General features: G+C 53.4%; 4 protein-coding genes across 5 annotated transcripts in view; 3 read left to right on the top strand and 1 right to left on the bottom strand.

The window, feature by feature from the left end:
* DCTN5 (dynactin subunit 5) overlaps positions 1-6,303 on the top strand; it is a 17,342-nt gene extending 11,039 nt beyond the window's left edge. The window contains exon 7 of the mRNA XM_034783664.1: positions 5,871-6,303. Within this exon, the coding sequence (XP_034639555.1) occupies positions 5,871-5,891 (21 nt within the window). The 3' untranslated portion in view covers positions 5,892-6,303. The remainder of the gene's footprint in view (positions 1-5,870) is intronic.
* A 25,311-nt stretch (positions 6,304-31,614) lies between these two features.
* Positions 31,615-33,406, top strand: LOC117884497 (ras-related protein Rap-2c-like). The gene has a single exon (XM_034784927.1). It carries the CDS (start codon positions 31,680-31,682, stop codon positions 32,292-32,294), a length of 615 nt encoding a protein of 204 aa, XP_034640818.1. The 5' UTR covers positions 31,615-31,679; the 3' UTR covers positions 32,295-33,406.
* A 2,694-nt stretch (positions 33,407-36,100) lies between these two features.
* Positions 36,101-44,276, top strand: PLK1 (polo like kinase 1). Its single transcript, XM_034784791.1, has 10 exons — positions 36,101-36,576; positions 37,167-37,335; positions 37,758-37,902; positions 38,991-39,084; positions 39,766-39,985; positions 40,602-40,760; positions 41,009-41,086; positions 42,069-42,223; positions 42,943-43,125; positions 43,633-44,276. The coding sequence occupies exons 1-10, from the start codon at positions 36,178-36,180 to the stop codon at positions 43,837-43,839; spliced, it is 1,809 nt and encodes a 602-aa protein (XP_034640682.1). The 5' UTR covers positions 36,101-36,177; the 3' UTR covers positions 43,840-44,276.
* A 2,510-nt stretch (positions 44,277-46,786) lies between these two features.
* Positions 46,787-66,094, bottom strand: ERN2 (endoplasmic reticulum to nucleus signaling 2; the record flags this gene model as incomplete). 2 transcript variants are annotated; one of them, XM_034784040.1, is given in 21 exon segments in its annotated part: positions 46,787-50,278; positions 50,368-50,435; positions 50,826-50,949; positions 52,556-52,683; positions 53,487-53,634; positions 55,487-55,686; positions 55,985-56,084; positions 57,009-57,198; positions 57,963-58,053; positions 58,458-58,677; positions 59,269-59,445; positions 59,707-59,828; positions 60,651-60,801; positions 60,916-60,994; positions 61,367-61,628; positions 62,362-62,463; positions 62,917-63,039; positions 63,484-63,556; positions 63,908-63,980; positions 65,545-65,578; positions 65,977-66,094. In XM_034784040.1, coding segments are annotated over 21 exon segments (2,805 nt in total), but the record flags the coding sequence as incomplete, so codon positions are not given.
* Positions 66,095-69,590: the final 3,496 nt, after the last annotated feature.

The raw sequence follows: 69,590 nt of genomic DNA, 5'->3' as shown, positions 1-69,590 counted from the left end.
TTTCTCTGTCCTGTCTGAAGGGAAACGTGTCACCATCTGGTTACTTCTAGCAGTAGAGACATTTACCTCCACTAATCCCAAATGCCTTGCAGGGTTAGTTTTCATGGCTGATGCCCGTTTTTCTTCAGAGCATCATGCAGCTCAGAGTTAGCTGGGATTTTGGAAAGAGGATGCCCTCTGCGGCACTGAATTATCTGGAACCAAAAGTGGGGGAGTGTGGCATTTGTCCAGGGCTGCAGTGCTGCATGGGGCACAGCCTGTTGGCAGCTCATACTTGCGGTGTAAAACTGTAACATGAAAAAATCAAAAATCCCTAGAAAAAGTAGGGAGTGGCATTTTGGGCACTGTTCAGACGCTGGGCATAATTCTTATGGAGGTAGCCTGTGTGCCTAACTCACATGAGGCTACAAACTCCACACACCTGACTCCTGTAGGGTGGGCCCTGCCAAGGATGAACAGAGTCTCCTTTTGTTAGATTGTATTCAAACTTAACATTACCCCTTCCCTGCTGACCGTGGGGGCCTCTGTGCGGTCTCCTGCACTGACTGGGAAGCCAGGATGCATGGCAATAGTGTTGTAGGCATGTGGTGGTGAGAATAGCAGCCAAGGGCCTTTAGCTGTTTTGTATCACGTAGGGCTCTGATACACATTAACTAACTAGCAGCTATATAAATACTGCCTGTGTTGTAACTACGGTTAATCAAATGTAACACCACTGTCTGGGTTGTTTGTTTTTTACTGTACATAAATTAAAAGCCTCTTATATGGGTCAAGTGACTTGAAAGTTGTAACTTTCCAAATCAAATTGCTCTGTAAAGCAGAGTAAGCGTTCTGCCAAGGGCACCGAGTTCCTGCGGTGTTGATGGACTCATGCCACATTCTATTGTTCAGAGAGAGGCACTGGAGCTATTACCAGGCATTAAAGAGCCTCTTGCATCACCAGAAACAGAGTAACTTGTGCTGTTGCTGTCTGTTTCACCTGTTTACCTAGAAACAGAAAAATAAAATTCTAGGGCCATTGACAGGGAAACTGTCCTGAAAAACTCTAATAAACACTTACCGACCTTGTACAAAACTGTCCGCTCAGCTTTAATGTTATAACAGGCCCCAGCCAAAAAATACTATTAGCTCCAGCCAGGTAGAGAACGGAAGGTGGGTATAAACGATTGCATGAAGGTAAGAACTCTCCAATTTTGCCAAGTACAATTAAGAGGCAGATAGAGGCAATGGCATCCTCTAAAAACTGGAATTCCAGCCCTAGTGAGGAAAATAGAAAGGAACATAAACTCTGGCAAATCAAGTATAATTAAGCAGGTCAAAAAAGAATTTGAAAAGCAACTAGCAAAAGACTAACAGCAAATTTTTTTAACTATATCAGAAGCAGGAGGCCTGTCAAACAATCAGTGGGGCCACTGGAAGCTTGAAGTGCTAAAGGAGCACTCAGGGAAGACAAGGCCAGTGCGGAGAAGCTAAATGAATTCTTTGAATCGGTCTTCACTGCAGAGGATGTGAGGGAGATTCCCACACTTGAGCCATTCCTTTTTAGATGACAAATCTGAGAAATTTTCCCTGATTGAGGTGTCAGTAGCTGGGTTTTTGGAACAAATTGATTAATTAAACAGTAATAGGTCTGAAGGAACTCGTATGTGAAATTGCAAAACTACTAACTGTGGCATGTAACCTATTGCTTCAATCAGCCTCTGTACCAGGTAACTAGAGGAGAACTAATGTGACTCTGATTTTTAAAAAAGGCTTCCGAGATAATCCTGGCAATTGCAGGCTGACTTCAGTACCAGGCAAATTGGTTGAAACTCTGGTAAAGAACAGAATTATCAAACACAGGGATGGACATGATGTGTTGAGGGGAAAGTCAACACAGCTTTTGTAAAGGGAAATCACGCCTCACCAATCTACTAGAATTCTTTGAGGTTGTCAACATGCATGTGAATAAGAGTGATACAGTGTACATGGATTGTCAGAAAGTCTTTGACAAGGTCCCTTACCAAAAGCTCTTAAGCAAAATGAGCAGTCGTGGGATAAGAGGGGAAAGTGGCCTCATGGATCAGTAACTGGTTACAAAATAGGAAACAAAGGGTAGAATAAATGGAGTTTTCAGAATGGAGAGAGGTAAATAGCAGGGTCCCTCAAGGATCTGTGCTGGGACCTGTGCTGTTCAACATATTCATAAATAATCTGGCAGAAGGGTTTCAGAGTGGTAGTTGTGTTAGTCTGTATCAGCAGAAGGGGTACACAGCGAGGTGGCAAAGTTTGCAGATGATACAAAATTACTCAAGATAATTAAATCCAAAGCTGTGAAGAGTTACAAAGGGATCTCTGAAAATTGGGTTATTGGGCAACAAAATGGCAGGTGAAATTCAGTTTTCAGTGCAAAGTAATGCCCATTGGAAAAAAATAATCCCAGCTAGACATTCAAAATGATGGGGACTAAATTATCTGTTACCACTCAAGAAAAATTTTGGAGTCCTCAGGGTTAGTTCTCTGTAAACATTTGCAGCAGCGGTCAAAAAAACTAACAGAATGCTAGGAACCATTAGGAAAGAGATAAAACAGAAATTATATAATCCCACTACATAAATCCATAGTATGTCCACACCTTGAGTACTGTATGCAGTTCTAGTCAACCCATTTCAAAAATGATGTATTAAAATTAGAAAAATGTACAGAAAAGGTCAACAAAAATGATTAGGGGTATGGACCAACTTCCATTGGCGGAGAGATTAAAGACGACAAGACTTCATCTTAAAGAAAATAAGATGACTGAGGGAGGGATATCATAGAGGTCTATAAATCCTAAATGGTGTGGAGAAAGTGAATAGGGAAGTGTTATTTACCCCTTCACACAACACAAGAACAAGGGGTCACCCACTAAAATTAATAGCAGCAGGTTTAAAACAAACATAAGGAAGTACTACTTCACAGAACACACAGTCAACCTGTGGAACTCATTGCCAGGGGATGTTGTGAAGGCCAAAAGTATAACTGGGTTCAAAAAAGAATTAAAGAAGTCCATGGAGGTTAGGTCCATCAACGGCTATAGCCAAGATGGTCAGGGATGCAACCCTGTGCTCTAGGTGTCCGTAAACCTCCAAACTGGGACTGGACAACAGGGTATGGATCAATTGATAAATTGCCCTGTTCTGTTCATGCCCTCTAAAGCCCCTGGCACTGGCCACTGTCAGCAGACAGGATACTGGGCTAGATGGACCCATTGGTCTGATGCAATATGGCTGTTTTTATATTCTTAATCCCTTGGAGTTAATTGAAAAGTCACACTCTTAAGAAAACCAAGTGCAGTGGGAAGCCTTGCCGCAAAATGAGCCCCACTGACATGCAGTGAGTTTCAGGTTTGAAGAGGTGATGCAAATTGCCCACTTTAAGGGTGGGAGGAATTAAAGCTAAAGAGTAGGGAAATAAAGAAGAGCCCTGCTAATAGAAGGGGAGGGGAGAGATTGTTTCTGAAACAGGCAGCCAGCCACAACTGTAGCCCACAGTTATCCTTAATAGGAAAGGAATGTGTAGGCTATGGCCATCTCCCAGCTTGCCGTATTCCAGCTGGAACTGTGGTAGTCCCGTCTCTTAAGAGCTGGGGTGTCTATCCTCATGTGTTATCCTAATTCCAATTTGGTAAGTGCATTCTGCCTACATCAATTATCCCTGTAATGTTAGTTGGATACAGCATCCTTTGGTTCCTGTCATACTGAGGTGCACTGGTAAACGGCCATGTTCCACCTGCCCCCACCCTGAGCTGATGGTATTCAGCGACAGGTGAAACGATATCTACAGCTATCTGCAATAGCCCTGCAGCACGAGACTTTCTTACCCTGATTATCATTACTAGAAATGAGAGTCCTGAGGGTCCCCAGCCCATTTTAAAATCCAGCCAGTTCCTCTCTCCAGCCCTGAAGTGTAGGCATCCCCAACCCTCTGCAATAGTTCTATTCTTGCTGCCTCAAGCACTTGGAAATGCCCCTGTTTTCTTCTGACACTATAATTTTCTAGGAGGGTGGGATTCCTTTTCCACCTGCTCCTCAGCCCAACCAACGCTGGCAGGCCCCCTGAGATCTGATTTTACATGAGAGCTAAAATGACACAGGGTTGGTGTAGTGGCTGTTGGGTCAAAGAATCCTAGAATATCAGGGTTGGAAGGGACCTCAGGAGGTCATCTAGTCCAACCCCCTGCTCAAAGCAGGACCTAATCCCAACTAAATCATCCCAGCCAGGGCTTTGTCAAGCCTGACTTTAAAAACCTCTAAGGAAGGAGATTCCACCACCTCCCTAGGTAACCCATTCCAGTGCTTCACCACCTTCCTAGTGAAAAAGTTTTTCCTAATATCCAACCTAAACCTCCCCCACTGCAACTTGAGACCATTACTCCTTGTTCTGTCATCTGGTACCACTGAGAACAGTCTAGACCCATCCTCTTTGGAACCCCCCTTTAGGTAGTTGAAAGCAGCTATCAAATCCCACCTCATTCTTCTCTTCTGCAGACTAAACAATCCCAGTTCCCTCAGCCTCTCCTCATAAGTCATGTGCCCCAGCCCCCTAATCATTTTTGTTGCCCTCCGCTGATCCTCCAGTGCTGTGGTCCTATTAAGCCCTGTCTACACTGGGCTTCAAAAAGAGAATGCTTTTGGTTTAAAAAGATACATTCCAGGGGTATCTTAATACTTGGTTCTGTATTGGCGAACCAGATCCATTCAGTGGGTGCAACTATATTTAAGTAGAGTTTAAGACAGGGATTCTCAAACTGGGGGCCAGAACCCATCAGGGGGGGTCGCAAGGTTATTACATGGGGGGGTCGTGAGCTGTCGACCTCCACTTCAAACCCTGCTTGCCTCCAGAATTTATAATGGTGTTAAATCTATTTAAAAGGGTGTTTAATGTATTGGGGGGGTCGCACTCAGAGGCTTGCAATGTGAAAGGGGTCACCAGTAAAAAAGTGTGAGACCCACTGGTTTAAGAAACCCTGTGAAACTGGGCCTGGAGCCAGATGTCGCTGGAGGCTTAAAGAGCTTTACTGTACATTTCTCCTTTGAGTCACCTTGCCTGGGTTTAGTGTGATGAAAAGGTGACAATGGGCCAGGGCCTGCTGCCTTTTCACCTGAGCAGAGCAAGTATTAAGTCAGATGTTCTTTGCATGGGAGGACATTGTGTCCTGTTGCTAAGTGAGCTTAACCGCTGAAAGGATTTGCTCCTCCAGTCTCTTCCCCTCATGGCCTCTCCATCGAGAAGCAAGAGCTATGTACTCTGCAGATGCCATGGTACAGGCACATAGATTGACGCCTGGAAGATCACATGCCCAGACACACTTAAACTACTGAGCTTCTTGCATGATCACCTGGAGGTTAGACACTGAGTAGTTGCAGTAACATGTTAAGTCACATTGCAGAGTGGCACCCAGGCTACCAACCATCGCTTTGCGGACTGACCAAGGCAGCTCCGTGCTTGGCAAGAAGGGTCCAGCTCTATGCGTGTTACCATGATGTCCATTTCAGAGTTTCAACACCACACAGGGCATTTCACAAGGATTTCTTGATTGGTGACCACCCCTGGGCATCGTGAAGTTAGGGAAGGAAGACTAAATAAAGGGGAAAGCCCCTTTGGAAGATGGGAGCTACTTTTGGGGGGTGGAATTAAGGGGGTGTTGTCAAAAGCCATTTGGATGAGCTATGGATCTGCCATGCTTCCCCACACCCCTGGATGGAGCTGCCTGGTGCTGTGGTGTGTGAGCACAGCTGTCCAGCTTGGGGCCTGCAGTTCCAGGCACGTGTCCGCGTAGAATCGCTGTTACCATACTGAGCTGCCACACTGCTGCCGCAATGACCATCTGTTTTGTTGTCTTTGTTAAGGTGGCCTCTGTCAGGGCCTAAAGACCAAGTCACCAGCGAAGACCTCACAAACGCAGCCCTGTTAAAATCCCCTAGATCTGGCCCTTTTAACCTCCGTCCTCCGGAGCATCGCTCTGTCCGGGCTCGTCTCTGAACCTCTGCCTGCTGGCTAGCTGCACTGGCTGGAATGATGAAGTGTCCCTAGGTTGGTGCCTGCCACCACTGCCTCCTGGGAGTTGTCGTTTCCTGATGTCTACCATTAGCCTGATACAGGAGAATGAACCACAACTTCCAAGAGGAGGCTTTGCTGCACAGATCTGGAGCAAACGGCCGCAGTGGAGCTAGTTGGCTTTGGGGGCAATGGAGACTCTGCTACTGGATTCCTCTGATCAGGAACCTTTTAAAAACATTCTCGCTTGCTGAAACAATAAACCGACCCTGCATTCTGCCACCATCCTGCTTTGTGAGCCATGAATGCCCTGCCCTTGACGGGACCGGGCTGCTGGCAGCATTACACCATGCTCGCCTGCTTTGTTTGAAATATAAACAGTGCTCAGAAATGTAACAAAATCAGAGCTCTAGGAAGCTGCCTTCTCCCAGCCTGTGCTTCCAGGATAGCTGGGGTCAGCCACAAAAGAGATTTCACTATCACGCCAAGCCTCACGATCACCGTGTAACTGCTGGTTATCATGGGGCCCTGCCACGAGACGGAATGGGCCCCAGGAGCATTGCTGGAGGTCAGACCAGCTCTACAAAGACAGGAGCCCAGCCCAGGCTGGGGATTTCTTGGAACTAGGTGAGCCATTGGCTGCAATATTAGTGACCTGCAGGGCTTAGTGTTGGCTCCTAACATGTGTCCAGCTCTCCAGTTTTGGATGAGCCATGAACTCTCAAGTCCCTTCTAGAAAAGATCTTAATGCCTCTAGCTTGAGGTACCAGTTAGCCAGTATTTATTTAAACTTGGCAGCAGCGTCTCCTGGGAGGGGCTGGCTAACTGCTTACAAAGGTGCCTTGTACCAGCTGGGGCTGTATTTTGAGTCATCCTCACACTCCTGGGGTTAAATGAAGCTGGTTCGGTTAATGGGGAGGGGAAGCCAGGGCAGGGATATTGGTAAATTAACATATAAAACCCTGTTTACAGTTCATGCGAGCTGTTAGCAGTGAGCGGAGCCAAAGGACAGAGTGCCATCCGGCTCCCTCACTAATTCAAATGCAAAGGAAGGTTGGTTTGTTTGCACATGTTGTTTTTAAAAAAGCTCCGCGGCACGCCTGTTCGGGCCTGGCAGCACCCGGCTGGGAAACACTGCCCTGTGAAACACAAACCCTTCAAACTAGAACTCTTCTGAAGGGCTGGCTGGGGTGCCAGATCAGAAACGCACCCAGTGCCCTTGTTACTAACGATATCCGTGTAAATCTGCTACGCTCAGGCCGATAAGAGCCATTATCAAACAGGGCAAAATAAACTATTGCAAAACCCCCAAAAACCAAATGGAAGTTATACTGCGTTGTGTACGTCACTTAGGCAAAGGAAAGCCTCCAACTCCCACCCGATAGCAGGTGCCCTGAGCCTTTCTGACTCAGCAGAAGTGGGTCCTTCATAGTCTGCGGGAGGGGAAAATAGCAGCATCTCCCTGGGAGGGAAATTGAGAGCGTGTTATTTCTCTAGAACCCCTTTTAATGTCACTGGCTTCTGGACCTGAGCTGCCCTCCCCAAATCGGGCCCAACGCCACTAGTCTGTTCCTGAGGCCAGCGAGCACGTTTCGATGGGTTGCTGCCCTGTATGCCAACTGAGCAGGAGCACCAGATGTTCCCCAGCTGCACTGCACACACAAAGCAGGAATCAGGCAGAGGCAGAACAATCCGCATGTGAGAGAACACCGCAATGGCCTTATAATGATAGTTCTACCCAACATCAGGTGGCTTCCAGGGCTGGCTGCGAGCTGGCAAACCGAGCAATTCTGGTCTCGTCTGAAGGTTTCTGCATGCAGAGAACTGGGTTCTCCACCTGAAAACAGGAGCATTTTGAGTCCTGGGGAGAGGGGCGAGAGCAGAAAGAATCACTTGCCTGTCCCAACAAGTGACCCCTTCAGAACACTGTTCTCTGTGGAAATGCCACAGGGCTCCACCCCAAGCTTAGTCCTGGATCTGCACCCCCCACCACTGCAGGGAGAGCGATTGGACATCCAGGGCACTGTCTGTGGGCAGGACTGCTGGCCCAGATGAATCAGCAGGGATCCGATAATAATGCCTTTGACCCTGTACTGGGATCCTTCTTTCCTTTGGTTTTATGCAACCTTCCCTTTGTTTTTTGTTCTGCAGCAGCCAGTCAGTGCCCAACCGCTGCCGCTGCACCTGGTGCAGGTTATGTATTAATATTGGTATCGCTTTAATCTAGAACACAGATACGGTGGCGCAAAGACTATAGTGCTGTGCACCCAGATAACACACCCTTCCGCCCTGAGTAGCCCGGCAGCTAAATGAGACCAGACCAGCTGGCAGGCAGACAGGAATTCCAGCCAGTGGTTATCTCCAGGCCCAGGGTGAGCCAAGGTCTCCTTCGCCCATCTTCTTAGCTACAAGTGCGCCGCAGCTTTCTGTCTGAGCCTCTGTCCATCATATCGCACCGGTCCGAGCTGAACTGTTAGCCCTTCAGTGCAGGGATCTGTCTCTATCCCACACGAACATCTTGGTTAACTTGCATGCAAGGCTCCTCACATGCATTTCCTACCAGTGCAGTCATTGAAAGCCCAGGAAATTGACAGCTAAGCCACAATTCCCTTGCCTTGGCTCCTATCCACCCTAATACCCAGCCACTTCTCCAGCTCCTGACCAACCAACAGAGGGATCCCAGTGCGAATCTCTGCAGCCTGAGCTCTGGGGTCATAGCTGACGTTTCCGTGATACTGGGGAGGGAGGGAGCACAATGCGGGCATAAGGGGAAGGAGAAGCAATAGGATCAAAGCTCAGAGCAGTGGAAGCTGCATGTTTCTATTGGATTAAAATTCAAGGAGGAAGAGAGCTACTAAGAGACATCCCCCAAGGCCCCAACTCCATTGCTGTGTCCTGAGAAGGGCTGGGAGCTCCACACTAGGCCAGAGTCGTTTTGTTCTTTGCCAGTAGCAACGGCGGAATTCAACTATCCCCATACTGACTGGGACATGTCACCTCAGGCCGGGATTCTAGACACCATTAATGGCTGCTTCTTGGAGCAGCCAGTCCTGGAACCCACAAGGGAAGAAGCAATTCTTGATTTAGTCCTAAGTGGTGCACAGGATCTGGTCCAAGAGGTGAATATAGCTCAACTGCTTGGTAATAGTGACCGTAATGTAATTAAACTTAACAGCCGGGGGGGGGAGGGGGAGGAATATCAAAGAAACCCACTGCAGTAGCATTTAACTTCAAAAAAGGGAACAACACAAAAATTAGGTGTCTAGTTTCAATGGAAATTAGAAGGAACAGTCATGAGTGAAAAGCCTGCAGGCTGCTTGGAAACTATTTAAAAACACCATAATAGAGGCGCAAACTAAATGTGTACCACAAATTAAAGAAAACAGCAAGAGGACCAATAAAATGCCACCACGGCTAAAGAGCAAAGTGACAGAGGTGACAAGTTTTAGGTAAGTTCACGGAGAAAACGTCTATCAATGGCTATTAGGCAGGATGGTCAGGGATGCAACCCTACACTTCGGGCGACGGGATGGATCACTGGATGATTACCTGTTCTGTTCATTCCCTGTGAGGCATTGGCCACGGTGAGAAGACAGGACACTGGGCTAGATGGACCATCGGTCTGACCCCTCCTTAGGAGGTGGAATCTCCCCCCCGCCGGCTTTTTCTCTTCTGTTTCTCCTATGTCTGCCGTGGGGATGGCAGGGATTTCAAACTAGACCGTGCCAGGTTGGACACATTGCTCTGATGCAGCCCAAGGCAAAGGCTCCCCTAACCCCTGACTAGGAATTACTGTGGCAGAAGCTTTCTCTGTCCGCTCCTCAGGCCCTGCTCCTGGACTCCCAAACCCCTCTGCTTCTTGCCAGGGGAGCCCCGACTCAGTACAGATCAAAGCAAACAATGGCTACCCAACCTGAGCAGCCCTCTGTGCTTCACACAGAGAGAAATTGGTTTGAATTGTAAGGGCTCCATCTGCCCAGCTGAACTGTCCCCTGCCTCCCGGTCAGCTCTGGCAGTGGGGAGGGTCAGCGTCCCCAGGGCCTGGGCTCAAAAATGCTGCACAGGGCACAGGGCCCTGGCTGAAACAAAGGCAGGGATCAGTGTTAGTATCAGGAACCTGGGTCCAGGGCCCTTTGCCTCCAGCCCCCTGGCTGCTTTGGGAGCCACCACCCTTGCATCATAATCACCCCCTTCACAGGGGCCTGATCCTGGGGTCACTCTGGCAGTGCAAAGGCTGTAACTTGCTAGCATAAAGCCAGCTGATCTCGCACCTGCACCAGCAGCCTCCCGGTGAGCAGGCCTGCCTGGGAAGGGGGCTCCCTTAGGGACCATGCACTAGTGCAGTAAGTTAGAGCACCCCCATAGCTGCTGTGACTCACCCCAGAACTGGGCTAGTCCAGAATCAGGGAGCTGTAAGTGCCCCCCCCACCCCCAAGTGGAGCGCAGCAGCAGGCGGAACGAGCTCTCAGCCTGAGAGCGAATGCTGCCGAGAGCCTTGCAGTTAAATGTAACAACCCCGCCAGTATTCGGGTCCACGGCAATCTCTAGCCTAGCGCCCCCCACCTCGCCCCGGGTGAGCACCAGGAAACAGCTTGCCAAGAAAATAACTGCAGAGACCAAGCAACAGGCTCATGTGGCCTGGGGCATTTGGCTTTTTTGCAAGACATCCCGGGAGGATGTTGTCCTTGTCAAGTTGCCTCCACAGAGCTTCTCCCCGGCCCCTGCAATATTATTCTGGGCAGAAAACAGGTCTGTTCTTCCTTCCCCAAGCACACAGTGTCCTGTAATCTGAGCCCAGGCAGCTGTGCAGTAAAAGCCTCACAGCCCTTCACAGGGAGGTGTGAGCCCAGCTCCCCAGGGCGCACGCCCCGATGGGAGCAGCACCAGATGGGCACAGCACAGCTGCCCAGGGGCCAAGACCTGCCGTCCTCACGGGCACAGCCCCAGTGAAGTCAGGGAAATCTGCCTGAGTCCAGACCACAGGACTTGGCCTTTGGTCAAGTATCTTCCCTTTGGTGCTGCCACGCTCTGTATTTCAGGTGACAGGGCTCGGCTTTATACCTTCGTTTCACTATCCCTGATATGAGCAGAGTGTCTGATTTACATTTGAGCGAGAGGAGGCTGGGGCTGGTTTTCCCTGTCGGGGTTAATGCGCTCTGCAGCCCTGGGAACCCTCTGCTAAAGCACAACCCCTCGAGGGGGAAAGGGGTGAGAACCAGCGTGGGCCAAGCTGGGGGAAACGCGGAGAGTAAAACAGAGTAAACGGCAAAACCCAAATCAGAACTTTCCCATTCTCAGGGGGTCTCAGCAACAAAGGGAGGGAGGTAGAAACCAAAGCGCCTGGTTTTAACCTGCCTGTGCCCTTTGGGAGGACGCCTGCCCCTGCCACTCGCACAGGGCCCTTTGGGGGTGAGAATGTACCGGGTTACGTTTGCCTGGGACAGACCTTGGCTTGCACTGCCCCGCCCCTCCACCATGCCCGCCGTGGCATTGGCTACGTCCCCTGTGCTTGGCTCCTGGCTGATGCCCTTTGTTCTTTGTAAAGGAATTAGAGTCACTTTCCACCTCTTCCCGTGAGCTATTAAATCAGCACCTCGGCTTGCACTACGAGCTGCGGGTTTGAATCCCTGTCCTACTCAAACCTAGCTCAGGGCGACCCATGTGCCTCACGGCTAGCCCGAGAGCTGGCAGGCCCTAGGCACCAGGAGGAGAGAAGCTCTGAGGTTGTTGTGAGTCCCTCATTGACCCATCCCAGCCCGCTGCCATCTCCCCCAAAGTGCAGCGTCGCAGCCCAGGTCACTGGCAGTGCGGAGCCGTCGCCTGTAGGACTGTCAGCCTAGGGCGGGCGTCTCTGTGCTGCGTCTTTGTGTAGCGCCAGCACATCAGGGCACCAACGCCTGCCGGGGCCTCCAGGAGCTACCACAGTACAAACAAATAAGAACATGAGCTGCCAGGTGTGGCCCATAGAAGCCCCTTGCAGCTCTCCTGGTTCAGGCTGATGTATGGTCCCTCCGTCTCAGTTTGAGCCCCCAGTGCCCAGCAGGGGAATGCTGCCACGGTCGCAGGGAAACAGTCCACAAGAGCAAGGGAACAGCTGAACCAGACCTGGCCATGGCCCCGCCCATCCCTGGGACGGCCAGTGCCGCATGCTCGCCTCGGAGAGGCACCCGGCACACCTGACTGCAAAGAGCTCGGCCCACGGGCGGAGGCCAGAGGCTGGAGGAGTCCCGGCAGAGCAGGAAGGGAAGCCAGGGCCCCAGGCAGGTCTCCAGGGAGCTCCGTGCAGGATGGCCCCAGGGCTCCGTCATGGCTGATCACGCCGGCCTGAGGCACAGGACGAAGGGGATATTCTGAGGCACAGGACGAAGGATGCTGCGGAACAGCTCGGGGCGCAGCGGCTGTGTGACTGGCTGGGCCTGCTGCCCCATACACCCCGTTACGAGGGGTGGGGACTGGACCGGCCCCAAACTCGCCCTTCCTGGGGCTGGACTTCGTTAAACACATGAACAATATGACGACAGAGGCCAGCCTGAGCCGGGCCCACCCAGGCACGGCTGCTCCTACGGTTCCCTGCCCCAGACCCAGGTCTGTTTCTTCTTCCTTACTCCCTCCAGGCTTAACACTGCTGGCAGGTCCCAGGGAATGGGGCCAGCGTCAGCCCACCTCCGGGATGGACCATTAACCCCTTCCTGTCCTGGTCTGACCCGTCACAGATGCAACATTACAGAGGTCATGTCAAGGTCCAGTGAGCTCTGGTGATAAGGGCTAGTACCAGGGAGGGGGGTGAGGTGGGACAAACTATCTCGGTGTGCGAGAGTCCCTGTTCAAAGGGCTGAACACTGCTGGGAGCGGGGCAGAATGACAAACTCACAACACCCACACACAGGAGGAACATTAAAGCAAAGCAGCCCTCACCTGGATCACAACTGAGTGGTCTGTGAATGTCCCCAGTGACACCACTGGAGCAGTGCTGCCGGTCCCGGAGACACCCAGGTTCTGGCCTGCAGCAGAGCCCCGTCCCTCCCCTCTGCTGTCCCCCTGGGCCCGGCAGCATTTCTACTCTGCTACCTCTGGAAACTGAGTCACAACCACCAAGGATGCCAGGCGGCCGGTTCCTACCTTGACACTCATCTAACACACTCCTCCGTTTCCTTGGCCACAGAGGGAGGAGGCAGGTGAGGTCGCAGTCAGATCTGGAGGCGGGGAGCCCAGATCGCTCTTCCTGGAAGAGCAGAAATAACTGACTGAATGCGAGACATTTCTGCTGAGAACAATGCTTTGGCCAGATGCACAGGTCAGTCTGCCCCAGAGACACTCCAGCGCCTGCTGTGTCCTGCAGTGGAGCCGGCTGGCCACCTTATCTCTATGTACACAGGCTCCACTGGTGCAGAAAGATTTCCATTACATCTCAGCCGCTGTCTGAGGGGAAGCAACATGGAAACCTGGCCTGGATGCTGGGCCCAGAGCCTCCCCCGGAACCAGAGCAGCTGCTGGGACCCAAGGGAAGAGCCTGGAGCAGGGGCCGGGGTATGCTCCAGAAGGACTTTGGCGTTCAGGGCCCGGAGTCTGTGACTAGCTTGTCAGGTTCTCCCCCTCGGATTATCACATTGTCACACGGCGACACCAGGAAATCCCTCAGCACCTGGCTCTTAGCCGCTGCCGCATGACATTCATGAATGACTCTTGCATTTCCGAGACCCATCTCAGAAACCCGCATGACCCACGTCAACCCAAATGGGCCTTGCCTCCCTCCAGGGGCTAGACCGCGTGGAAGGCTGCTGGGTCCACTCATGCCTGCAGAGTAATACACCTATGCCTGTAGTGCAGCCAGAGTTCATGGTTATTGGTATTCCAGCAGCACCTGGATCCCCCGCTGAGATTGGGCCCCACTGAGCCGGGCGCTGCATGGACACAGGGCGAGACACAGGCCTGCCCCAAGGAGCTGCCAGTCCATGGGACAAGAGACTCCTGCTCGAGATGCAGGGATCCAGAATCCGCTGTCCAACCAGCACGAGGGGTCCTCACAGCTCTACTCTCCTGCACTGCCGTGCTCGGGGAGAAGGGAGGCTGACAATTCTCGGCTGGCTCTCACCTGCCACCAAAGGAGCTCCAAGCGCTTTCCAATCACACAGCCAAGGGAAGGGGGCCGGGGCAGTAAAGACGACCCTGTGTCCCCAGTGTGCACCCTACTGCTGCTGACAGGGTCCAAGGCCGGGCTTGTTCTGTGAGTGCCGGGCGCAAGGTTCAGGCCCCCATCTCTTGTGACAGGGGATCTGACTAGGGAGCCGGCAGCTGCTTCCGGCCCCAAGGCACCACAAGAGAGGACGTGGCCTATATCTGTCACTCAGTTCAGGATGAAAAGGCACCTGCCAGTCACAGTGCAATCAGGGCAAACCGATATCTCACCTCCAACGCGGGTGACATCAACTAATTGTTTTCTTTTCCACTTGAAATGTCTGAGCAGAGATCACACAGCAAACAGAACCAGCACCGCCCCGGTCATTCCATCCACGGGGCACTCAAGCGAAGCAGGCAGGACAGCGGGCAGCCTGCTCCCAGTACTCTGCCATACCCTGGGCACTGTCACTGGAAAGGCAGGAGAGACAGAGGTGTGAAATGCAGATTTCAGACTCTGCCACAACCCAGCCCCCCCTGGGGTCCTCTTAGCAGAAAGTAACCCTGGCACTGCCCTGCAGGGTGAACCGCCAGGCCCCTCTCCCAGGGAAGCGCAAGCACAAGTCGCTGTGACAGCCCAGGATTCGTACTTGATTTCACGATAACAGCAAATCACAGCATAACGGCCCTGCATCTTGAGAAGGGGGTGAGCTGGTGGGGCGGTCCCTCCAACCTAGACACTGAACCTAGATCTCTTGGGGCAGCACAGAAGATAGAGACAGCCTTGGAGGGGCAGGGGCCAAGACACACAGGTGAAAGAGGTAACCAGAGAGAAACTGGCCATCCCCTGCACCGAACAGAATCCAGAATGGACACGGAGACAGGCTCCAGGGCCGCCCCTGTTGTGGGGCAGGGGGCAGTATCCAGGCACACCCAGAGGAACCATAACAGCCTGGCAGGTCTGAGCCAGGTAATGGGAAGCCCAACAGGGAGGTGCCTGACAGGTGGTGTGGGCACGAGGAGGGAAGGGGAAAGTGCTCTCTAGCAGTGAGGCTGTCCCCTTCCTGCTCGTGCACGAGGGACCTGCCCAGCTGGGCTCTGTGGCAGATCACACCAGGGCCGCCCAGAGGATTCAGGGGGCCTGGGGTCTTCGGCGGCAGGGGTCCTTCCGCTCTGGGTTTTCGGGGCACTTCGGCGGCGGGTCCCAGAGCGAATGAAGGACCTGCCTCTGAATTGCCGACGAAGACCCAGAGCGGAAGAAGCTCCAGGTCTTCGCCAGCAGGTCTTTCACTTGCTCCGAGTGTGTTCGGCAGCACTGAAGGACCTGCCGCCGAAGACCCGCCGAGAAAACTCGTGGGGGCCCCTATGGGGCCCGGGGCAAATTGCCCCACTTGCCCCCCCACCCCCGGGCAGCTCTGGATCACATTAGCTCCATTTCTCTCCCTAGCCCAAACAGGCCTGGTTTCTCTCGGGCCACCAGAGCCGCAGCCAGGGTTGAGGTAACGTCCTTGGAGGGAAGATGACCTCTTGTAAGCAGCAGCTGCAGAGAAACCGGGAGTTACCCTGGAGCTGTGCCTAGGAAGTGCCACCCAGATATTGGGTGTGGTTGGCAGGGGCACCATACAGAGTGGCAGGAAAATGGGTCCCCAGACCCCCTTCTCCTCCCTCTCTCCCCAGGAGGGGGCTTGTAATCAGAGCCCCTTTGACGTCACAGGCTTACCCTGCTCCCAAGGCCCACCCGTGGGGAGGGGAAGGGCATAGTCAGTTCCGTGGGAGCCTGCCCTTTGTTTACCAATGCCCCCCACCCCCACCCCCCGTCAGTCCTAGATGGCTGCATTCCATCTCTGCTGGCTTAGCAGAAACACACTAACTAGCCAGCACCTCCTCGGAGGCTGCCCTCAGCCCATGCCAAAGGCCTGATTGGAGGGTTTAATTTACTTACAACTGGCAAATATCAACCTTTAAAAAATGTCTCTGGGTGCATCCCTGCCAAAGACACAAACCCAGGAGACACGTCTAATTAGTAATCCATGGGGACCCACCACTTCAGGCCTTTCCCATGAATTGACTTCAGTGGCCAATTACAAACTGATTTCATTGGCACCGCTGATGCTTTCGAGCCAGGGTACCACTTATCAGACACGCCCCTTCAAAGGGGGAGCCAGAGGTAGGAAGACAGAGAGAGATGTGGGTCACCTCTGACCTTGACCATGTCTAGTCCAATGACTCAGCCACCTGGGGCATCCAATGTCTGGCTCTGGGCGGGACTCGACCTTTTGAACTCCACATGAAAGATTACACACCCTATTCCCAATCCCAGAGCTGGCCAGTCCCCAGAATTTGTGGCTGGATTGAAACAAGTGCTCTGGGGTTCCCATCTTTGCATCACACGACCTCTGAACTGTTTTTCCAGGGCACAAAACCCTGCATGATCTCCAATCCGCGACTCCCTGCAACTCCCCCATCCTCTGAGCCTGCTCGGACAAACACCCCTAACCGGGGTCACCAGGCTCGCAGTGTCAGCACTCACACACCCTCCCTTCCAGCACCAGCGCTCTGAGCAGCGTGTGGGGTAGTGGAACAAAGATGAGCCTGGGAGCCAAGCACTTCCAACACGTCTGCCATGTACCAGGTGTGTGGCCAGGGGCAAGTCCTTTAACCAGTCGGTGTCAATTTCCCCATCCGCCTTCTTCCCTAGTTTGCAAGGCTGTTGTGAGGATTCCTTGGCCTGTTATTAGCCCAGCCCCCCCACAGGAGATAGAAGCGTTCCCCTGCGCTTGTTTTCCAAAGATGTTCTTTCAAGGGGTTTCTCTGCCCTGCTCGTCCTCTCTGGACAGATGTTGCCTCATGTCCCCCCGTCAGCCCAGGTCATTGGGCTGCAATGACACTGCAGTGGCTGCTGGCAAGCAGCATTACCCTCACTTACCGCAACCCCAGTGGTCATTGGAAACTGGCTTAGGTAAGACGCCCAGTTTCTGCTGCCAGAACATGGAATTTCTGTGTGATCCAGTAATGACCGCGCTGCCTGCAGAGCTTGTACCTGCTCGGAGAGAAACATTTATTTCTAACTTCCATAAAAGGCTTGATAAGGTACCTAAAAATACCCAGCACGATAACCTCTGCCCCAGTTATTCAGTGTGTCAACACTGGCTAGATAGTAAATGCGTAAATAAAACCCTGTCTGACTCGTGTATTTGCTTTACTCATGCTTTTCTGCATTTGTTTGTGACGAGGCAGAAAGGGACATTGTCTGCAGCAAAATCAAGTTGTGTTTCCAATCAGAACAGGTTAGATTTCTGGGCCTGGGAACTTTGTGCCTTCCTGCAGTTTACATATGGAGCACAGTGTGGGTCTTTGTTCTCCTATGTGACACAGCCACTTGGGAGAACTATCTACTACTGCTACCAGCGAGGGGAATTAATCCTTTAGCTCATCTGTAGTGGTTTGTGTTTTTAGTGCTGAAGGCACTGGGTTCACCCCCCACTGACACTCCCCCCAGACACCCGCCCCCCAAGCTGACGTTATACGGCCGTTGGATTTTAGTGATTGAAATGGAGCATTTGGTGCATTTTAACCTCCTGCGCATGGGCAACCTGCTCGCTTTCCTGGCTGCTGGGGCATTCTGCCCACTCTGGGTTCAGCTAAGAAGACATTTGCTGGGCAGTCAGTATTCACTAGCCTGCATGTCCTAGCCTGGGTTGGCAGAGATCTGCTCCATTTCCTCCTGGCTGTCTGAACTCCCCCCAGTCTGCGAAATGCCCTGGGAAGATCCTGTCTCAGTTCCGGACCAGGACTGTGGCACTAAGTGCCGCCCAGGGTTTAGGCTCGATGCACGCTGGGAGTTGTGGCTAGTGCTGGCAGCTGAGCCGCTCAATGAAAGGTCCATAGTCACTCTTGGCGCATTCATTCCCCCCACCACCACCCAGCTCAGGCATGCCCTGGCGCTCACAGGCCCCGGTGTAAGTGCTTAGAGAGAGAGAAAGACATGGAGGCAGGTTACACACCACCCAGGGCTCTGAAAGAGTTAAACAAATCTTTGCACAATGAGTCTCTGTCATCAGGGGACCTCAAAGCGCTTCCTTAAGGAAAGTTCATGTGGCCCAGGAGTGGTCTCCCGGCACTGCCATGCTCTCGCTCTCCTCTCCTCCAGGAGAGGTCAGATGGGTCCTCGCTCCCTGGTTGCACACCGCCGGGGCCGGCTCGCTTCCCAACAGCCCGGAAACCCAAAGCCAAGAGGTCTCCTCAGGCCATGCAGGCTGTTCCAGAGCAGATGAGACGCCCCTGCCACACGGAACGAGCGGAGGGGAGAGATTAACATGCATCTGTAGCCTTTACCAAGCATCCACCCACACGCGCTGGAAACAACATGCAACCGTGCCAGCGAGCAGCCCACAGCAACTCAGCCAGGAGGCGATTTGAGCCCGTGGGTCCCAGCACCTCCCCCTGGTGCCGCAGTCAGGGGGCTTTGGCTAATGAAAGAGGGAATTCGGGCACCCACTTCCCATTCAGTGGAGATGGGAGCAGGTGCCTGGTACCCACCCGGGCCTTGGAATGGTCCTCCCTGAAATCTGATTTGTAACTGGCAGCTTTTCCGTGTCCTTTAAACCAGAGCCAAAGTGTGGGCCCTCTCCTTGGAGTGCACAGGAGCAATGGACGTGAAGGGACCAGAACTGTGACACCATCCAGTGCTGCCAGGGTCATTATCCTCCTCAGCCAACAGGAAGAGGCCATGAACAAGGGGCCAGTTCAAATTCAGGATCTTACTTACGGGCAAAGCAACTCATCCAGCTGCACAAACGTCGGGGGGGGGGACATGCTGCAGGCCGGCAGGGGCATTTACTGTCTCCTGAGNTTTGCACAATGAGTCTCTGTCATCAGGGGACCTCAAAGCGCTTCCTTAAGGAAAGTTCATGTGGCCCAGGAGTGGTCTCCCGGCACTGCCATGCTCTCGCTCTCCTCTCCTCCAGGAGAGGTCAGATGGGTCCTCGCTCCCTGGTTTCACACTGCCGGAGGCCGGCTCGCTTCCCAACAGCATGCTTTTAAACGCTGCCCGGAAAGCCAAAGCCAAGAGGTCTCCTCAGGCCACGCAGGCTGTTCCAGAGCAGATGAGACGCCCCTGCCACACGGAATGAGCGGAGGGGATAGATTAACATGCATCTGTAGCCTTTACCAAGCATCCACCCACACGCGCTGGAAACAACATGCAACCGTGCCAGCGAGCAGCCCACAGCAACTCAGCCAGGAGGCGATTTGAGCCCGTGGGTCCCAGCACCTCCCCCTGGTGCCCCAGTCAGGGGGCTTTGGCTAATGAAAGAGGGAATTCGGGCACCCACTTCCCACTCAGTGGAGATGGGAGCAGGTGCCTGGTACCCACCTGGGCCTTGGAATGCTCCTCCCTGAAATCTGATTTGTAACTGGCAGCTTTTCCATGTCCTTTAAACCCGAGCCAAAGTGTGGGCCCTCTCCTTGGAGTGCACAGGAGCAATGGGCGTGAAGGGACCGGAACGGTGACACCATCCAGTGCTGCCAGGGTCATTATCCTCCTCAGCCAACANACTGTCTCCTGAGCACTGTCTCCTGGCATGTGCTGAGAAATGGGGCAGAAGGGGGGAACCTCATGGGAGTTATGCCTGAGAGGGGCTGGACTGGGGGTTCCTATGGGCCAGGAGGCACCCCCAGTTCAGTCCATCTCAGACCTCTCTCCCCTGAAGTTCCCCGTTTCTCCCAATTCTCTCCTTCAATCCCTCCCGAGAGCACACCCCCTTCGCACCCTGCTGCAGCACTACCTGGTTTCTGCACCACTGTGCATGGGGCTTCCAGCCCAATGCACCGGGGCCCTGTAACAAGCTGGCTTGCCCCTATGGGCTAGAAGGCCTGGGGCCAGCCAGCCCTGATTACGAAGGAGCCACACCTGGGAGAGATTAGGCCATTTCCTCCCCACAAAACTCAGCAGCACATGACAAGGGGGCAGATGCTCAGGGACCAGAGACAGCTAGGAGTGCGCGGGCTCTAGCAGAGAGTCCTGCATGTCAGGACTGAGACTACAGTCAGGTGGGGACTAGAAGTAACCCGCCAAAGGACCAGGAAGAGAAACCTTTGTTGTGTGTGGACTTTGTGCTGGGGTTGGAGGTTTTTATATTACTAAACCAGTCCCCAGGGAGGGCATTGTCGGTCAAGATAAAGCCTGGGTGACTGATTTTTTTTGAACAGCCCAAGAGTGAAGACAGAGGCAAGGTGGTGCAGAGTGAGCTCTCCCCGGGGGGGGGGGAGGCACTCAGGAGATGACTGGCCCCGTTACAGGCCCCAAGGTGCGGAGGTGCTCGGTGTCCACAACTGCAGCCGAATGAACGGGAGCTGCGAGTGCTCGGAACCTCTGAAAACCAGGCGGTTGGTGCTGCAGGGAGCCGGGGCTGTGACAATCTGGGTTCAGGAGGCAAGTGGATGCCTATGGAGGGGCTGGGGAACGGGGGGCATGTAGCAAAGGCTGCACCGTCACAGTCCCCACCTCCCAAGCGTGAGACTTTAAAACCATCTCTCCAACTCCATGGAGGGGGAAGGGACCAGCCGTGAGAGGCGAAACCTGAGCCCTCGTTCCGGGCCGAGGGGAATCAATATGGATAGGTGCCGCCAGCAGCCCCAGGTACAGGGGATTATCTGTACCTGCAGGATCTGCCAGAACAGCCCTCTGCACGTTCCACAGGCCCTAGGCTCAGACACCCCAGTGGCCTATGGTGCATTACAGGGCTGGGAGCCTGACTCACCCCATGCCTCCGTTTCCCATCTGTACGCAGAGGATAGCGACATTTGACCCCTTTAGACGCTTTGAGCTGGATGGATGGGAAGCGCTAGGCAAGAGTTCAGCTTTCTCCACTCCGCAGTGTGTGTGACAGCTCCCGCTCTGTGCCCCAGCCACACAGGACACGACTGTAGGACTGCTCCCAGCCCAGGGACTCAGTGCGTTAACTACCCTAGGGCTGCACAGCCTTCAGCTCTGCAGGTCCTGGCCTCTGTCCCCGCCATCCCCCAAGAGGACAGCAGCAGAGAGTTCAGGGGGGGATGTTTGGCAGATTCCCCTCAGTGGGAAAGGGGTGTATCGGCTACAGAAAGAGTTGGAACATTTTCCTTCTTCCCCCCTGGGATGGGAACGGGACTGGGGACAGAGCCAGACAGAGCAGGCATCTCTCATAAGGAGCAACTGGAAAACCTACTGAGATGCCAGTGTGCATGCCAGGCCTTCGAAGAGACTGAGTCCCCTCCGTCATCAGTAGAGGGAGCAAGACTCCACGGCCCCCTCCCGGCAGAAATCAGGGATCCGACCTAGGTAGCTGGCATGGCACAGCACAGTTGGGAGAAGGCAAAGTGTGTGTGTGTGTGTGCGCGCACATTGCTGCTTGGGAGACGACTCCCTGCAATGAAGCCAGCAGGAAATGGGCCCTAAAGGCCTCAGGACAACTTTAATTATCCTCTAATTAAAAACAACCCCCGACTCTCCTGCCACAATGTTTTGCTCAACCCGCAGCCCTGATTTGCCCTGGCAAAGTCCAGCCTGCCGCCTCCCCGGCCCCACGAGGGCATGTTTGTTGCTGTTTCATTCTCCAGTAATTAAAGCAGGCCCAGATGCTGCTGCCCCCACTGTCAACACCCAAAGGTAAATACAGGGCGGGGGGATGGAAAAACCAACAACCCCCTGCTCACAACAGCCGGACTCTTGCTCTTTATAAACACCAGCCGGGCTGGGGCCCAGCAGTCAGGCCCTGCCAGGGGTCATAAAAGGGACAATAAAGCTGAGCTGGGGAGGAAATAAAGCCCCAGGTCTTTTTATCTCTTCTCCCCCTCAGAAGAGAGAATGATACTGAGAAATGAAAACAGCCAGGGACCTGGAAAACAACCTGGCTGGCTCAGGGGTGGGGACCCAGGGATCAGGCTGCTTAGGGCCTAGAGGCCCAAACCCTGGACACAAACAGCGCCGTCAGTGGCCACCCCGCCTGGCGATCTCTGCAGAGAGGCCGAGGAACCTGAGGGTGCCTCTAGGTCAGCACGGAAGCACCCTGGTGTGTGGGTGTCACTTGTGCTGTTGCTGTCCATGCTGCAGTTGTTTTGTACATCATAAGGAGATGTCAGGCCCCAGGGCTGCCAATCCAGCCCCTTCCACTGTTGTGCATTGTTTAGATTATGTAGTGCTCAAAGTGCCAGCCCTGGACTCCCTTTCACCCGGCCTCCAGGAGACAGGGCCTCAGAGCTTCTTCTAACAGTGTCTCTCAGCATCCCTGGGCCTCTCTTGTCCTCTGGCCCCATCCCAGCAGTGTCGGCAGCTTGCAGACATCCGTGAGAGAGGCAGTGACCTGCCCACACATGGATCGCAATCTATCACATTGGTAGATGTGCAGGTGAACGAGCCCCTGATGGCATAGCTGATGTGATTAGGTCCTGCACATCTACCAATGTGATAGATGCTATCATGTGCCAGCAATGCCCCTCTGCCATGTACATTGGCCAAACTGGACAGTCTCTATGCAAAAGAATGAGTGGACACAAATCTGACATCAGGAATCATAACATTCAAAAACCAGTAGGAGAACACTTCAACCTCTCTAACCACTCAGTGACAGACCTGCGGGTGGCAATTTTGCAACAGAAAAGCTTCAAAAACAGACTCCAATGAGAAACTGCTGAGCTTGAATTGATATGCAAACTAGATACAATCAACTTAGGCTTGAATAGAGACTGGGAATGGCTGAGCCATTACAAACATTGAAACCATCTTCCCATGTAAGTATTCTCACACTTCTTATCAAACTGTCTGTACTGGGCTAGCTTGACGATCACTTCAAAAGTTTTTTTTCTCTTACCAACTCTGAGAGGACAATCAAGTAAGACAACTCCCACCTTTTCTTGCTCTCTGTATGTATGTGTGTATATATATCTCCTCAATATATGTTCCAATCTATGCATCCGAAGAAGTGGACTGTAGCCCATGAAAGCTTATGCTCAAATAAATTTGTTAGTCTCTAAGGTGCCACAAGTACTCCTGTTCTTTTAACAGACAAAAGAACTTGGAAGACTCCAATCCACATAAGACGTCTACCTGAGGATGTTCAAGGTAGCATGTGGGTAATGGCTGCTACCTGCAAGTCCTGAGTCATGCATGGGCATGTGACTTACCCATGTGATTCCAAATCTCCATTTTGTGACTGGATTCTACACAGGGTGAGGAGGGGGTCTCCACCCACAAGAGAAAGTCTATTTAAACCCCTGGGAGACCCCTCCATTTTGTCTTCAGCTGGCTAAAGAAGGAGCCCCTCCACCCCCCAGGATACTTGAAGGAAACTGGAATAAAGGACAGTAACTACAGGGGGTGTGAGTGATTGCTGGACGCAGGCTAAAAGGAGATTAGTCTGTAAAAGGGAGCATTCTGGAACTGGTGAGGATCTTATCTGTATTTAGTTTGATTACCAAGGATAGGCAACCTATGGTATGCGTGCCGAAGGCGGCACACAAGCTGATTTTCAGTGGCACTCACATTGCCCGGGTCCTGGCCACTGGTCCGGGGGGCTCTGCATTTTAATTTAATTTTAAATGAAGCTTCTTAAACATTTTAAAAACCTTATTTACTTTACATACAACAATAGTTTAGTTATAGATTATAGACTTAGAGAAAGAGACCTTCTAAAAACGTTAAAATGTATGACTGGCACACGAAACCTTAAATCAGAGTGACTAAATGAAGACTCGGCACCCCACTTCTGAAAGGTTGCTGACCCCTGGATTAGACATAGATTTGCGCATTTTATTTTATTTTGCTTGGTAACTTACTTTGTTCTGTCTGTTCCTACTTGGAACCACTTAAATCCTACTTTCTGTATTTAATAAAATCACTTTTTATTCCTTAATTAATTCAGAGTATGTATTAATACCTGGGGGAGCAAACAACTGTGCATATCTCTCTATCAGTGTTATCAGAGAGGGAACAATTTATGAGTTTACCCTGCATAAGCTTTATACAGGGTAAAATGGATTTATTTGGGTTTAGACCCCATTGGGAGTTGGGCATCTGAGTGCTATAGACAAGCACACTTCTGTGAGCTGTTTTCAGGTAAACTTGCAGCTTTGGGACAAGTGATTCAGACTCTGGGTCTGTGTTGGAGCAGACGGGAGTATCTGGCTCAGCAAGACAGGGTGCTGGAGTCCTGAGCTGGCAGGGAAAACAGGGATAGAAGTAGTCTTGGCACATCGGCTGGCAGCTCCCAAGAGGGTTTCTGTGATCCAACCCATAACGGGGGACCAAAACTGGACGCCTTCCATATAACCCCCCCTCTGCAAGCATGTAAAGGACACAGGCCAGGGAGGGAGTGTGCACACAGCCCCCAGCAAATCAGGGATCAGCCTGTGGGAGGGGAAGTAGTGGCACCCTCCTCAAACTCTGCTCACAACCCCAGAGTAGCTGGGTGTTTCTGCTGAAGATCAGCAGGGAAATAATCAACAATGTTGACATTTAAGAGTATAAGATTTTCTAAGGCCCCGAAGGCAGATAGGCACCTACCTCCCCATCAAATTCCAGGGCAGCTAGGTGCCTGACAACTATTTGTGCCTTGGGAAAAATCTTCCCCTGAATGGTCATCATTAGGGCCTAGAGTTAACAGTTCACTGAGATGGCCATGGCAGTTCTCATCTCCCCAGCTCCAAATGCTGAACCGCTGGTGAGTAGCCTTAGCAACTGGCCTAGGAAAAGGTGATGGAAAAGCCATCCTTCCCCCAAATGTGATACCTTAGTACAGGACAACTTGCATTGCTTTCCATGGCCACTGCTACAGCCTGTGGGCTTCACAAGCCCAGAGCCCCGTGTGCCCCCTTTGCTAGGGGTTAGGCCTGGAGACCCACAAAGCGGCAGGTCTGACCACTGGCCATTACAGGACCCTGCCCCCATCACCAAACTCCTCCACGTGGAGTCCCCACCCCACCCGTGCAGGCAGCCTCCCTGTGCTCTTAACACCTTCCATCCCAATAGGTCAGTCTGTAGACTCTGTCCCCAGTTCTCCTCTCACTCGCACCTGTGAGAACCAGCACGGGAGAGAGGAGATCATGGCTCCCAGCCTGGATCCAGGTCACAGTTGGGATGGGATCTTCCCAACCAGGGAGGCTAAAATAGAATCCATCGCTGTGTCATTTAGATTCTGAGGAAGCTGATGGACCCACCGGAGTTGGGCTGGGACCGTGTGAGCCTCAGGGCAGAGGGCATCATCTGAAGTCTCCCCTGAGCAGTGGCAGGACCCAGTCGGGGTTCACTGGGCTCCATCTGCTGAGGCTGATGGATGGATACACAACCTGACCCACAGTTTGCCACCTCCTGCCATTAACCAGTTAATCTCCTGCTGTGTGGGCAGCCCTGGCATTCGCCTCCACATGCTGAGTAATGAAAACTGTTTCTCATTAATTCTGCAGGTAAATATTTGAGCAGGAACAGAGAGTGCTGGCAGCCTGGAGAGTGAGATTCCTTCCAGTGAAAACACCACCACAAACAGAGCAGCTGTGAGACAGCCTGGGGCATATGAAGGAAGCCCTGCCAGCAGAACCACCCTGAGAGCAGGGGCCAGGCTTTTCCTGCCTGCAGGCTGGTCATGCAGGTCCACAGGGGAACGAGCAACAGGGACTCTCCGAACAGAGCTAGATGGGGCTTTAGAACAAAAAATACCCCCCAGGGCAACTACTGAACTCAGAGCCCCAGTGCAATGGCAACGCCCACGGGGACCAAACAAAAGGTCCCACTCTCTACAGGACAAGCATAAACGTGGGGGTAGGTCAGAAAATAAACAGCGTCGTTGTAGCCATCTTGGTCCCAGGATATTAGAGTGACAAAGTGGGTGAGGGAATATCTGAATATCTTTCAGTGGACCTCAGAGCTCTTAATTTATGGGCAACTAGGGAAAGCCCAGAAGGAGTTTGTAAAACAATAAATAATGATTGTTTGTTTTTTACATGAGAAAGCCAAGTCTCCTCTGCCCTGGAAGCTCAAAGCCTGGAAGCCAAACTACCAAGAAGGGGAGAGCGTTTCAGCCAGACTTCAATATTTTTGTTTACACCTCTTTATCTGCAATGCCTAGTACACTCTTGGGAGAAAGGGAGTCTTTAATCGAAGGGATGAGGTGTTAACTCTTTACAGGAGTTGGAGAGCTCCCGATATACATGTTAGATCTCCAACAAGTCCTCCACCAGAACCCAGGGAGGCCAGACTTGACATTCCGGATATCCCGACTGTAAAAAATGAGCAGAAAAATACCTGGAGGAAGGGGTCTTTTCCAGCTTTCACCCCATTAAAAAAAAAAAAAAAAAAAAGCTAAAAAGGGCAAACACCTAGACCTTAAATTAATTTCCTTTGCAAGTCACCTTTAAGCATCCCCATCCTGTAGGTTGTGGCTGAGTCAGCGGGAGGCCAGACAGGGGCCAGTGGTTGAAGGGGCAGCCAGGAATACACAGCAGCAGGGTTCAGACACAGATATTGCATGGGCCAGAGTCAGAAGCAAACCCATCGACTGTTCCCATTCTGGGATGGGCTGGAGCTTCACCGTCCTGGGTTCACCGTGCAGCTGGGATCTGTACTCGGGCTTATCTATTACATGGACTCTTAATTAACAGTTATTAGCAGCAGTTCTATTTACCCAGCCTGTAAACTTTGCTCCTGTGCTACCTGCCAATGAGAGCTGTTCAGGGATAGGTGGGGGCAGCTGGGAAACTGTTGATGCCATTTCCAACCGTGACCTTTGACTTAGTGACCCCTTTGAGTCCTATTGGCCTCATCACTGCTCCTGGTCCCCAAAGGCCTGGTCCTTATCTCCCTCACACTGGTGTCAATGGAGCTCCTCTGGAGTTATACTGGTGTGAGATCAGGATACAGCCCATGGTTCTTATTGCTATACATAGATCTGCTAAATCGATTTGCCTCACTACTATCCTACAACAGCAAGCCCCACGGGTTAGTCACACGCTGTACAACAAGCATTTCCTTTTATATATTTTCGATTAGAAGCCTTGTAATTTCCTTGCATGCTGCCTTGTTCTTGTATGATAGGATAGAGGGGGAGATAAACAGGAGCCCCCAAATAGCCTTCTCTCTACCATCCATTCTCCCGTATCCTAGATGGGAACCTATACAGCCAGTCACAGAGCAGTTCTATCACCCCTGCCCCTCACTTGGGAATACCGACTCCCCAGCACACTCAGAGAGTCTCACGCTGCCCCTTAGGACCCTCTCCCTTCTTTGCACTTGTTTATTATGTGTGTCTTGTTTCATGACACATCCTTGGTCCCGAAGAACAGAGGCGAGTGATGAGTTGGAGGTGCCTCCGCAAGCCCAGAGTATTTGATCCTGTGGGGCTGCTGACTGGGTTTTCCTTCCGACTCACCTGTGTGTTTAATTACTGGTCAGTTCCCTGCTCTGAGCTCCTTCGGCATGTGGTTTTAGTGACCTCACCTCCCAAAGCCACGCAGCAGGGGAAGAATTCTCTCCAACACCGCGATGTTCTATTGGAAACAGCCTCATACTTATAGGTGTGGCAGGGGGTGGGAATAGGGGCTGATTTACAGCTGAGTGAAAAATACCAGATCCTTGCAGTCTAAGGCTGGGTCTATACTAGCTTTCTCCTTTGCCTAACTCCCGTGCAGCTCTGCCGGCAGCAGGAGTGCTAGCGTAGACCAGGGCACAAGGCATTGGGGTTTTCGGACATGGCTCAGAAGAGAGGAAGTAGCAGCTGTGGACCAGGGATCGATGGCAGCCCAGCACCGCATCCAGCCGCGCTGGGGGGGGAAGCTCAGGACAGGATACAGGGGACACAGCCAGAGCTTTCGGATGGGAACTGGGTCCTTGGGCTTCATGAGATTCCAAGGCTGCCCCCTTCCCACCGCCACTGCCCGGGGGGAGGATGGATTGGGCTCCCCCACCAACGGGAAGGGGATATTCTGGTGCTAAATCTGTTCACTGAGTCTCTCGGGAAGTGGGTTAAAGGTGAATGCCTGAAACGGAGCGATCCAAGGCTAGAGAACAGCCTGAATGAGGCGCGCAGCCGCTCTGCCCGCCTTCTGTGCCAGTGCTGCCAGCGGCTAGCTCAGGGCAACAGGCTCCTACTGCCCTAAGCAAGCTGGAAACTAGCTGCCCCTCCCACTTACTAAAAACGCAAAGCTCCATCTACTGTCACCCAAGGCAGCCACTTGCTGGGCCCAGGGCCTGCTGTCGGGGGCGCTGGGGTCACTGCAGGAGCCAAAATACTGCAGGAGCAGCTGCTGTTTTGTCGCCGGCTTCCTGAACTCCCCCAGGGCTGCCCCTCTGCCCACACATTACTGCTCACTCACAGGGCCAGGACAAGCCGTCTTTGGACCCTAGGCACAGCGCTCGGCCCAAGCCGGTGACACACTCACACCAGTGGGCACGTGCACATCCTGCCAGCTGCTCTTTGGAGCTGAATACACACATGTGTGTGAGTGCAAACCCCCCCCCAGGCGTGTCTCCTAATGTCGAACTAAATGAGAACGGAAATGAGTATTTTTAAAAAACCCATTTAAAATGAAGGAGGCCAGATGAGCTCAAAGGACTGGAAACGGGCTACAGAGTCTCTCCTGTCTAGGTCACCTGTCCCAACCAGTCTGGCTCAGGTGACTGGAAAGCCAATACAGAGTTCTTCACCTCTAGGTCACCAGCTCGGACCTAGATGAAGATCACTGCCCCCTGTGCTACACTATAGCGACACCCACGTCCCCTGGCCAGTCAACCCCGGCTAAACCGCAGGAAGGATGTGACTGGGTGACATGTCATCTTCCAGGGAAGGTATAGCAGCCATCAGGCTGTTAACATCTGATTGCTTTACAAGCACAACACTTTATGCAAAGCAGAAAAAACTATCCCAAGAGAACCACACCCAGCAAGGCCAGTCAATACACACCTCAGCCCAGCCACTGGCCATGCCCTCACATATGTTATCTGGCAAACTCACTGCACTAGGACGTCATGTTTCACTCCCAGGGAGAACAATATACAGCATACGATGAACAATATAGAAAGGGAGGAACACACAATCCATTCAGCAGTGCCTTTTCTTGGGAAGATGAGTAATAATCCTGGGAAGTGTGAGATCAAATAGCCCAAGCCACCTGCAGGTTGCACACTTCACTCAGCCTCCGAGTTCTGGGGAAGGAAAGCAATGTGGGATCAGAATGGCTGGCAGCCCATGTGCATTTACAGATCTGTATGTGACCCCCACATGGACGCTGCTCATTTGTGGTGTCAGCTGGGCCATGCTGTAGGACCAGGCAGCGCCACACTCCCAAGCAACGGAGCTCTGCCGGTGATGGTGGGGACCCGTCAGGAGTCTGGGGGCAGCACCTTCCCCCGAACATGTTCTCACAGGGCACTGTGCCCAACAGCTGGTCACGCTGGCTGTCCACGATCAGAGCAGTTACTTCTTCAAGGTCCGGTTTGCTTCAGTCTCCCCTTGTTTACTCTTCCCCTCAGCAATTCTCTCTCCCCCCCTTCTGTTCTGCTGTCCTTTCCCATCCTCCTCTCTTCTCTTCCCCTAAGGCCCTCACTCTTCCTTCCAAAGCTCCTTCCTGTTCCCTAATGGAGCACCAAAGCCACCCCTGTTTCCTCAACTCCTTGCAGATGTTTCCAAGGTGGAAAGGGGAAAGACCAACTGGATTCATTCCTCTGCCCCTGGTTCATGCCCACCATGATGTGGAAGGTGGGAGTGTTAAACAGTAACACGGCACTGGGCATAGCTGACAACTTCATGGAAAACCTTTTCACTGGAAAATTCCCTGAATACACCAGGGGGCTGGAGTGGTGCCCTGATACACAAGGGGTTTGAGCACCCTCAAGTGACCGTTAGGGTGTTTGTTATATTAATATCAATTATCAGGGCCTCAGGCTGTTCTACAAGATCTGCTCTCCTAGAAGGCACAGAGGGTATCAAACAAGTAGTCCCCTAAATCTTCCATGTTCTGTCCCACATAGTGCATCATCATGTTGCATCATTACAGGAGGATGATATTTAGATTGTCACAATAAGGTCATGTTGCAGAAACACGTGCAAAACCAACATCACTACTGCAACCTCCCCTCCCCCCAAGGTGCACAGAGCCCCCCCAATACATGGCCAAAGCAGTGATGGGAGGGTCCCAGCTTAGGAGGTTCCCGCTAAGCACCCCCATACACACAAAACCACCCCAGCCCCCAACAGACCCCGCTCCCCCTACCTGCTGTTGTCTTCTGGGGAGACTCAGAGGCACCATAACCCTGATGTCTTCAGGGCCAGCTGTTGAGACCTGCTGCCCCCTCCAGCATCTTAGATGGCGGATAAGAGGCCGGCTCTGCCCTGCGGCATGGGACCCCCCCATCTCTCTCTTCCCTTTAGGCTCAGACTCCCCTAGCAGCACCTCCCCACAGGCATGGAGAGTTCGGGTGCTCGGAGACCCAGTTATAGCCTAGCTCCCTTGGAGAATGGGCAGCAAAGAGCAGCCCCCTGTACCCACCCACCCAAGCTGGGCACTCCCCTACCCAGCATGGGGGTCCCACAGGCAGCCCCTGGGGGCTTCTCGCAGCGCCCGGACTGGGTCCAGTGTCTCCCCAAGGCATTGCCCCAGTGACCCCTCCCCGCAGCCCTGCTCCCCAGTTGGCTGAGGGCCGCAGTTATCTCCAGTGCAGTTTCCCTTAGCACCAGCCCAGGGGGCCTGTATGATGGTGGGGAGGATGGTGGGGGCTGGCCAGTGGGAAACCCCCTTCCCCCCCCTCACCGCAGGCAGTGAAGCTCCAGGCCCTGGGGGTGCTGAGAGCAGGGGGGCTGGAACAATGTGTAGAGTGGGGGGTGCTGAGAGCCAATGAACCAAACTGTATATGATGGAAACTGCTTCAAGCCAGGGGGTGCGGCAGCCCCCCCAGTTCCAGCACCTATGGCCAGCCGGGGCATTGGCCAAAGGCCCCCCGCAGTGTCCCGCAGGAAACGCCCAGCCCAGCTCCCCATGCTGGGCCCGGCAGTGCCAGGGCAGCTCCGTTACAACGGGGCTGGGCTTGGCTCCGGGCTCCGGCCGGCGCTACGGGAAAGTGTCCAGGCCCGGCCCGAGCCCGCCCGGTACAAGGGGCCCCGGGACCCTGCAGCCCGGCCCGGGAGCGCCCCCCTAGCAGCTCTGAAGGGACCAGCCCGAGGCAACTTGGGGCTGTTCGGGGCCGGAAAGGAAACTCCCGCAAACTCCGCAGGGTGCGCGGCAGAGCCCCGCGCCCCCGCATCACTCCTTGCACCCAGTCCCGGCCCCGGGCAGCCGCTGACATTGACCCTCCCGCGGGGCCGGAGCGGGCGCTACCGGGGTGGGCGGCCCGCAGTGACTGTCCCCGCCCGAGCCGAGCCGAGCGCCGCCCCTTGCGGGCGGATTGGCTGCCGGCGGGAGCCCTGGGCAGGCGGGCGGCTATAAAGCGGCGGCGCGGGCGGCTCCCCGCAGGTGCCGAGCGGGGGCTGGCGGCGAGAGGAGCCGGACGCTGCCCCGGGACGAGCCGGACGCCCCGCGGCGGCTGCATGGCGCTGTGCCCGGCGCCCGAGGCCCGCGTGCGCCTGGTGTTCTTGGGGGCGGCGGGCGTGGGCAAGTCGGCGCTGATCCGCCGCTTCCTGCAGGACACGTTCGAGGCGCGGCACCGGCGCACGGTGGAGGAGCTGCACCGGCTGGAGCTGGAGGCGGGCTCCGGGCTGCGCCTCTGCCTGGAGATCCTGGACACCAGCGGCAGCTACAGCTTCCCGGCCATGCGGCGCCTCTGCATCGGCCGCGCCGACGCCTTCGCCCTGGTCTACTCGCTGCAGGAGCCCGACTCCTTCGCCGAGGTGCAGCGGCTGCGGGACGAGATCCTGGAAGCCAAGCGGGGCGCGGTGCCCATCGTGGTGGTGGGGAACAAGAGCGACCTGGCGCCGGGCGCGCCCGACCCGCGCATCGCCGCTGCGCAGCGGGACTGGGGCTGCGCCTGCCTGGAGGCCTCGGCCAAGCAGGGGCGCAACGTGGTCGGCCTCTTCCAGGAGCTGCTGAACCAGGTCAACCTGCCCGGGCGCCTCAGCCCGGCCCTGCGGCGCCGCCGGCCCCAGACCTGCTCCAAGGAGCCGCCCCGCCGGAGCGGCAAGAGGCACAGCTGCGCGGTCTGCTAGGCCCGGCGGGGCTGCGAGCGGAGCCCGGGGGCTGCGGGCCCGAGTGCCGGGCGGGAGCGGGGTCCCCCGGCAGCTGGAGTGGAGAGTGGGGCTGTGGCTTCCTCTCTCCCCTTTGCTGGGTTCTGAGGGCAGGGGAAGCCTCAAAGGCAGCTCCCTGCCTCCAGTGAGCTTGTACCTGACCTCTGGGGATGCTGATGGGGGGGGTCTCCCAGTCCCCGATGAGCGCTCACACCCACTGCAGGCCGGGTCTCACTCTGCCAAAGCCTGACCTTCTCGGTCACTGAGGTTACAAGGCTCTTTAAACCAGAGCTGGGTCAAGATCCCTTCCCTGCACGGGCTGCAGCTTCCAGGGGCCTGACTTGGTTCCCCTGGGTCACCTCTTATGTCTGCTGAGGGCAGCGGAGTTTTGAAGAGAACAAGAAAGCACCCAGCTGCTCCCTCTGGGGCAGTGAAGGAGCTGCTGGGGCCCATGCAATTGGTGTACGCTCCTAACTGATGCAGCAAGGCCAGAGGGGCCGGCCGGGGGCTCTGAACTGCCTGGCCCAGAGGGCCCGGCTGGGCTCAGCCCTGACACAAACTAAGCACCGCAGAGGGGGCAGCCCTGGTCAGGAAGCTCCTCTGGCTGAGAGGTCAAATGTTTTCCTGCTGCCGCTCCCAGAGCGCTGCGTCTCCTGGGTCCGACTGAAGGAGACGCAAGGATGGAATGAAGGTGCCGAGCTCGGCCTCTGGCACCTCTTACTCCAGGGGAGCAGCCCTGAGCAGGGTTCAGGCAGGGACCCTTCACTGAAAGAAAAGGGAGTGCTGAAAATGGGGGCTGGGTCGCTCTAGCCCTTGCTGCCTGCCATGGCTCACAGGAGATGGCAGCCTTGGTTGGCACCGCTCCCTAGGACACCCTCATGCTGGACTAGCAGCTGCCTAGAAATCTAGCCAGCTGTGGTGGGGGAGTGTGAGAAGGTGAGGAAATGCGGGGGCAGGGGCCGTATTGTAGAACGCTGCCCCCACCAAAACACTGCTCCAGGAATTGCACTGTAATGTGCATATGTTACACTACTTGTTTCTTTGTTACATGACAACTTTGACTTCCTGTAATAAATGACTGTGTGGAACGAGTCCGTGTGTCTCCAGTGCCTTGGGCCTTTAAAGCTGTCGCCAACTGGGGTAGGCCGAGCCCTGTTAGCAAGGGCCCGCAGAGCCCTAGGAGTTCTGCTCTCTAGCTCCCTGCTTCCCATACTCTTCACATGCGTAGTAGCTGCTGCCTCCAGTTTGTTGTACGAGCTCTAATTCATGATTCCAGGTCCAAGATTTTAGGAATGTAAAACTGCCTCATAATCCAAACTCCACTATCCATTAGTACCCACTCCTCTGCCTGACCAGATGTCCCGATTTTATAGGGACAGTCCTGATATTTGGGGCTTTTTTAATATGGGCTCCTATTGCCCCCCTACCCCTGTCCTGATTTTTCACACTTGCTATCTGGTCACCTTAACCTGGGCACCAGCTGCAGCAACAGCAGAGCGCTTACTGTTACATGGATCCTTATACAGAGCTCATGCCACACTGAAGGGTGAGTCTGACCTTAAAGCAGATTGTTCAGATCTGTTTGAGATGGCTGTCTGTCACTATAGTTCTGGGAACATCTTCCACAGAGGTGATGTCCCGGCAACTATATCTCGGGATAAAATCTCTGTTTGGAAGAGGGTTGCATATAGGGTGTTTGGTTAAGAACTTGTTTAATTTCCCTTTGGCGCCATTCTATCCCAAATGTCATTCTTAGGGGGGAAAGGTGTCTGCTAACTGCACAAACTGATGCAAGATAAAAACAACTCTCAATATGGAGACTGAGCAAGCAAACTTATGTTCACATCAATCTTACTGGAAAGAATGTTTGCATTCTTAACTTGCACAAATGACAACTTGCATCGTTTAATGAATTTACTGGTGTTATTAATCAAATGGATTGAATTCACATTTAACATTTGTGTCTTTAATGCTAACTGTCAAATAACAAACAGGAAATTAATAGGTTTCAGAGTAGCAGCCGTTTTAATCTGTATCTGCAAAAAGAACAGGAGGACTTGTGGCACCTTACCACTACAAAAGTTGGGTTTTTTTTTCTTTCCTTTTTCTCTTGCTGATAATAGCTCATCTTAATTAGCCTCTTACAGTTGCTATGACTATTCCACCTTTTCATGTTCTCTATGTTCCATTCTATGCATCCGAAGAAGTGGGCTGTAGCCCATGAAAGCTTTTGCTCAAATAAATTTTAGTCTCTAAAGTGCCCCAAGGACTCCTGTTTTTGAGGAAATTAATCAGATTCTTTCATCCATCAAATCCAGTACCCCACCTTCAACAGCTGCCAATACCTCATACTTTAAAGGGGGGGGACGGGACATGCTGCATCAAGAAATTGTTTGTGAGTATTTGCTGAATTCACATAGACTAAGACTTCGCAATAAGGCCATTTTCAAAAACTGCCTATGGTTAAACACCCAGCTGCAGATTCAGGTGCCTAAAGAAGTGATTGCTAACACTGCACTATGAGTTCTGGGTTTGTTTCATAGCCGTATTGTGTGTGAGATATATTATGATGATCAAAAACAAAAGTACCCAACCAAAATGTACTTGGAGCCAGGACTGAGCGGTGGAACTGTCGATTTCCAGCAGATCCTAGCCCACATTAGTTAAATGGCTATTTACCAAGGTAGCATTTCATTTCCCCCCCCCGCCCCATTAGAATCTATATTTGAATTGTCCTCCTCCCTCTTAGAGAAAATTTCCTCCAGTGCAGGGGCCTTGTCAATAGTCCGCAAGTAGCAAGTAGTGATAAGTTTAGTAGGTGACAGGAAATAATAAAAGTTAGAGAAACTATTTCCTGAGAGATGTCTGTTCCTCTGTCAGGTCTGGAAAGCTCGAGGAGCCTATGACTGACAGAGAAAATGGGTGCGCCTCCCTCCGCTGAAAAAGTGCCTCACTGAGGTCAGGGGAGACAACCTCAGTGAGCCCAAAGCCTGGGTCTAGGCTCCTGTACACTATACAGGGAAGCTGTGAGAGTGCGAGGCGGGAAGGGAAGGGAAAGCTGCTCTCATAGCTTTGCATCTGGGAGAGGGTGGCAGGGGCTAGAGCTGCACATCTGGGAGAGGGTGGCTGGGGCTACAGGGGCACATCTGGCGGGAGAGTGGCTGGGGCTACAGGGGCACATCTGGGGGTGCGTGGCCTGGTCAGAGCGGCACATCTGGCGGGAGAGTGGCTGGGGCTAGAGTGGCACATCTGGGAGAGGGTGGCTGGGGCTAGAGTGGCACATCTGGGAGAGGGTGGCAGGGGCTACAGGGGCACATCTGGGAGAGGGTGGCAGGGGCTACAGGGGCACATCTGGGGGTGCGTGGCAGGGGCTAGAGCGGCACATCTGGGGGTGCGTGGCACGGGCTAGAGCGGCACATCTGGGGGTGCGTGGCAGGGGCTACAGGGGCACATCTGGGGGTGCGTGGCTGGGTCACAGCAGCGGCACATCTGGCGGGAGAGTGACTGGGGCTACAGGGGCACATCTGGGGTGGCTGGATCACAGCTGGGGGCAGGAGAGCGGCTGCCCGCGGGGACGAGGTGGCAGGGCGAGACGGGGCGTTCTGGAAGCGGCTCCTGGCTCGCGGCGCAGCGGGCGCGCCTGTCCCTTTAAACCGGGGGGGGGGGGGGGGGGGTTCCCCGGGCGCCTAGCGGCGGGCGGCTTGGATTTTAAATCCTAGCAACCAATGGGGAGCGCGCTGGGGGCTTGTAACGCTCCGGCTCGAGGTTTGAAAGTGTTACAGTGTCGGAGCGGCCGGCGGCGAGAGCGGGGCGAGGTCAGCGCAGGGCCGGGCGGGGAGCGGGAGCCGCGGGCAGGGGCAGGATCATGAGCGCGGTGGCCGGGAAGGGGGTGAAGCCGGCGGGCGCGGCGGAGCCCGGGAAGGCGGCCGGGGCCGGGACCGGTGCTGGGGTCGGGGCGGCGGCGGCCAAGGAGATCCCCAAGGTGCTGGTGGATCCGCGCACCCGCCGGAGCTACATGCGCGGGCGCTTCCTGGGCAAGGGCGGCTTCGCCAAGTGCTACGAGATCACGGAGCTGGAGAGCCAGGAGGTGTTCGCGGGCAAGATCGTGCCCAAGTCGCTGCTGGTGAAGCCGCACCAGAAGGAGAAGATGTCCATGGAGATCTCCATCCACCGCAGCCTGGCGCACCGCCACGTGGTCGGCTTCCAGGGCTTCTTCGAGGACAGCGACTTCGTCTTCGTGGTGCTGGAGCTCTGCCGCCGGAGGGTGAGCGGGGTCCCGGGGGGAACGCGCTCGGGGGGCGGCTGGTGGGGGGCCGAGCCCCGACTCCGCGAGCGCCCGGGGGGGTGGGGGGACGTTGGCTCGCTGCTGAGCCGCTCTCGGTTTGCCCCGCGGGTGGTTGGGATGCCCGCTGGTACCGTGGCCCCAGCGGGGCCGGGCTGAGGGTGCGGGGCCCAGGCAGGGGACCACGTTCCACGGGGGATGGGGGCGGCGCCACTGCCGGAACCCTGAAACTGTCTCTGCGTTCCACCATGTCTGAGCGTTCTAAGCGCCTTAAAGGGCCAGCAGCGGGGAGGGAGGGAGGGACCCTCCTAAACCTCCCCATGGCAACTCTCCTCTCAGCGGAGCTAGGGCGGGCTGATGCCCGCGGGGCAGAGTCCCCAGTCGAGGCACCAGGGGGTAGAACGGTGAGGGGGGCAGGATGGGTAGGGCCTGGCCCAGGGGCTGGAGATACCTGGTTTTCAGGAGGGTGGGTTGGGATGTCTCACCTGGGACCCAAATGGGCTGGGGTGGGAGGGGGCTGCTAACTGGCTCTCAGGGGGTGCTCATGATCCTGCCTCTCTCCTGGCCCCCAGTCCCTATTGGAGCTGCATAAGCGGAGGAAAGCATTGACCGAGCCCGAAGCGCGGTACTACCTGCGGCAAACAATCCTGGGCTGCCAGTATCTGCACGGCAACCGGGTCATTCACAGGGACCTCAAGCTGGGCAACCTCTTCCTCAACGATGACATGGAGGTGAAAATAGGTATGGACACCTGCAGGGCCCATCCCTCTCCACCTGCCTGTGGAGGGGAGAAGCATGTCCAGGAATCTGTCACAGCCCGGGGACCCCTTCCCTTAGTCTCTTGTTGCAAAGATTCCTTGGGATGCTCTCCATTGAGCGCTCCTAGAAAGGACAGCAGAGAGAGGAGGATGCTCTGCTACCACAAAACCACATGATCGCTTCTTAACTTATGCCAGAATACCTCCCCCTTTCAGGGCGGGCTACCCTCAAACCAGCCTCTCTCGGGCTGTTTAAGACTCAATATTTGGAGGATGTTGCCTATAATTCTGCCATTTATGGCTCAGCAGCAAGGTCTGTGACCACGGACTGTCAACTGCTGAGCTAAGGAAACAAGTCTTGTCTGCCTGGTGCGTAACCCTGACCGACACACACCTTCTTTCAAGGTGACTTTGGCTTGGCCACCAAAGTAGAATATGATGGTGAGCGTAAGAAGACCCTGTGTGGGACGCCAAACTATATAGCTCCTGAAGTGCTGGGCAAGAAGGGACACAGCTTTGAAGTGGACATTTGGTCCATCGGCTGCATTATGTAAGTTTTATGACAAATCTTCACTTTTTGTTTGTGTGCCCCTAAACTTGGGCCTTCAGCATGTAATGGGCTTAAGGCTGCCGTGATGAGCCAGTTCAGTGAACTAGACTGCGATCGGTTCCAGGTTTCAAGTTCATCTTAGATTGTAAGGAGCCTTTTTCTTAAAGGAGACGCTGTAAAACAAAGATGACCAGTTCCAAGCCAGGACCTGGTTAAGTGCAAACTAAGAGTACGTCTATGCGACACCAGCCATGGCATTGCCGCAGAGCCGCTGTGGTGTTACAGTGCAGATGCTTTCTACGTCGACTGAAGGGTTTTTCCGTCGATGGAGTTAATCCACCTCTCGGAGGAGAGTGCATTAGCTACGTCTAGGGAAGAAGTCTTCCATTGACCTTGTTGTGTCTAAACCACAGCACTTGGGCATGGCATTTTTCACAGCCCTGAGCGACGTAGTTAGGTTGATCAGATTTTTACACGTAGACCGGGCCTGAGGCTCTAACTACCCTGAGACCCAGCTGTGTTGCTGTTCTCTAGCTACAATGCTGCTAACATGGTTCAAATCTCTGTACGGACTGGGTCTTAAATGTTTAAAATTGTTTGAAAATTCGGCTGCCCTAGCAGGACTACTCCCATAAAGGTAGTAATCAAGGGGTGGAGATGGGTAATGATTCTCCGCTTCCTTCATGGCTCATTTGCTTTGTAACTGGGATTTGACTATCTCCAGAAAATTCCTCAGATCCTGACCATCACTGCAATTTTTCTGCTTACCTTGACCTGCCAGCTGTTGTGTGTGCACCCGCCCGTGTGTGCACCCACTGCATTTGCTAACTTCCTGTTGTAGGGCAGGTTATCTCTTTAAAGTCTCAAGTGCCACCTTCTAGCTGGAACTCTCTCCAGAAGGTACCAGGTTCCAATCTCCTCCCTTAGGGAGCAGGGAACTGGAAATCGAACTGGCATTTCAAATTCACTTGTCTTCTGCCCTTCATCTCCTGGGTGTGTGGTGATTTTCCCCCCGCTGCAAAAGACACCTCGTGGAAATCTTGCGGTCTTCTCCTTGTGACAGGCTTTTATATTTCTTAAATATACAGGTACACTCTCCTGGTAGGGAAGCCACCCTTTGAAACCTCTTGTCTAAAAGAAACATACATCCGAATTAAGAAGAACGAGTATAACATCCCCAAGGTAAGGAGCCTGTTGCAGAGGGGAGCATTCGTCCTCCTGGCCGATCTTTGTCACCTTAGTGAAAGAGCCGATATCATGGAGCTGTGCAGAAGCCAAATTGCTTCTCTGGTGCCTGCTCATAACCATGGAAATGGTTTTCAGCATCCTGAGTACAGATGAGGAGACACCTGGCAAGGAGATACATTTGTGTTAAGCCTTTCTAGGTTTTGGTGCAGGGGTGTTAACTTGAAAGGACCCCTTTCTAGGGGAAGGGAGGGGGAGCTAGCCCCCCCGAACTGGCACAGAGATGCATTACAATATTTTGTTGGGTGATATTGTGGGCATGTAAGTGGCTCGAACTCCCTTCCTACCATTGGCCTCCTTCAAATTCTGAGTCCAGCCACAGAGGAGAACTGGTCTGGGTATCAAACCATCCCTGCCTGCAGCCTGTCAGGCCCTTCTGCAATCATTGTACTTGCACCAGGAGCTTTCTCACTGAGAGCCATTTAGAACTCTGGTCCTCCTCAGCTCCTCCAGGCCTGAGTCCCAGTCTTCCTCCCCATCCTCAACCATGCATACCCTCTGCTTGGAGCAGGAGAGCCTCTCTAGTTATGGGGCTGACCTATCCATTGTGCACACCAGTGCTAGGTTGTGCTTATCCCCTGGCCCTCACTCATGAACCCTGCTTGTCCCCTCTTTCAGCACATCAACCCCGTAGCTGCTAATCTCATCCAGAAGATGCTGAGATCTGACCCTGCCACCCGCCCTACTATTGACGAACTGTTGAATGATGAGTTCTTCACATCAGGTTACATCCCCACCCGGTTGCCCACCACCTGTCTAACCATCCCGCCTAGGTTTTCAATTGCCCCCGGTGGATTTGACCCGAGTGGACGGAAACCTCTTACCGCTCTCAACAAAGGTAAGATTTGGGGAGGGGGCGGGATGTAGGTTTTCACGGTGTGTGGCAATTACAAGAGAGCCCTGGGTTACAGTGGAGAGGCGGAGAAGACTGGGGTTGAGAGTAAATTGCAGATGAAAACCCTGCTTGGTGCTCTGTGACACACGGTTTTGCCTAGTGAGCTCATGTGGCGATGCTGTCCTGGAAATCCAGCGCTGCCCCTTGCGGGAGCAGTCACTGCTCTTCTGACTGATCCCCCCACCACACGGGAGGCTAATGCCCTAAGGGAAGATGGTGCCCCCTGGCAGCTCTTAACTCCGTTCTCTTCCTTCCTACCTCTGCCCACTAGAGGAAGTGGCTAGTATCCCAAGCAGGGTAAGACCATCTCCTCCCATGAGGTATGGACACTGACACGGTTGTCAGCGTTAGCTGCGGTAATGCTGCTCTGATGGAGCAGGGTGAGGCTGGCAGAACTGTCCATTGCAGAGGTGGGTGTCTGCTCTCAGCCCTGTGGGGTGTCCTGCAAACTGCCACAGCTGGGTTGGGAGGTAAATCTAACTTCTCCTGAAACCATCTGCCAGCTTTAGCCTTCAGGCTACTAACATAGGTGTCGCGCTGCTCTTCTCCTCTGGCTCAGGCCCGGACAGCCCTGCCTTAGATAAAGCCCATGAAAAGGAAGACGAAGCAGCACTGCGGGAGCTGGGAGAGCCTGTCGACTGCCACCTAGCTGACATGTTACAGCAGCTGAGCATGGCCAATGCAGCGAAACCCTCGGAGAGGGCAGTAGTGAGACAAGGTGAGCTACGGGTCTGGGCTGACAGATAGCAGGATCCCTGCACAGCCTGCCTTGCTATCGGCCATGCTGCTTTTTGACCTCGGAGCCTACAAGTGCTACGAGGCGCTGGGATTAAAATCTCCCAAACGGAGAGTTGGTGGAGGAGCTCCTCGCCCCTCCCCTGGCTCCCCCTTGCACCCAGCAAGTCAGCGGAGGGTTTCACAGGTTGCTTTACAAACATTATTTAACAAACTCCATTTCTGTTGCAGAGGAGGCTGAGGATCCGGCTTGCATACCCATCTTCTGGGTTAGCAAATGGGTGGACTACTCGGACAAGTACGGATTAGGTAGGGAGCGTCTTGGCGTGGCCAGCAGCCGAGTTCACTTCAGCTGCTTCCCCCAACTTCCCGGGGGGGCGAGATCCAAAGGCCCAGGGTGCAAATCATCCATCTGATGTAGCGGGTTCTTATACCCTGTTAACCAGTTAATGTGCAGTGCCTCAGATGTTGCCATCCCTGAGAGCAGCACAAAATACTCAGCTGATCGAAGGAACCGTGAACATCCTGCGGCAACCCCTTACGGTCTAAAGAGCCTAGGATTTCCGATCCGCATCCTGGCAGGCACTGAACGCCTTATGCCCCAGCGACCACATGGCTGGGTGGGGTGAAGAGGCTGACCAATGAGGCCAGCGGAGACAGCATTGGCATTCTGAGGAGGGCAGTACAATGAAGAGGGAAGCTCACTGCATTTATTTGTTAAATGACTGACTCTTGCAGGGGAGGTTTCCCCACATAGTCCTTTGAGAACAGGAGCTCTAGACTGTGGTTCTCAATCAGGGGTATGCAAAGTTTTTCCAAGGGGTACATCAACTCATCTAAATATGTAGCCTGTTGTAAAACTAGACCAATAAAAAGCACTAGTGAAGTCAGTACAAACTAAAATTTCACACAGCCTTGTTCATACTGTTCTATATATTATACACTGAAATGCAAGTACAATATTTATATTCCAATTGGTTTATTTTATAATTTGTATGGTAAAAATGAGAGTCAGCAATAGTGTGCAGTGACACTTTTGTATTCTTATGTCTGATTTTTGTAAGCAAGTACTTTTTAAGTGAGATGAAACTTGGGGTACACAAGACAAATCAGACTCCTGAAAGGGGTACAGCAGTCTGGAAAGGTTGAGTGGCCCTGCTCTAGAGAGCTGAGAGGCACCAGGGTAAGCCAGAGTGGGGGGCTTCTGCTAAGGCACCCTTACAGCTTATAGCATCCCAAGCCTGGAGACATTCAGTGTGTGGAGATCTAATGTGTTCCCTTCTCTAACCAGGCTACCAGCTGTGTGATAACAGCGTTGGGGTTCTCTTCAATGACTCCACCCGTCTCATTATGTACAACGACGGGGACAGCCTACAGTACATTGAGCAAAACAGCACCGAGTCCTACTTCACTGTGAGATCCTACCCCTCTACGTTAACTAAGAAGGTCAGTCACTCTGGAAATGCAAATTTAACAGCAGCTAGGAGCTGTGTCCTCCTCCTTCCCCTGCCACACTGTGGGTCTGAATGGCTATCTAAGCAGACAAAACATAATCAACATATCTAGGGTCTGGCTAGAGGGGTTACGTCTTTGCTTCCCCCCCCACCACCCAAAAGAGCACTGGCAGCAGTTCAGGTGGTTTCCACTTTGTAAAAACCCAGTGTGAATGCAGTTTCACAGAAACATTAATAGTTCCCTGCAATGCTGGAATCAACCTGGACTAAAGAATAAACCCATGAAATGAGGCCAGGTATAACCACCAATCTAGCATCTGAAGAAGTGAGGTTCTTACCCACGAAAGCTTATGCTCCCAGTACTTCTGTTAGTCTCAAAGGTGCCACAGGACCCTCTGTTGCTTTTTACAGATTCAGACTAACACGGCTACCCCTCTGATACTTGACACCAATCTAGGTTCATTGTCCAAGCACACTGTTCTGGTTTGTTCACATCTCACGATAACCTGGCAGGCTGACGTCAGGATGCAAGTCCTGATTTCGTCTCTTAGGTCACTGCCTCGTCCCGAGGTTTCACTGCTGAGGGCAATGGAACTAATGCGGATCGGCCCACTTGGGCCATGCAGCTATGGAAGCAGACGCTGCCTTGGAAGTATGATCTTCCCCACACAGCCTCCTTCGTCCTGCTAACCCATGTGGCTGTCTCTATAGATAACACTACTGAAATACTTCCGGAACTACATGAGTGAGCACCTGCTAAAGGCTGGAGCCAACATCACGCCCCGGGAGGGGGACGAGCTGGCGCGCCTCCCTTACCTCCGCACCTGGTTCCGGACTCGCAGCGCCATCATCCTGCACCTGAGCAACGGCACCGTGCAGATCAACTTCTTCCAGGTGAGAGCAGCTTGCATGGTAGCAGGAGCCAAACCTCTGGTGGCAGCAGCTCACCAACCGCTTTGGGGGCCTTGTCACCATCTTCTGCATGTGACATCAGGTGGTCCCAACTCAGGCCAGATTTCAGACTAGCTGACCCAGGACTGAAAGGCCCTGTAGTCCATTTCTCAACACCTGAGCCACCCAGACTCACTAGCCCGGCTCACTAATCAAGGCTTTTGTGCCTTATTAATCCTTAGCGCTGCTGTTTGCCAGGGAGCCTGTGCAGATCTGGCTGGCCATGTGGTGCTGGCTCCCTGTTCTGTTGTCACGTGCTGAAATCCTTTAAAAGAACGAAACGCAGTAGGTGCTTTCCCGGTCCTGCTTCTCCATGGCAGCAGAGACAGGCGAGGTGATTCTACCTGGGGTGCACATGGGATGTGCTGCTGAGGACCCCCAGGGCTAGCTGTGAACCAGTGGGCTCAGCCTGCCAAAGGACCTCTCCAGCTCTATGCGTTCTCTCTGTAGGACCACACTAAAATCATCCTGTGCCCTTTGATGGCGGCGGTCACCTACATCGATGAGAAACGGGACTTCCGCACGTACAAGCTGAGCCTGATCGAGGAGCACGGCTGCTGCAAGGAGCTGGCCAGCCGGCTACGCTACGCCCGCACCATGGTGGAGAAACTGCTTAGCTCCAAGTCTGGCTCAGCCCGTACGAAGCTCTCCGCTTAGAACCCAGCTGTAATGGACTCCGCGTCTGTGCCAAACTGTTACGGCCTCGGCCGGAGGGGCCTCTGCAACAGTAACCTCCCACCAGCTGGGCCACCTCTCTGCTGCCAGCTGCACTGGGGCCGCAGAAGGGGCCGCTGCTGAGGAAATGGTCACGCTGGCCCCTCAGCACCCATTAGAAAGTTGCTTTTATTGAATATCTAGTTTTTCTAACTGTCCAATCCCCCCAGCCCTTGTTCCACGGCCTTGACGCAGCCTCCTTGGAGAACAGAGCATGGGCAGGGCAGAGTTCTGTAAGTTATTTGTATGTTTGTGATGCTCTGGGGCTCCTTTCCCCCTCCTGTAGCGACTGTAAGATATTTAATGTGCTCACATGCTGACTCTGAGCAATCAGCCTTTTAATATTGAAACTAATCTGCACCAAATTAAACTCTTGTATATTACGTAACTTGACTAAAGATTGGTCTCTGCGGCCCCCTCCCCCCTCTCATCTCTCTGGGTCCCACCTAGTGTGCAGTGCCCCCACTCTGGATGAAGGGCTTTGCCTGGCCCATGGGGGAGACCCTATTAAGTACGAGGTAGAAGGAAGATTTCCCACTCTGCCACGTTCCATCTCTAACCCAGGAGGTAGGGTGGACTCACCTGCACATGGTCTGTTAATACAGCCTGGGAGGAATCCCCAGTTCTTCCAAGGGGCTGCTGTTTAATTCTGTGATGTGCTCTCCCCACAGCTGCAGCAGCCTTCTAGCCTGCATTGCCCATCCAGTCTGCGTGCACACCTGCCTTGTCAGAGCACAGCTATTAAAGAGAGGTGTGTGTGTGTGTGTGTGTGTGTGTGTGTGTGTGGACAAGCACCCTGCTGTTAGTTCTAGGGCAGGCACAGGAACTGAGGTAGTTCTCACCCTCTAGGCACCCTGGTGGCTGTTGTATTGCTGGTGTTTGTCCCCATAAGAACAGGAAGAGGTCTGGCCCCACCTCACCTCTTGGGGGTGTGTCTCAGGAGTGACAGAGACCATGATCTGTCCCCTCCTCCCAGGGTGGGTTTTAGGGGGGCCCCTGTCCCTCCTAGTCTTACATCCCCCAGCCTTTGGCTCTTGCTGTGCCTGTAGCCCATAGCATGGCTTCCAGAAGTGCTACAATTCAGCTGTGGGACTAGGCCCTGATACCTCTCGAAGAACTCACCATGGCCTGCCTGTCACAGATCCCCCAGAAACACTGCCTAGCCCAGTGCCAGGTGCTCTGAGTCAGTCACAGCTGCAGGGAGGGTTTTGATCTTCCCCTGTTAAGATGCAGGATTGGGCTCTACTGGGGGGGAGAGAAAGGGCTGCACCTCAGCAGGGAGTCCCTCTGCCCATTTGAGGCCAACCTGAGTAATTCTTCCTCTCTTCTCTCTCTCCCCCCCCCCCCCCGGGGGGGAACTGAGTTACTGGTTTTGTCTCTTCCCTGCCTAACTCTGCTATTCAGGGGCAAGGGGTGAGGTCTCTACCATGCTTTAGGATGAAGGCTCAGCCCTGAAGAGCCTGTGTAGGGCAGTGCCCTCTCTAGATGATCAATGCCCCTGCCTGCTATCTCCACAGATGAGGTTGTGGGAGTTCTGCCCGGGGGGAGGGGGCTGCTCTACCTCACCCAATTCCTCCAAGCTAACAGTGTAGAAAAGGTGGAGCTGCCTCCCCCAGCAGAAATGGATATTAAATATCCCCTAAGCTAAGTGCTGGGACTAGCTGTAACCCCGCACAGCCCAGCACTAATACCCTAGGGGCTGGGTGCTGCCTCTTCAAGCTCAGGGGGGGAAGCTATAGACCTATTTCCCTGCGTGCACAGGAATCTTCTGTAACTCACACCAGTTCCAATCTTGCTGCTGGAGGCAGTGCTGGGTCAGCCATGCACAGCCTCCTGGGTGGAGGGAGCTCTGCCTGGGGAAATGGTACCAGCTGTTGCCCGTGGAAGCTAGCAATGCCAGCACAAGGCCTTCAGTGTGTCAGGCAGCACCAACCTGCAGTTAAAAAAAAGACTCACTGCTTTCATCGCACAGAGCCAGGAAAGCTGGGTTATTAACCCACAGGGGGGAGGGGACAGCTTCCTCTGAGGTCTTTTAAAGGGCCAGTGCTCTACTCACCCACCCCCAAAACCCAATCTGCCAGAGGGAAGCTGAGCTTGGCCTGACAACAGGAGCAGTCAGGCTGCCTTGGCCCAGGGAGAATGTTTAGAGGGGCCTTGCAGAAACCCCCTTTCTCTACTCACAAACCTGTTACCTCCACTGCTACTGCTTCATTACTAGCAAATCCTAGAGCTGGTCAACAAATTTCCTGTCACAACAGTGTTTGATGGCAAATGGAGAATTTAGTGAAGATAGTTGTGAGAAATGGCTGTTTTCTCTGGAAAGTTTTGGATTTCTCAAAAGAGACAGGTCTGAAAAACGACATTTCAGTTTGGAAATGGTGCCTTGTTCCCCTGTATGGGCTGAGCTCCCTGGCCTGACTACATCTCCCATGATGCTCTGCCTCCCCTCTCCCAGAACAGACCTTGGTGGACCTTGGGAGACACAGTCCAACAAGGCAGCCTGACCTCTAAAGGAGAATGGGAACACGATGCACCACAGTGACCCTTCTAAGGCTGCAGCTTTTGCCCAAAATTGTTCAATATTCAAACTTTCTGCCAAAACCATCACAATTTCCAGAGCAGGGGAGAGACACACTTTTGATCATCTGGTCAATCCCTCAAGAGGACAATAGCTACCTGGTTTGAACCCAGGTCTCTTAGAAGGCAGTTCTGTAATTTTGGCCTGAGCAGTGTTGTGTGGGTCACTGAGGATCCAAAAGGACTCAACTCTGGCAGGGCTGAACATGGACATTTTGGGGCCTCACTACCTGTCCCTGGCCCTTTCCTTTGGAGATACAGCTCCTAAGCAGGGCTTTCAGCCAGTTTCTTTCCCATTTTAACAAGTCCAAACTTTCAAAACAATTTTTTATTTACAACATTTTGTATAAAATATTCTCTGCCATATAAAAGGTTCTGAATATACACAAGTACAAACTGATTGTCACCAAAGGAACAGCCCCCCAACACCCACATACAAAGCGAAATCAAAACATACAAAACCCACGCCCCTAGAGAGGAGAGCACTGCCCAGGGGAGCAGAGCTAGCAGGAGACATTCAGGGATGGAGCCCCCAGACCCAGCAGCAACCGTGGCCTGAGTTATCTATAGGCTCCCACACTGGCTCCAGTTGGGATCAGTGGAAACGGTATGTGAGTTGAAGTCTGGCCAGGGCTGCGTCCCAGCAGAGTGAAACCCTGCTCCCAGGCTCTGGGGATAGAAGGTCAGACCTCGAGGATGCCCACGTCCCACCTCTGCCAAAGGGGTATTTTTCTGTCCTTGCTGGACTGGAACATGCCTTGTTAGTGGCAAGGCTCCAGTAATCTCTCCTCCCCCATTTCTTGACCCAGGCCCTTGAGAAGGAGTTAGAAACATCTAGTTTGTAATCCATCACTCGAGACCCCAGGCCTGCAGAGAATTCTGCCTCCAGGCAGGCCAGACCTGCTCACTGACTGGGTCTCAGGAGGAGGAAAAACAGGAAATGCTTCCTCCACCTCCGTGTTCTCTTGGGCACGGGTCAGATTCTGCCTCCGTGGTGAAGAGATTCCAGCTCAGACGCTGCCAAGATGCTAGAGCCAGAGCAGCCACAAAAGAATGTGGAAGCAGTGGCCATTTCTCCAGAATCCTGGAGGCCCTGGGAGTGGGGGAGGCCAGGTACACCTTACGCTCCAAGGGACGGGCTCTCTGCATGGACAAGGAGGCCCCCTCTATACAAAGGGCTCCTCCTGAACAACAGCATCCCCCATCAAACGGGAAACAATCACTTGGGGTTCCAGAGACGTGACATCAGGCATCCATCTGAGACCTTCAAGCCTGTGAGCTGTGATGAACATGGGCTGCTGCAGACTGAGAATGGAGAAAGCGTTTGACTCAGCCAGAGACACAGGGACTTCATCATTGAGATTCCGTTGGGATCCTCTCCTACCTGCCTCCAGAGCTGGGCAACCCCACTCCTTTAATGGGCCAGGTGGGGCAGAAAAGAGGCAACAGGAGGTGCTCCTGCACGCAGGCCCTGAGGTTACATCCTGTAAGCTGAGCTTCTACAAATCCACTCGATCCAGCCCCGGTGACTTCTACTGGGCCATAAAACAGTGGGGAAGGGCCCCAGTGAGAGAGAGAGAAACCTCTCATTTCAGCACTGCTGGTGGCCTACATCTTCTGTAGGTCGTGGACAAAAAACCCAGCCCAAATGCCAGGAGGGTATGTTGTCCAGCTAGGGCATAAGACCATATCCAGTGTCAAGACCACATCAGTCCTGCCATTCACATTGAAGTTTTAAATAGACAATCAGACAGACCCCAGTTTCCAATAGGTCAGCATAGAAAGGAATCAATGAGAGAGAAGTTTGTTGCATCAGCCTCTACCCTAGCAGATGCATACAGGCAACAGAGGACCTTGCTGTTTCCCACTCTGATGCTTAAGGGCTGGCGCGGGAAAGACAGTGTCTTGGAAGCAAAATATAAATAGGCTAAAACATTTTCAATTAAAAATGGTAAAGCATCTCGCTGCAGCTGATTGTGTGATGATTGCCACACTCCAGCCCTATAGGAGAAGTCTCTTCCATTCTAATCCCCCCCCCCCCGCTCCAATTATCTTCTTAACTGAAATGTCTCGTGATGGAGCTTAAACCAAACATTTACGTTTGGCTAAAATCCATTCAGATTCCCAAGAAAAAAGAGAGCCCGTGTCTACAGGCGTGTGTGCGCATGCACATACCTACCTCTCCAGGGATGGCTTTGCTCGGGAGTCACACCAGCCCAGTCTGGATGGACAGCTTTAGACTTAATGACCGGGCCTCCGTCAGGGCCAGGCACACGCCATGGTTGAGAGAATTGGCGGCACCCTGGGTGTGCTTCCCTGTCTGCTTCAAGCCCACACTGCGTGCTGTTATCTAGCTGGGACACTCCAGCCTGGGTCAAACAGGTGACGGTCCATGAAGCAGAAAGCAACTGTTCTATACATGTCCCTAGCTGCTGCCCTCGGTGGCCCTGGCCCCCTTGACAAACCCATTTCCCACAATGCTCTACAATCTGCTCAGATTCCTCTGGATGGGTCACCTCCCTGGGAGAGAGTTTTCGTTCTCTGAAATGATTCAGGATCAATAGCAGCAGAGAATGAGCAGGATGGACACAGGACATTCGGGCCAGTCTCTGGCTGAGCCAACAAACGGAGGTGTTGGGGTTGGGATCTTCAAGCCAAGACACCGCTTAGACTCGAGGCAGTTTAAGAGGCGCCCTGCGAAGGGGAAGGGTTCTAGCCCAGAGGATTCAGGGGACTGGAGAGGAGCCAGTGGAACTGCAAGCTCATTGAGATCAACTAACTACCGTGGGACCCACCTGCCCCATCAGCCCACGTGTGAAGAGCAGAAGCAAGAGGACCTGTCGGACTGGCTACAGAACCATTGACAAGTCCTGGTTCTGCCCTGACTGCACTTGCTCAGTAACGTCCTGTAAATACCATGGCCAATGCCGTTTTCGTTTAAAAGACATTCCCGAGAGAGAGCTCACTCCCCTTCCACCCCACCTCCAGAGTCTCTCTGTTTCCCCACACGAGGCGTTGCGGGGAGGGATAGCTCAGTGGTTTGAGCATTGGCCTGCTAAACCCAGGGTTGAGAGTTCAATCCTTGAGGGGGGCCATTTAGGAAACTGGGGTAAAAAAATCTGTCTGGGGATTGGTCCTGCTTTGAGCAGGGGGTTGGACTAGATACCTCCTGAGGTCCCTTCCAACCCTGATAGTCTATGATTCTATGCGATTGAAGGAGTAGCCCCAGAGAGACAAACCACCTAGGAACTGCCGAGAAAACTCCCTTGGGTTCCCACCACAGGCCTCTCCCTGGAAAGGTAGGCAGTGACATCCCCAGAGTGCTAGTGCCAGGGAGCGTCTGGAGATGCCATCCAGCTGCTCTCCAGGGGAGGTGGAGCTCCAGAACCAGTTTAGGGTGGCTGGCGGGGTTGTGAAGCTGTGCTAGGTCCTGGCAACTTAGTCGGCGGGATAAAATCCGGCAGAAATCTCTGCATTAAAAGAAAGATAAAATTGAGGCACATGTTGTCTGAGTCCCTCCTGCTGGGATCCCTGTTCCAGCAGGATTCACCAGAGAGCAACCTTAGCAGCATAGGCCTTCACTCTAAGTTCTCTCCCAGGTGTGGCTTCTCCACTCATTTCCAAGGTCTCCTGGCTGCTGATGATAATAGGGGTGGAAGAGCCTCTCTGTGGCACAGATCTGCATGGCTCTGTGTGTGTGAAGCAGCAACTGGGGGAAGCGAGAAGTAAAGTACTGAACAAACTCATCAGGAACAGCCCCAAGTGTCTCCTGGACGTCTGTTGGCAGCTCGTGGTAGTGATGCTTCTACATGGGAAACAGTGAGATTAAACATGATTACCTGGGGTCACTGCACGGGACACACTGGACCTCACGCTGCTGGGGGGTGACAGTACCTTGTTCCTCATGGCCCGCAGAAGGTCACGTACTGAACTGCCCTTGTATGTTCGGAACTTCCTCAAGTCTGGAAACAGCAAGAGACCCAAATAAGCATCAGCAATGTTGGGCCTCTGCGGTAATTTGCTAACAGGGCATCAGAGCTGGAAATATTTCCCACTGGGGGGATGCACTGGAGTGTGGGACCGTCTCCTGAGGGAGATCTGCTTGGGGCATTTAAGACTGGGCAGAACAAAGCCCTGTCGAGTGGAAGGGCTAGTTGGATTCATCATCCCTTCTGGGTCCATGGTTTCAGTGCTGGTCATTTGATTTCCAGCTGCCAGGAAGTGACTGCTGTCATTACATGAGCGCATGACACAAGCACTGGAAAGCTCCATGCAAACACTCCACATGGCTCAGCATGAAACGGCTCTGTGAGGTTACTGCCAAGTGGTGAGCCTGACACCTGAGCCTTTACCTGTCTGCAGTGGGACAGAGATGTGAGCTCTCCAATTCAATTTCACGACCGAGCGCCCCCCGGACTCCAAGGCAGTAAGAATGGGTCCCTCGGCAGGTTCCTTCTCAATACGGTCGCTGACGTCCTGAAATCCAGAGAGGGGTGAGGTGGTCAATGGAAACCTCACTTTGTACTCACTTTGTACCAGTGCTGACATTTTCCAAAGGCTTATGGACACTAAGGGGACATAGGGCTAGTTCTGCTCAACACTGGGTGACAACGGAACTTAGCAGCACGGTCCACCTACAGGAGAGACTGGAACCGAAGGTAAGGCCTATCGGCTAGGACCCGGAGGATTCTGGGAAAGGCCCCCCACAGTTGGCTGCAATGAGGTCTAGCAGAAACCTGACCCCTGACAGACCCCAGCCTCCATCACGGTGAGATGAGGTATTTGAAACTGTTTTTTCTAGAGGAGAGATGGCTCCACGCCAAGGCACTTCCCTCCACAGGGTCACTGCCCCCAAACCTGAGAGAAAGCTTTTCATTCTCCTTGCATGAAAGTCAATGGCTCACAATTAACGCCCCCTGCGCTCTGCAGATAGCTGGACCTACAGTCTATGGCAAGGACCCTGAATTCATTTAACTTAAAAGGTGTGTGTGTGTTTTACTGCTATAAACACACAAGTGCATGATCCAATCAGCACCGCAGTCTGTGTTGTTTATTTTTGCATTCAATTCAATCTATTTGATCCTCTCCACGTTGCCAGTTTTCAGAGTGCTGCGGAGTTCTGTGCTGACAATGAAGGTGGGATGCTGGAGATTTGACAACTGGCTAGGGGACAGCTGGGGCTTTTGGCACAGGGAGCAGTTTGGTGCTGTGGGATCACCATATTAGCTGGTGTGAAAGTAGAATGAATTATATTGTAGAAGTAGAATGAATTAAAGAAATGCTGTATGTTCCTTTAAGCAGGAATGAGGAACGTTGAGAAAAAATTGTCAGGAAGAGGAACATTAAGGTATTGAACAATGGGTTCACTTAAGCTGATGGTGGGACATTAACAGGAGATTGGTGAGAGTTAATAAGGACATGAGATATGTGTCTAGCCCCAGGTAAACTTATCAGTTCTGCTCCCTTTGTAAGCTTGTTAATTTCACCTTGTATGGGGCTCACATTTTCTGGGCGTATTAGAAGAGCGTTTTTGCTAATAAACTGAGTGGTCTGACAAATTGTGAGTCCTGAGTCTGACTTTGACACTGAATGTTTCTGAAAAATTGATCAGCAGCGAAATAAACTGTCATCTTTAGGTTTCAGAGCCAATACTTCATTGAGCTCAAGGGGACAGTTCACACCTCTCAGAGCTTTTGTTTCAGGCTCGCTGCAGACTCAGGAAGACAGCACTGTGTTGGTTATGCTCTGATCGTATTTTCAAGATCTTTGTAACCAAAAGGTCTAGAAACAGTGTTGGTTGCTTGTCTTAAATGAAAGCTCAGAATCTGCTGCATGGAACGGAGCCCACAGCTAAAGAGTCCTGGAACAGAAGGAGCCCTGCTCACAAAAAGGCAGTCATTGCAAGGGGTGGATTTTATAACCACAGAGCACCAAACCAGCTGGGCTAGCTGAGAATCCCAGGCTTCAGGAAAAGCACCAAACAGCTTGTTTTCTGATGTCACAGAATAGAGCTTTCATTGCTGAATTTGGAAATGGGGACAGAAGGACTGGGATCCACCCTGCTCAACCAGAGGGTTCTCACCTGGAAGAACTGCAGCTGCTTCTCCCGACTCCAGAAGAAGGGATGCATGAGGACCTGCGGGGCCGATGGGCGCTCCTGGGGCTCGTTGCTGATCATCACTGAAATCAGTTCCCTTGCAACAACGTTGTCTTGGATGTGAGAGTGAAAGCAGAGAGCAGGTTATAACACCCTTAGGGTTGAAGGGAGCCATCCACACCTTGAGCTCAGAGCTTTCACTACAAGTCACAGCTCAACTGAGGTTACTAACTCTCTCCGTGATCTGATCTGAATCCCAGATCATTGCAAGACCACGAAATAAAACAAAATATGTCTGGCTCCTTCTATACACCGGACTCACCGATGCCTCCCCCCACAGGCAAGCTATGGGGCAAAGGAATATTTCAGACAAGTCGCTGGAAATACTAGTGAGATCTAGTAGGCTGTGGAGTCATCTGCCAAGGAGGAACCCCACTGCTTGAGACATTTACAACTCAACTAGCTACAGCCCCAGAGATTACACTGCTGGCCATTAGGGAATGGACTAGACATGACCGAACAGGCCTCTCCCATTGTTCTAGGGTTCTAGAGCTGCTGCTGCGGACATGCAGTCTCTGTCCTCTGGGCATCTAAAATGCTGGTCCTGTGGCTGCAGCATGGGACAGAACCAGGAAACCAGGCTCGGTCATGATTTCCTGGGTGACCTCAGGCAGGTCATTTCATCTCTCTGTTCTTCAGGTTCCCTAGCTGTAAAACAGGGTTAGCAGTATTGACCTGCCTGCCTTCCTCGCCCGGGCTAGCGAGGCTAGAATAAATCAACATCTGCAAAGCGATTTGAGAGCCTCAGATGGAAGGTGCTGTAGAGGAGCTGGGCCAGAGCGGTTCTGCAGCACCCAGATTCTACAGGACTGGGAGCTCTATAAACGTTCAGACAGCCTCAGAGAAGGGTCCTTACCATGAGTGTCTTCCAACAGCCATGCCAGCTGGTAAGTGCCCAACAATATATTAGCCTGTCGCCGTAAGCTGTCCCCGAAGGGGTGCTCCCCACCTGACACCACGTAGTAAAACACGCAGCCGGCTGAGAAGATGTCCACCGCACACGTCTGCAAAACACAACCAGGGCCATGGGAGCGCTCAGCGTTGGTGGGGGAGGGCCTTTGAACTTCCCCCTTGTCTCTATTTCTGAACGCGAACACTTGATTGGCTAAAGATCTAGCCAGGCAACCGCTTAGTTTGAGCTCCAAGAATGACCACCTAGTGGTCTCTCTCCTGATAGGCGCGAGCTGCCTGCTGGGACCAAACTTTTCTCTGCAGAAAGGTGTCACGTTATTGATTTAAACTGGGACCATATAGAACATGGTTGCAACCAAAGTCCTGTAGTGGCACCAAATCTTGTATAAAGGGAGTCAAATGAGGTGTCTAAGACAAGGTTATGGTTTGCTGGTTATGATTATGCTGTCTGTATGTGTGTATCAATTTTGTAGTTGAAGTTATGAATATTGGCTCTATACTGTCTGTATTTCAAACTTATGCTCTGCTTCTGGGAGACATCCCAGACAAGTTGGTGTTAGCTCTGCCTAGCCTGCTTGGTGGCTCATTAAGGACCATCAGCTATATAACTGACCCATTGAGAGAAGGCAGATACACCTTGTAACTCAGCAAAGTATGCAGGGACTTGCCCATGTGACTCCAGACTCCATTTTGCTGTAATTTTCCACAGTAAGAACAAAGAGGTGTTCTTACCCCTGGAAAAGACTATAAAAGGCTGATGCCTCATCTCCATCTTGTCTTCAATTCTGCTTCATACCTCTAGAAAGACTTTGCTACAAACTGAAGCTCTAAACAAAGGACTGATGCCCCATCCCAGCTGGGGATGTACTCCAGAGACTTGATTTGAACCTGCAGTTTATTCTATCACTGGTACAAGACTGAACCAAGACTTTGCCATTACTGTATGTAATTGATTCCATTTAATCAATTCTAGCTCTCATCTCTATCTTTTTCCTTTTATGAATAAACCTTTAGATTTTAGACTCTAAAGGATTGGCAACAGTGTGATTTGTGGGTAAGATCTGATTTGTATATTGACCTGGGTCTGGGGCTTGGTCCGTGGGGATCAGGAGAACCTTTTTTCTTTTACTGGGGTATTGGTTTTCATAACCATTTGTCCCCATAACGAGTGGCACTGGTGGTGATACTGGGAAACTGGAGTGTCTAAGAATTGCTTATGTGACGTGTGGTTAGCCAGTGGGGTGAGACCAAAGTCCTCTTTGTCTGGCTGGTTTGGTGCCTTAGAGGTGGAAAAACCCCAGCCTTGGGCTGTAACTGCCCTGTTTTAAGCAATTGGTCCTCTCCGTTGGGTCCCGCCAGAACTGCATCATTACAGAAGGGAGTTTAACAGAACTCCTGGATGTATGCAAACAGTTCTCTCTGGAAGCTCTTTGGAGCAGGGACTGTCCCTTTCTCTGTGTCCGTGCAGCCCCTAGCGCAATGGGAACCTGATCCTGGCTGGAGCCTTTGCTGACACTGCAGTAGAAATACTGAGAGGAGATTTTCAAATGCTCAAATGGGAGCTGGGCCCCAGGGTGCCATTTGTGACCTTTGTGGGGATTTTTAAGTTAACAACAGGTGCAGGGTTTTAGGAAACCTGCTTCTAGCCCCCAGAGACACCCACACAGACCAGTAGCATGGGGGCCAACACAAGGACTTCCAAATCCCTAATGCCAAACTATCTGATTCTCTAGCAGTGACTGAGGCACCAGCTCTGAGGGCAGCTGCCTCCCTCCCTCCCTCCCAGATGCCCAGCACGGTCGCGGCCTTGCAGCAAAGCAGAGAGTTGGAGCCTTAGACGTGGGCAGAATGAACAATCCTCTGCAGGTGCAGGGGAGGAAGCGGCAAGGACAGAAACTGAGCTCAGCAAGCAGGTCTGAGAGAACACGGCAACAGCACACTCACGGGGTTCTCCTGTGGGTTCTCTCGCAGCACCTCCGGTGCGATCCAGCCCTCAGTGCCTGGGATTCCAGAGCGGAGGCTGAAGCTGTGCCGTCCCCCCTGCAGCTTCTTGCACAGGCCGAAGTCGGAGATGACAGCCCGGATCTGCCCGTGGCTGTTTGGGACAGAGATGAGGATGTTGCAGGGTTTCAGGTCACGATGAACTGAAAGAAACATCATCCAAAGTGAGCTGGAGTTACCTGCAGAAGAGGCTGTGCAGCTGGAGGGCTGGGGTGGGGCTAGAGCGTCACCAGGGAGTAACCTGCATGCCACCAATGCCACCGCACAGCGTGGGTCAGCGAGCAGCAGTCCTGCCTCTGAAACTGAAGGCTGTGGGTTCAAGTCCTACACCAGGATTTTGGGCTGGAGAATTTCCCTTCCACAGACAATTCACCAGAACTGAACCTATTGCTCTAAGGCAACAGGCATCCCAACCGCAGCTGGGGGCAAGAGCTCCCTTACCTATGTTCAAGGAGTGCAGGTGTGCCAGGCCTGACGTGGTCTGATACAGCAGAGACACTGGATCCAGGTTCCGACGATCAAAGCTGGGGCTTTCCACATACTAACACCACCACATGAGAAAAAAAAAACAAAGAGGAAGTTCACCCAGGTCTGCATTTACCAGAGTCAGAGATTTATAAGGACTTTTTCTTCTGCAACCATAAACCACATCTTTTCCCAGCTTAAATCCTGGGATGTAGAAGAAAAGGACCAAGCTTTTGGTCCTTGGGGGAGGGATAGCTCAGTGGTTTGAGCATTGGCCTGCTAAACCCAGGGTTGAGAGTTTAATCCTTGAGGGGGCCACTTAGGGAGCTGGGGCAAAATCAGTACTTGGTCCTGCTAGTGAAGGCAGGGGGCTGGACTCGATGACCTTTCAAGGTCCCTTCCAGCTCTAGGAGATGGGATATCTCCATTAATTTAAATTTATTCAAAGCTAGAGTCTGAGGTCTGCATTCCCCTGGCAGAACCTCTCGGTTCATACAGCAGACAGAAACAGCAGCAGCACCACACTTCACTGCAGGCCTTACAGAAGGGAACGGGCGCATGCCCCATTAGCTGCCCCATGTGCACAGGAAGCATGATGAAGCACTAGCTGCACTGCCACCTAGTGCCAAGGGGATCGAATAAGAAAGTGAATGAAGATGGTTGCCTAACGTATAAATTGATATCTTCGGGGTGCCTTGCAACCCCCGCCCCCCCGTGAGCGACGCAAGCATTATCGGTTCTCTCTTGTTCTGCAGGTGTAAAGAGGTGGAACGACCTGCCCTAAGCCACACAGGAAGTTAGGAATTCCTGGGTCCCATCCCCACACTTTAGATCATGCTACCTCCTGTGACAATATGGCAGGCTGGGCCATTAGTAGCCGATGACAAACAAGCGATGAAATAGTTCCACGAGGACCCCTCGACCTGTACTGCATTGCAAACACAGAGCAGGAGCGACACAGAGCTAACAGCCACCTTGCAGCAGCAGCCCGCTGGCTCACCTCCTGCAGCGTGGCAGAGCAGAGCTCAATGGCAATGTAATGGAACTGCTTGTCCTTCTCCGTACAGAAGTAGCGCACGACATTGGGGTGCTCGTCCGACTCCCGAAGCAGCTGGACCTCCCGGTCGATGAGGTGAAAGCACTCAGGCAGAAGGCGCTTAACAGCCACATTCCGGCCATCAAACTGCCCCCTGGGATCAGGAGAGAGAGCCACCATCACACCCTGCCCACAGGCCAGCCAGCCCAGACACACAAGAGACTCTCAAAGAGATCCACCCAGGTTCTGGCCTAGCCCAGGAACTAGTCCCCGAGGGCTCCCCAGTGGGACATCAGGAGACGCACCACGAACACGAGGGCAACTGGGCCTAGGCTGAAATCTCTGCAGCCACCGGGAAGGACCAGGTTTGGTTGAGCCTTTTCTCAGAGAAATAAAGTCCCCCCGGCCTTCAGAGCGAGTTCAGTCCTGGGGAAAGGTGCTATAGCTACAGCCTGGGGGATTCTGCTCGGCGTCAGGCAGACCAAGCAACGGAGCCTTTCTGTGCACCACAGCAGACACAGCATGGGCAGGGCGGCACAGTGCAGCACAGGCTTCCTCCAGTGTGTCTAGATGCCAGCCAAGAGGGGAGCTCAGTCCTTGGCTGCGACTGCCAGCTGGGGGGCCTGCTGTGCCAAGTGTGAGGGGGGCAGGGCTGGTAGCTGCCAGCTTTGTTTTCTACAAAGGCCACTGAATTCCAGTCCAACAGGAACCATCTGATTTGACCTGGGTGGGTGAGACAGGAAAGCTCGATACCCCATTACCAGATGGCCCCAGAGCCAGACAGATCCACCTGTAAGGTCCTTCCAAGTTACTGCCATGGCTCCCAGCTCCAGGGAGGAAACAGTCTTGGCTCCTCCAAACCAGACATGGCATTAGCAAAAAGCAGGGCATTCTGGGGTGGGGACGGGGACTACTCACCTGAATACAAAGGTTCCCCTGGCTCCATGGCCCAGCACATCCTTGGGGTTAAAGGAAATCTTCCCAACTACAGTCACATCAGGCTCTGCATCTGCAGAGAGTGCAGATCGGATTAACATCACTCGCCATCCCCTCACCCACTGCCCACCTGCCTCTCTCAGGCCCCATCTCTACTTTCCTTCCTCTTCCCTGTGCTTGTCCAGCACCAGCCTCCTCTGTCTCCCCACTGATGTTAGAGCCTTCCCCTCTGCCTCTCTGCACCCCCTGGTCCTACTGCGGATGGCACCGTCTCTCCTGAATGCCCCGCTCTGGAACGCCTTGGGGAAAAACGTCATCCTGACCGGAGCTCTAGAACCTAGTTCGGCCTCCGAGCCTTGGCTTTTCCCTCCTAACGCAGCCCCCTCTGCACTCTGGGGAAGGGGACATGGGCAACCTGCCTCCCACAAGCTGGGCCACAGGACAGAAGGCACCTCCCCATTGCCCACCAGCACAGACCTTCAGCAGCTCCAGACGCAGCCAGATCCTGGTCGGCCATTCCGTTGGGCAGGACCTTCTGTGAGGAGGATGGGCCTGAGCTCCGTGACAGCTGCGAAGATGTTCGCTGGCTCCCACTCAGCGATTCCTCAGAGCTTGGGAGAAGACTCTCCCCAGAGACCTGGCCTGAGGAAAGCGGTCCCTGCTGCGGCAAGAGCTGCAGTGGCTGCTCCAGCAGTTTCTGGGGCACAAACAGCATGGGGATGTCTCAGTTTCTTGGAAAAGCAGGTGATGCAGATGAAGCTTCCAAGGCAGCATTACCACCCTGAGTGCAGCAACGCGACAATTATCCCTCCCCCATGACAGTGAAGGAAACCGGTAAACCTCCTCCTGGGGTCAAACAGCTCCAGTGGGGGTGGGCTCTGTGCAGTGATGGGAAAACTGAGCTTTTCTTTCCCGGGCCCTTGAACCAGCAGAAACGTGGGGGGCAGGAAGTCAGGGCTAAGGCAGCAGGAGTACTGGAGGCCATGACTCAGGACACTGGCAGAGCTGTGATACGGGCGGTTCTTAGAGGTACTTATAATATGATCCTAGAGAAGCCTGCAGGGTTAATTGAGGGCTGACGATTCCTCTGGGGCAGCATGGGGAGGGCTGGTGACAGGAACGGCACAGCACCCTGTATGGCCATGCTAACCAGGACACTATGTACCAAGGAATAGGGCAAGCAGGGACCAGAGGGAACTTCTAGCCCCCAAACCAGGGGGACTGCTGCACAATCAGTTCCTGCAGCTGCCAGCGAGGGGCACCGCAGAGAGAAGAAACACTCACTCACCCTGAGACCGAAGCTCAGGAGCAGAACGACCCCGCCCAGTAGCACTGCAATGACCACAAGGTCCCAGCTGCCTGATTCCGGGTAGATTTCCATTTGCTCTGCCTGGGTGGAATCCCAATGGTACCGCCCATCGCTGCCCGTGCTGGCCTGATCCTCCATGCCGTTCGGGGTCAGAAACTGCAACACAGAGCCAGGGTAACGGGTTACACCAATGGGGACCCCCAGACAATCTGTGCTCTAGACTCCATCCCCCACAGCTACCCCCCCATGCAGGAATGCACATGGAGCATGCCTCCAATTCCTCGCTCTCCCTTGTAGACCCCACATGCCAGGATACACCAGCTTGCTTAGCACACGAGACATCTCTCCTTGCCCCTCTGGGCGCCCCCCATGTGCCACAGCCCTTTGGGCAACCCCTCAGACAGTCACACCACTCACGTCATCAAACAGAGTCTTGGGAGGGGAGGTCTTCGGGATGATGGCTTCTGTAGTCTTCCTCAGGGTTTCTGGAAAGGCTCTTAGCATTGTGGTATGGACCACAGGAGGCAGCTCGTGGTGCCCTGCGGGACGGAGAAAGCGCTCACCTGAGCACAGTCACACCTCAGTCTGCTTACCTGCTCACAGCTCCAAACTGAGCCCAGCAAGGCCCCAGCCAGACACACAGCATGGGGGTGTCTGCCAGGATGGGAAACATCTGGGCCTCACGCATGAAAGGAATCAGAGCGACATCCTGTTGGCTCAATCCCTGGGAGTGGGCAAGGACCCCTGGAAGGCCATGTCCTCAGACCATGGAGGAGGAGTGGCCCACACAAGACCTCCTTCAGTGGCAGCTTAGGCAGTGACCTCTTTAGAAACTCCTCAGCCCAAGGGCCTGACCCCACGCGCCGGGTGTGACCGCTTGCGGTTACGCTGCTGCTGCTTCACAACATGGGCCAAATTTTCAAACCTGCTGCTGCAGACCTGTTCACTTGACATCACGACCGTGCACACAGTATTGGGGCGAGCACATGCACCTGTTTGCAACGGCTATTCCCCAGGCACGATCTCTGTGCACGCAAATCGGGTGCAGCGATTCATTCACTTGCATGCACATTGGTGAGCCTCACTTTGGTGAGACTCTGCCCCCCATGCCTGCACAGGAAGCTGTTCCCGGCAAGGAGCCAGGGATGCAGTGACGCTAGCTCCCAGGAAAGGGAATCCCAGCCCTAAGTCATTGCAGGGTCTTGCGGGTGCAGATCACAGCACAGGTTTTATTTAAAGTACCATGCAAAGCAGGTTATTCTGCCACAGTAAAGAATATCCCCAAGCCTGCTCCCCCTCCCTGGGACAGGCTCCAGGAGCAACGGGACAGGGAATGCCCTGCCCTGCCCTGGAGCCCTCACCTATGAGCAGCCACTCGTTGTGAAGGGAGCTCATGCTGCCCTGCGGATACTTGACATCTGTGCTTGGTGTGATCTCACACTCGCCGGACTCTCTCACTGTCACATCATCCGTGGTGGGGCCATCGATCCTGGCCAGCGTGATCCCCTGGGGCTGGAGGAGTCAGACAGATCTGTAAGTACCAGGCAGGGCAGACGTGGTACTCACACCCACTCGCCTTGCCAGTCAAGGGCACGTAAGGGGCAGGCGGAGATATGGGACACTTACCACAAGTGCCACGCTCTCATGGACCAAGGAGGTCAGGGCGTAGAAGCTGGCTGCATGCTTCCCTACGTAGAGCGTCGGCCTGTGGTGCAGAGACAGCATCAATCCCAGCCTGTGCCACCGCATGGGTCAAACTGAGCAATATAAATGCAGTGAGACCTCCCAATGAAACAGCCTTGGGGGGACCCCCAGCCACACCCCTGGTTCTGAGACACGGCCAGTTCCTTCCAAGGTGGAGAGGGGCAGGAAAGCATTTGATCTACCTTAACTTAAATTCCAACCCTAGCATGTTCCTGGGGAGCCACTGTCCTCTCACCCAAGAGAGCATCGACTCCATCTCCAGAGCGCTCCTCAGTGCGTTGCCACCCTCATCCCCACCCGTAGGTACCACGGTGCAGCCCCCAGCACACTGCTACCCTCCTGCCCCGACCTGGAAGGCCCCTGAAACACCTACAGCAGCTGGGTCTTGGTGGTGGAGAAGTCCTTCATGGACTGGTAGTTCCACTTGATGAGGCGGATGTCCTGTGAGTGGAAGGTCAGGTAGCGCAATGTCTCCATGGCCACGTTGAGGTGGGGGACCCGGCGCAGACTGTCTTGGTGCCACATGTACAGCCCCACCACAGGGGAGCCGTAGTTCTGCATCCACAGGACATCACCGCTCTCCTTGTCCACAGTCACTACCAGGCCGTCCCCACTCGACGCAAAGTGAGCCATCTCTAGTCGGAGACACAAGGCAGCTAGTGCCACAGCATTTCCCGGGGAAGGTTATCTCCCCCACACCCCCTCTCACAGACTCTTTAGTCTCCCCAGTTACACACAGGTTGGGGATGCTGTTCACTGATGCTACTGGTGCATGCACCATTTGCTGGGTCACCACAAGGAGCAAAGCTCCCCCGTCCTTGCCCCGTATGACTCCTCAATCCAAACCAAAGGCAGCTTAGAAGGATCCTATAGCCCCAGCATCCCCCGGATCCACAGGGGCTGGGAGGAAGGGGGTCTTCCAAGACACGTGTGCTCTTTAGTCTGCCCTTCAGAAGTGTCAGTGACTCTCCCCCAGCCCAGGAGAGCTGCACACAGCTTGGAGCACTGATCAGCTGGCACAGCACTTGTGACAGACACGTCCTGTCGCAGCATCCCACTCTCTCCAGTCAGGCAAGCTCTAGTCCTGAAGGCTGCCCACACACTCCCTGCCCCCTGCCCTCCCGCATGCTATTGTGGGGGGAAACGGCTCCCCGAGGCAGCACTGATTTCAGATCAATCCTTCTGGAAATGGAGAGCCTCCCACGCAGGGACAGCATTGCTTCAAGGCTCCGTGTGCAAGCAAAGCTGGACAGGAGCGAATAACCATGGAGGCGAGGGGGGCCATTCTCCCTTTGGAAAGCTGGGACTGCCTCACTTGCAGCTGAGAACAGGATCTGCCTCTGCCTGCTGCAGTGCCCAGGGACTCACTGTAATCGTAGGCCTCGTCGTAGAGCTCTGCTGAGTAGTCGTGGTAGGTGGCATTCCACCGCAGCTCCCGGGACTTGGTGTCGTACATGGTGATGACATATTCTGGGGATCAGACAGTAACAGCTACAATCACGGTGCTGGAACTCAGGTGGCTACTCTACCCAGAATGAGGGGCCTTCCAAAGGGATGGGCGAGAGGAACAGGAACGGGATGCTGACCATTCTGCTAACTACTTCAGAAGGGAACCACCCCACAATGCTGCTAGGCAACATTGAACTAATAATATTACATAGTCAGGAAAGCAGAGGAGAGCCTCCCCCGGAGAAGCCCTGCCAGGAGGTCAAGGAGCATCAGAAGAGCTATAGGGATTGTCTCTTTTCATTGGGTAACCACTCCCCATTTGTAATGGGAAAGCAGGGCCTTTCGCTCCAGCACAGCAGAACCGGGAACCTCCTCCAACAGTAAGGATGGATGGCAGCCTGACTCGACACAGGGAACGGCCCCTCAGCCTTATGGCTCTGCGCCTGCAACCAGCAGAAAGGGGGCTTGGCTTACGGGTGCGGCCAATGTAGAGGAGAGGAGTCGAGGGACACAGGCCATCCCAGGCCTCTGTCGACAGCATCGTCTGCTTCTCTCCCGACTTGGGGTCCACGACGAACCATGTGTCCTCTTTCTTCCCTGGAAAGTCAGAAATGCCTCTCTCTCAATCTCCCATGTGCCTGCTACCCCTCTTTCAGAAGCCACTGCTTCTCCAGGGTCCTTAAGCCCTCTCCCATGCAACATCAACCCGTCTTCCCCTCAGGCCAATCTCCAGTCACTCCCATCTGCCCCCAGACTTGCTCCCACACAGAATCACCCCACCCCACTCCAGCAACTTCCCCCGTCCGAGAGGGGTTGGCATGTTCATACTCAAATTCAGATCTTGCCTAACTCTGACTTGACTCCAAAAGGGAGCTGGCTATGGCTCCAGCACACAGATCTGCACCCCACTAATTTAAATCCCTGCAGTGCCAGGCTGTCTCAGAATCATCTCCATGGCAGTCTGGAGAAGGGAGCGGGAACGGCTGCCTTATGCACCGGAGAAAGCCCCTCCTCTCTCCCACAGGAGGGGGTTGCTCATACCCGTGTAGAGGACGCCATCCGAACTGCGACATGGTGAGGACTGGACCAGCTCTGGGATGGTGAATGGGAGTTTCTGTAACAAACAGAGACAGTGCAGCGGCCTGTGAGTGACAAAGAGCCAGGGGAGACAGCCACATGCACCATGGCCCATCCCTCAAGAAGGGGGTCCTCCTCCTGCGACGCACAGAGACAAGCCAGTCAGCCGCAGGAGTATTCCTGGGTGAGGCCGACCAGCCAAAGCAGACAGGGAGGAGACCCACATGGCTTTGCTGTCTCTCCCAGAGGCCATTCCTAAGGTGGCGGGGGTTAGCGGGAAGAGCATGAGGCCCTTGCACCTTCCAGCAGAGCTGCCATCTCTTGCCCTGTTTCCATGCTCCACTGCCAGGAAGGATGGAGGGAGCACTCTGTAGCCCCAGGTACTGACCATCAGGCCTTCTTTGTTTTTGCCTCCCAGGATGTACAGGCTGCCATCATTGGGGTCTGGGAGAAATGCCGGTCTGAAAGGAAGGAGAACAAAATGCCAGCCATGTCCTGCTTCAGGACACAAGCCAGCTACGCACAGGGGATAGGGCAAGGATCCCCCTCCGCAGGCTATTCCATGATTGTTCACTACGGGGGGCAGGTATGCCTTCCGGTGGATCTCCTGGATACCAAACCAGATGAACTACTGGTCTGTCCAATACGCCAATTCCTACACAGTCACTCCACATCTACCCCATTCTGATGTCCCGGCACATCCCAGCTGGAGTCATTCTATTTGCCTCCATGAATTCCCCCTGCAGTTTCAAATGGATGCAGAATTTTTCCTCATTTCTCATCCTAAACTCGTGTGGTGTGTTACTGTGCGCTGTTAGACAGCTACCGTGTCCACCCTGGAGGTGGCTGCACATTCAGCAGTGGGGGAAGAGAGTCCTACGTTGCTGGTATTTGTAGCAGTTCAGGGTTCCCTGGGGAGGAAAGTCAACAAGGCATCATAACTAAGGGTACATCTACACTACAGCGGGGAGTCGATTTAAGATACGCAAATTCAGCTACGTGAATAGCGTAGCTGAATTCGACATATTGCAGCCGACTTACCCTGTTGTGAGGACGGCGGCAAAATCGACTTCTGCGGCTTTTTGTCGGCGGCGCTTACTACCACCTCCGCTGGTGGAGTTAGAGCGCCGATTCGGGGATCGATTGTCGCGTCCCAACGGGACGCGATAATCGATCCCCGAGAGGTCGATTTCTACCCGCCGATTCAGGCGGGTAGTATAGACCAGACCTAAGAGTGAATGAAGCCTGGAATATCAGCGTGGGAGATGCCCTCAGAGACACAAGCAGCCTAGACCAGTACTAGAGTGCCGTGAGTGATCCATTAACAAAGGCCCCTCAGATAAACACCCCCTTCCAGAGGAGGTGAGCTCTGGCTTTGATGGCAAGTTTCTGGAGACCCTGCAGAGAATCTGCCCAGCCAATGCCTGCCTTTGCACTCACATAGGCTTTGGCTGCATTAGGGTCTCTTTGTAGGTTGACTACTGTTGCTCCCACTGGTAGAAGCACAAGTTTAGACAGGGCTCGGGGGCTGCCAGCATGTTGTTTAGCGCAGTTGTGAGCAAGGTTCGATGACACAGCTGCCGGACCTTGTCTACGACAGAGCTTGCATGGCAAAGTGGCACCAGTGCTAGTAAAAGGGGAAAGACTTTAAGAAAAAGCCGTGGCATTGGGCAGGCTGCTCAACCTCTCTGAGCCTCCATTTCCTCATTTTGCACCTCCCTGGGGAGCAGCGAGGACTCCTTAGTCAGTGACTTCAAAGGCCTGGGAGGATGAGAAGTGGGAAGCTTTATTGCAAAGACAGCAAGGAGTCTTTGTGGCACCTTAGAGACTAACAAATGTATTTGGGTATATGCTTTCCAAGTGGGTTCTAGCCCACGAAAGCTTACGCTCAAATGAATCTTTTAGTCTCTAAGGTGCCACAAGGACTCCTCACTATTTTTGCTGATACAGACTAACAGGGCTACCCCTCTGAAACCTGTTTATTGCAAAGGACACCCTGGGGAGGGGAGGGGAGAGGATACTTACTCTGCCACATAAACAGGCACCTGAAGAATAGGATCTGAAAGAGAGAGTGAAAGAGACACGTCAGTTGCCTCCTCTAATGTCCCTGCCAGAGGGGGCCACGTGGCAGCATTCACAGCAGGCTTTGCAATCACATGGTTACAAGCTCAGATCATTTACCTATTTGCATTTCAGACCCAGCGGGGAGCCCCAAGCAGTCACAGCTGCTTGTGTGAAGCTGCCCAGTGGTGCACGTACTCCCCTTAAAACAGCAAGACCCCTGGGACTGGGATATGCACAAGGTGTCATTCGCCAGCTGCAGGATCTGAACGGGAGGGAGGGTCTCCAGCCCTTCTCAGCCAGGAGGAGAGTCTCGGGGATGGGGTACCCCCACAGGCAATGGCAATCCCAGGGGACCTGACCCCCATATAAACACCCTCCAGAGTCATTGCTCACCATCCTTCAGGGTCCACTTGATGTCGCCTGTCTTCTTACTCACAGCGTGAAGGTTCCCATCAAGGGTGGACACAAACAGCAGTGTTTCTGGGACAGTCACTGCGCTGCCAGCGAGACACTGAGGGCAGAAACATGGCAAAGATAATACAGTGCCTGACCAGGACAACAAGATCCATTTAATGGGCCTGACAACTATATCCCCCGGTACACCACTCCACTGTGTCACTGAGAAAGTGCCCAATGGATCAAGAAATGGGGGGAGGAGGGTTCCCCCCTAAATTGATACCACCTTGTACTGTAATCCCATCAAGTCTCATAACTGAAGCAGAGTCAGGATGGGTCACCCCTTGGGAGGGAGACATGGAAAGAAACCCCAAATACAGGAATTGGTGCTATATAGGGTGTTCTCCCTACTGAGTCTGTGCTGTCTTGTGACAGGGTGTCTGCCTCCTTACTGACCAGGGTCTTGGGGCTAGCCAGCCCTGTTTGGAGACAGAGTCCTTTGAAGAACAGAGGGGATGATCAGACCCCGCTGGAAGGGGTCAGGGCTGAAAGAGCTCATTTGAAAAGGGAGCTGCAGGAAGTAGGTTGGCTCCAGTGGCAGGCCCGACAGCAGGGCAAGAGATGCAAGGGGCCCCCTGCAGCCTGCTTTGGTCAGGGGAACAGGTTTGTGTTACTTTGCGAGTGTCACATTTGATGAATAATCTGTGCCCTGCAGGCAAGGTCTAAACAGACTCTGGGTGTAGCATTAGTCCTTCCTGTGCTGGGAAGACAGGCCAGCAGCAGACAACATGTCCCCAGTAGCCCCATCCCAGGGTGACAAGGCGCTGTGCTGCTGGAGGAACGGACTATTTAACAGCGAGTAGTAATGCCAGCAGCAGAAGCAAAAGCTCCTGTCTTCGAGTCCCCTGCTCTAACAGCCGGCCTACCCTGCCGTTCCAGAGCTGGGAACCGAGCCTAGGAGCCGGCCTACCCTGCCGTTCCAGAGCTGGGAACCGAGCCTAGGAGTCCTGACTCTCAGTCCACTATTTATTTAGATTTGTTGAAAATACCTATCAATAGAGCTTGGTGTGTTTACATAGTTATCTAGCACAAGAATCAAACACAAAATGCCCTCTCCCTTACTTCCTTAATCTGCATGTATTAGAAATCTTGTAGTTTCCCCAAGAGTCAGGATGTAGACCTGGATTTTTTTAGCCAAATTCCAGTTTGGATATTTACATTTCACTTCCCAAAATTCCCCCTGCAGTTGCATCTGGATATGGGATTCCTCTCGATTTCCTATCCTCAACCGTGTGTGGCTTTGTTGCGCTATGTCAATAGCTGTCATGATCTACCCCAGAGGTGGCTGCGTTTCAGCAGTGGGTGAAGTGGTTCTTGCAGACTGCCTGCTGAATTTGCAAAATGCTTTCTAGGTACTCACACTACAAATAGTACTAAAAAAAACCACACAGTAATTTGAACCCTAACAGACCCCTGTTTTCTGCCCTTCTGAACAGAACATAATTTAACATGGGGACAACAGGCAATCCACACCAGCATGCCCCAGCTGGGGATGAGCTATAGAACGGAGTGGCTGTTTCCTAAATCACATTTCCTGGACGCTTTGCTAAAGGGTGACACAAGCTCACCCAAATACTGGCCTCTCCCAGAAGCAAACTGGCTGGGCGGCTTTTCCTGCCAGAAATGCCAGTGATACTGGCTCAGGACTTTAATGCCATGGATTTTACTGACCCTGACGTTGAGATGGTAACTTCAAATCCCCCACAGAAACAATGCTCTGTGTGCATTCCTCGCACTGCCAATGCCAGCTCACACCCTGCACCTTCCCAACACAAGCCAGCCACACCCATCAGCAAACAGGACGGAGGCTGAGCAAACAGCAATAGGGCATGGTGGGGAAGGGCAGCAGGCACTCTAGGCTGAGGAGGGAACCATCTGCTCTTTCCTGCTGCTCAGGAATCAGAATTAGGATTTGAATTCCTGCTAATCAGCCCACCTGCTCAGAGCACCAGACCACACTGTTTCCAGTTCCCGTTCAGGCTCCAGTAAATAAGCCATTCTGCCATCCTCATGGCCTCCGTTGACTAGCTGCGCTTAGCACCGCATTACAGGAAAAAGGAAAAGGGGTGACCTCTGCTTGGCTCTTGGGCATTGCCAGGAGATTACACTGGTGGTGACGAAGTAGGTAGTCTTTTCTCTAGTGGCTCACCAGCCCAGAGGGCTCACTGGGCCATGTATCTGCCTTGGATTCTGGGTGCTGTCACTGGGTGGCCCAGCTCCCACCTCTCACTCCCGAGGGTCTGCTAAATACAACTAGACACCAGAGTATAGCCCAGACAGGGCAGAGAAACCCAGACTGAAAAGAAAATCCAACCCTGGGCAGGGTGAAGAGAACAAGAGCAGGACTAGCCAACAGCCTCCAGTAGCCTCTGTGAGGACAGCTGTGCAGGCTATCAATGGGGGCACCAACCAGAGAGGGACTTGGGCCATTGTTTGCTGAAACTCACTCAGTTGTAACTACATAAACAAAAGCCATTATCACCCAGCACAGTTCAAAAGCCATTCGGTCAACCCACTGGTTCTCTCCCTCCTGTCCCCATTGATTACTTTCATCCAACCCACCTAGCAGAGATGGTTCCGTGCTCACTCCCCTGCCAGCCATCTCTCTCTCTCCCCCACTTCTATCATTCCTTCTTGGTTAACCTGAAGTACATTTAGTGCTGGCTCGGCAGCTCTCACTTTATCAACAGGACAAGTTAAGCGCAGGCAGAAGCAGGGCAGGCTCCCCCTCACTGTACCTCAACAATAGGCCTCCACCCACCCCTATGCTGTAGGTGCCAGCAGGCAGTGGTCAGTCTTCATGGACTGTTCAGTCCTTGGTCTCTGCTGAGACTGCAGATGATGAGAGCACAAAGAGGGCTAATGGAGATGGTGGCTTTTGTGGTGAAGCCACCTGACTGATGGAAACTGGGCTGTCACCAAACTCATTTCACAAAGGCCCCTAAGCAGGCATCTGTCACTATAACATTCTCTGCCCCTTTCTTCCCTTCCCTCCCTAGGCACACTGGAGTTTCTGACATCTCCTCCAAAGCCCTTCTCTTCTCTTCTGTGAAGGATGCCCAAACTAAGGAGCTGCCCAACCCCAGCACACAGCCCCAAGCGCCTGCACAAGTCTTAGAGACAAGGCTCATACACCTGCAGAATCATCCAACCAGCCTGTCAGTCCCAGGAGCTGCTAAGCCTGTTCGTTTCATTGTAAAATAGGGTGGGTCTCTTTACATCCAGCAATTCTCAGGCTGCCATGCATGACTGGGAGATGTTCTGGCCAATCTTATACCATGCACTGAAAGGCTAGACTGCCCATTGTTACTAAACCAGATTTTATTCAGGCACCTATTTACCCTCGGATGTCAAAGGGCTGGAGGTTTCTACCAGAGCCCTGGAGATTTATCTGTAATAGACTTTACCTTACGGACATTGCTGCAGCTGAACTACAGCTTCTCAGGGAATAGGAGGAGTGAAGGCAACCCCTGGACACGTCTCTCCAGACTCTAAGGGTACATCTACACTGCAATAAAACACTTGCCACTGGCCCATGTCAACTGACTCCG

The sequence above is a fragment of the Trachemys scripta genome, chromosome 10, assembly GCF_013100865.1.
Source record: "Trachemys scripta elegans isolate TJP31775 chromosome 10, CAS_Tse_1.0, whole genome shotgun sequence".
NCBI classification, from domain to species: Eukaryota; Metazoa; Chordata; order Testudines; family Emydidae; genus Trachemys; species Trachemys scripta.
Note: the sequence above shows the minus strand (reverse complement) of the source record. Positions and strands in the feature narration are given on the sequence as shown.

What these genes read in the sequence shown, in the direction of transcription:
- LOC117884497 (XM_034784927.1), top strand. Translation starts at nt 31,680, where the DNA reads ATGGCGCTGTGCCCGGCGCCCGAGGCCCGCGTGCGCCTGGTGTTCTTG.
- PLK1 (XM_034784791.1), top strand. Translation starts at nt 36,178, where the DNA reads ATGAGCGCGGTGGCCGGGAAGGGGGTGAAGCCGGCGGGCGCGGCGGAG. An exon ending in TCTTACCGCTCTCAACAAAG is followed by an intron (nt 39,986 to 40,601) that starts GTAAGATTTGGG and finishes CCTCTGGCTCAG; the next exon opens with GCCCGGACAGCCCTGCCTTA. An exon ending in GAGGGCAGTAGTGAGACAAG is followed by an intron (nt 40,761 to 41,008) that starts GTGAGCTACGGG and finishes TTTCTGTTGCAG; the next exon opens with AGGAGGCTGAGGATCCGGCT.